Raw genomic sequence first — 72089 nt, forward strand, 5'->3', positions numbered from 1 at the left:
ACAGAACAGGCTACCTTGGGCAAAGGTCCTCCTCTCCCCACTCACAGCAACTGCTCAGCATCCTCGAAGTGTGCTCCCAGCAGATCTGGCCCCCTGCAATTCCCATCCCTGGCAATCCTCAGCAGGAGTCCTTAGAAGAAATTCTGCCTGGCTCAAAAGGCCAGTTCTCTTGGCCACCACACTTCCAGTTGCCTCATGAGCTCTAGCTTGGCTTCCGCTTCCTCTTGCCCCACCCCATCCTGCTATGTCAGCAAGTCCAACAGGGCATGGAAGATCTTTAAATCCCATAACCCCTATACAGCCTCACCAATAATAATAATAATAATAATAACAAAGTGAAGAAATCTACCTAATTAATTTAGAGATAGAAAAAAAATGGAATAAGATTAAGGAATTAAGATGAAGTGGAATCCTCCTAATTGACATTTTTTCAAGTGAAAGCTGGCTGACTAGCTGACAGGTATTTTGTACCTTCTCACTTGGAAACAGGTTGGAATAGATAGCCTCCAAGAGCAGGGGGATTCTGAGATAATGTTATTCTATTGACAATAGCAATAATAGTTTAAGCTAACTGGTGGTATTCATAGTTGGGATGATAGTTCATTTTAATACTGCTTCCCACGGATTTAAATCTTACAAATATTTTGTGTTGAGGGACTGGCCAATGAGAGACCAGTGCATGCAAGCATGTACACTCTGCTAGATCAGATGAAATCCCCATTACAGATTTTGGAGCATGACAGGTATTCTAGGACTATTTCTAATCTTTATATCACTTTATATATGACTTTAGGCTGTCTGCTAAACCAGAACTGAGAATACATGCAAAGGATTGCCAAAGAGGTAATTTGGTCTTTTCCTTCACTGATTGTGTTTGAGTGAAGAGGCAATAACTGCTAAGGGTCTTTAGGTGGGAACAGTGCCCATAGACAGAGTGACATAATGCCATGAGTACATGGCCCTGCTGTTATTTGTCCCTCTTGTGTCTAATTTTTCTTGCCCTCTGCCTAGGAATATTGGAGATAGAAAAGCTGTGCTGTGACCTTGTGAGTTTTAAAAAGTTATGAGATCTAGGTCCAGAAACTACAGTCCATACCAGAGTTTTTGGACAGTTGATACAGGTGAAGTGTTATCTGTTTGTTCCAGTTTGTTCTAGTGGATTGAGGGCGATTATGAACCAACAGCTAATCCATCAGAAATGCTACATTCAGAAGTAAATTTAGTGGAATATATGCTTTTTCAGCCACTATGTTAAATTTGAGCTCATGTTTCTCAGAGACTAACCATGAGGGGAGGGTTTATACCTAAGTATTAGAGAAATACTTTTGTACTTCCCATTATGTCTTTCAAATAAACATTCCTTTATTAAAAAAAAAAGCTGATGCTAACTGGTTAAATGTTGTCGGGGTACTAATCACTAGGTCAATCAATAATATAAGATTATATCTGATTGTTAATATTGAGAAGATTACAACAGAATGGAAGCTGGAGCTAATAGCACTTGAAAGACATCCCAAGTAAAAGACTTGGGCCTAAAGGATAATATCATAAACAAATTAGAGGGTCAAGAAATAAATTACCTTTCAGATCTGTGTATAGAGAAATAGTTCATGACCAAGCATGGAGGGGGTAGATAGGATTATAGAAAATAAGATGGGCAATCTTGATTACGTAAAATTTTAAAGGTTTTGTACACACACAAAAAGGACAACACTAATAAAATTAAAAGAAGGCAACTAGAGGAAAAAACATCTTTGTACGAAGATTCTTTGATATGCGTCCATTTCAAAGATATGTAAAATTTTTATTCAAATTTATAATAAACCCATTCTGCAATTAATAAATGGTCAAAAGATATCAATAAGCACTTTTCATAAGAAGAAATCCAAGCTATCAAGTAATATGAAAAAATTCTCCAAAACAATAATAATTTAAAAAATGCAAATAAAAACAATTCTCAGTTACCACTTAACATTCATGAGTGGCTAAAAAGTCTGAGAAGCAAAATGAAAAATGCTGTCTGGGATGTGGGAAAATAGATACACTAATGCAGTGTTGGTGGAGCTGTAAACTAGTCTGAAGATTATGGAGAACAGAGTCCCTTATTAAAAGGTACTCAGTATACAAAGTGGAACAGATTTAGGATAGCTATTTTCTGAAACCATGAAAGAAATACGTAAAACACAAAAGACCTATAAGCAATCTGGTAAATACTTAAAACTATACAGGAACCTAAGTCCTATTGTACTCTCTTAGGTTTTTACTTAAAATATGAAAAACTGTGGGATGGTTGAATAGGTATTTTACCTTTACCTCAGTTCTATATTTCACCCCAAAACACTCACTTAAGCTGAGCTTCTGGCAAGCAAGAGTATGACTTGAATTCAACTCCTAGTGGTGGTCAATTTCTACTCCAGAAAGCAACCTAGTAACTTTAGGCAATACTTCTGGCCAGAAGGCCAGTACCAACTAGGGAATTTAGGAACTCCTGAACTCCAAAGGTAACCACCAGTCTCAAAAAAAAAGGCATCTATCAGGACTACTATTATGTTCCAGTCGGAGTAGTTTTAAATACTCAGCTTATTCTTGCTAAGCAAACTATCAAAGGAGGATCCTTCAAATCATGTGGCAGAAAAATGCAGGATGAAGGATGTTGGAAGATCTGGGCACTCTCAGGGTAAGCCCCTTATAAAACTAACTGAAAAATTTACTCAACTACACAGATTACCATGGAGATCAAATTAATCAAGATTAAAAGATATGTTGTAAAATGACAATTAAATTAAAAACATACCATTAATCTTTTGCCATTGTAATTCTTGATTTTACCTTATCAAGATATTAATAATTACTATTAACAATTTGATAGTCAAAATTTTACCCCTACCATGGTCTAATGAAAAGAGCACTTTATTTAAAGAGTATCTAGGTTCAAATCATGCCTCTGTTGATTAGTACATTTGTGACTTTGGGCAAACAAGGGAGTTGAGTCTCTCAGTTTGTTTCATCTCTAAAATAAAGTTAGATAGCCTCTACAATCCTTTCCAGAATTCTAGACGGTTAATTCAAAAGCAGTTATTAGGTGCCTGGTATATAGATGACATTACTCTAGGTATTTGTCATTGAAAGACAAAAAATGAAAGTCTGTACTTCCCCCCCCCCAACTCCCCACATGCTTAACAGTATTTTATTTTTTTAATTACATGTAAATAAAGCTTTCAACATTCACTTTTATAAGATTTTGAGTTCCAAATTTTTTCTCCTTTCTTCCCCTTCCCCCTTCACTGTTCCCTCCCCATGACAGCAAGTAATATGATATAGGTTATACATATATAATCATGTCAAACATATTTGCTGTAAAAGAAGTATCAGAACAAAAGAGAAAAATACACTAGAAAGAAAAAATAAACCAAAAAAGTGAAAATAGTATACTTCAATCTGCATTCAGACTCCATAATTCTTTGTATGTATACAGCATTGTCCATCATGAGTCTCCTTTTCTTCAGGTTTATCAATGTTTATTTTATTTTTACTTAATTAATATTTAGTTTTCAGCATTCACTTTTATAAGATTTTGAGTTCAAAATTTTTTCCTGTTTCTTCTGTTCCCCTCTCAAGATGACATATAATCTGATATCGGCCATACAAGTACAATCATATTAAACACATTTCCATATTAGTCATCTTGTTAAAGAAGAATCAGAACAAAAGGGGAAAACCAGGAAAAAGAAAAACAAAAAAAAATGAAAGGAAACAAAAAAAATGAAAATAGTATGCTTTGATCTGCATTCAGATTCCATAGTTCTTTCTCTGGATGCGGATAGCATTTTCCATCATGAGTACCTTGGAATTAATTGTCTTAGATCACTGAACTGCCAAGTCTGTCAAAGTTGGTTATTTTACAATGTTGCTGTTCCTGTGTACAATGTTCTCATGGTTTTGTTTATTTCACTCAGCATCAGTTCATGTAAGTCTTTCCAGGTGTTTTTGGAAATCTGCCTATTTATCATTTCTTATAGAATAATATTCTATTGCATTTATATTCCATTACATTCATCTTGTTCAGACATTCCCCAATTGATGGACATTCCCTCAGTTTCCAATTCTTTGCCACCATAAAAAGAGTTGCCATAAATATTTTTGTAATGTCTTTTCCCCTTTTTAATAATCTTGTAGTTGCATTGCTGGATCAAATGGTATACAGTTTTATAGCCCTTTGGGTATAGCTCCAAACTGCTCTACAGAATAGTTGAATCAGTTCACAGTTCCACCAACAATGCATTAATTTCCCCCATCTTTTCCAACATTTATCATTTTCCTTTTCCGTCATATTAGCCAATCTGATAGGTGTGAGGTAGTACTTCAAAGTTGTTTTAATTTGCATTTCTCTAATCAATAGTAATTTAGAACATTTTTTGAGACAGCTATAGATATCTTTAATTTCTTCATCTGAAAACAACCTGTTCATAGCCTTCTATCGATTGGAAAATGAGATATAAATTTGATGTAATTCTCTATACATTTGAGAAATAAGGCACTTATCAGAAACAATGGCTGTAAAAAAAATTGCTTCCCAGCTTTATACTTTCCTTCTAATTTTGGTTGCATTTATTTTATTTGTGGAAAGGCTTTTTAATTTAATGTAATCAAAATTGCCCATTTTGTATTTCATAATGTTCTCTATTGTTTGGTCATAAATTCTCCACTTCTCCATAGATCTGACAGGTAAATTATTCTTTGCTCTCCTAATTTGTTTATGGTATTACCCTTTATGTCTAAATCATATACCCATTTTGACCTTATCTTGGTATGTAGAGTGAGTTTTGATGTATACCTAGTTTCTGCCATACTATTTTCTAGTTTTCCTAGCAGTTTTTGTCAAATAGTGATTTCTTATCCAAGAAGCTGGAGTCTTTGGGTTTATCAAACAGTAGATTACTAGTCATTTACTACTATGTCTTGTGTACCTAACCTATTTCACCAATCCATTCTATTTCTTAGCCAGTACAAAATAGTTTTGATGATGGCCACTTTGAAAGTCTGTACTCTCAATTATATTTTATTCTACTACAGGGAAAAGGTATATACTAAGAGAGTTGAATATAAAATATATGCCAAGTAAATACAAAATAAATTTGTGGGGTGAGATTGTGTTAGGGCCTAATATAAGAGATAGCACTTAAACTGGTCACTAAAGTAAGTAAACTAGGGAAGCTGCTACGAGTGAAAGCGGAGGAGGGTGACAATTCCAGGAACGAAAAAAGGAAGGAAGATCTCTGTAACGGTAAGGGAATTTGAAGATCTTCCCTGTCTCTTAATAGGCCTCACTTGGAGCTTGCTTAGGGGAGGCTTATTTTTCAGGAAGGCCCACTTTTTGTTACTTTGTTAGGCAGTCAGGCATCACGAAGGTTGTGATATTCTCTGACCCTGGAGAAAGTTATATATGCCTTTGAGGTGAGGTTTTACTTTGGGGCTCACTTATGAGTTGTGTGATTTGACCAGATGAGACTCTGGGTAGCTGTTGAGCCCCATGGCTTTGAAAACCCAGATGTTTGTGTTTCTTTCTCTGGTAACTAACCCTGTATAGATATAATGGTCAGACAGATAGAAGCCCTGTCTGTTGGTCTGTTGAATTGTGTTATTTTCTGTCTGTATTTTTTTGTCTGCTTATCATTTCTGTTTGTATTTTGTTTGTATTGTGCTTTTTCCCCTGAACTAAGTGAAATATATATGTATAAATGTAATGTATGTATATATGTATATATATATATATGTTTGATTAAAGTCAGATCATTAACCCCTTTTGAATTGCTTTCCTTTAGAAAGAGAGATCAAAGAACCTATGCTAGCAGCTATCCTGGGTATGCTAGGGTGTTTGTTGATACAGTCACTTACAAGGAACAGCATGTGGACCATTTTGTCTGAAAAGTAGAATGAGTGAAGCAGAATAATGTGGGGGAAAAAACCTGGAAAGATGAGTTGAAGCCAAATTATGGAAGGATTGAAATGATATATTGAGGAGTCTCTATTTTATCTTAGAAGCAAAGAAGAAATCAATGAAGCTTTTTGAACAGAGGAGTGACATGGGTGTGTGCTTTAAGAATAACAATTTGGTAACTACATAGAGGATGGACTGCAAACAGTAGACTTTTGAAGGTAGCAATACCAATTCGCTATTTCAAATAGTTTAGGTATGTGGTATAAGGGAGAACAAGAGTAGTGACTGTTAGGAGTGAAGAGAAGGGAATGAATACAAGACATAGTGATGAGAAATGATAAAATTTGGCAAGTGAGGATTTATGGCTAGTGTGTAATTATGATTTTCATATTAATCTACATGATATGTGTAACAAATACACTAATAATTCGGAATTCTCAAGAATTGCCTTTTCAGATTTCCAGCTTGCGAGTCAGAACTCACAGTGCAGCTAAAAATGATCAATCAAATTTCCACATGGCTCACAATCACTGGAATCCTTGTTCTTGTGTATCTGAAGTGAATCAAAGATTGTAGAACCTGTTCCTGTCACAGAACTCTTGTCTTGTGATCCACCAAGTCAAGACTCCCAAAGAATGGACTCCAGAAATGTTGTGTATCTTTCATTTGTGGGAAACTGGGAAACACTCTGTCACTGGAAACTACTGTTTACAATCAACCTTCCCCCCTTCCTATTGTGATTTATCTATACAATCTCTGTCTTTACTTCAAGGTGGAATTCCGATCAGGAGAATTCTCGATTTGCAAATCTGTTCTTCATAATTAGACTAATTAATTAAATGGCTACCTGATAACAGGCACTTTGTCTCCCCCCTGCTATTTCATCCTTCTCAGGTTAAAGACTGGCTCAGTAAAATCCTGTTTACAAGAGTGAAGAATCCATGATGAAATAGGGTAACTAGAATAGAAGTACAATTAGCAATGTTCAGCTGCAGTTTGGAGGCACAAATCTTCAGTTTAAGAAAGAAAGGAGAGGATACGTAAATGTGGAGTCATCTGTATAGAGTTGACAACTGATTCCGTGAGGTCATCAAGAGAGGGTATAAAAAAGAAAAGAGAACCCAAGACATAATTTACACTGAAGCAGATGAAACAAGAAACAGATTTTAATCTAATGAAGGAGATTGAGCATAATGAGGGAAGGAGAGAGAAAAGAGAAGAACCAGGAAAGAGAAATGCATGAAGATAATACAAAGGAGGGGCGTGGTGGTGATGGTGAACAGGATCAAGGGAGGTCAAAGAAGGATGAGGATTAAGAAAAGATGGGTTTATTTAATAGTTCAGATTGCTGAATGGAGCATTTTTATCTGAGAGCAGGAGTTGGGTGTCAGCATCAAGGATAAGAGAGTAAACAATTAAAGAGTTCATTCATTCGCCTAACATTTATTAAGCATTTATACTATGTGTCAGCACTGGTTTTGATGTCTTTTTCCCCCTTACGCCTTTGGTTGTGACTGGAAAGGCAGATATAGAAATACAACTTGCTAGTGACAGGGTCAGGATAACAAGGTATTTGTAGATTGTGGTCATCATAACCCCACAAACGCAACACTAAGGGGACACTGAGAGGTTGTGACTTGTCTGGGGTCACTCACCTTGTAGGTGTCAATCTAACCCAATTTTTCCATCCTCGATACCACGTGGCCTCCTGACATCCACTGAGACAATGCTTAATATAGGCTTTCTGAATTAGAGAGATGTTAGTGCACTGCTGATAGCGAGTTTAATATAAGTCTCTTGGAAGAAAGAATGAGTCCCCATTTTCTAAATGATGGGAAAATGACTTTATATACCCGTTGCTCAAGAGACTTCGAAAAATATGTCGTTCCCCAGCAGCCAAAGACACAAGCAAGCCACTACTCAGCTCTACTCAGGGACCCGGCAAGATCAGCTCAGCCCTTCCCCGGGATCACCACGTGGCCGCCTCCTGCGCATGACGTCACTGGACGCGTCCTTCTCCGCCCTTCCTGCCGTTTTATAGCAACAAGAAGCGTCCCTAGTACCCGGGGCGTCTCTGGAGATGTGCAAACTTCCGGTTCCCCCCTTGGCCCGGGCCCGGCCTCCACCGTCGGTTCCTCCTCCTGGGCGTCCGCCTCCTCCTCGGGTGCGCCCATGGTTCCTCCCGGAGCCCGGGCCTGGGCCGGGGCCGGCGTGGTGTGGCCGGCCAGTGCGGTGTGGTGAGCGGGCGGCGCGGGGATGATGCGGGCCTCGCCTTGCCGCTGCTGCTGCTGCCGCGTCCGCCGCTTGCTGTCGGCCGCGCTGCTGCTGGCGCTGAGCGGGCAACTGTCTTCACTGCTGCTGCTTTTACTGCTGCTGGAAGGAGCGGCCGCCCACGCCCCCCGACCGTCCTCGCCGGGGGCCCCGCTCACGCCTTCCCAGCCCCCGCCGCTGCCCCGGGCCTCAGGCACTGCCCTCCCTGCGGGCCCCGGCCTCCAGAGGCTCCCGGGCGGTGGCAGGACCGTGTCCCCTTCCGGGCAGGCCGGGCTCAGCGGCAATGGCAGCGGCCCGGGAGCTGGGCCTGCCGGACTCGGAGGGGGAGGGCTGGCCGTGTCCCCGAATTCCGGCGACAAGCCTATGACCCAGAGGGCCCTGTTGGTGCTAATGGTGGTGAGCGCCGCGGTCCTTGTGTACTTCGTTATCAGAACCATCAGGTGAGGCCGGCCAGCCTGGGAAGCATGGCTCCTGGGGAGGGGGTGGGGGGGATCCTGCGTGCGACCCCGGGGACTGCCGGTAGGGGCTGAGCCTTGGAGTCCTTGGAAGCCGTGAACAGTGTCCAGCTTCATTGTGGGAGGGCTTAAATACCTGGCACTTCTGATTTCTAATTACTCTCGTTATATTCCTAGTGTCAGAGCTGTCAAATAGGAGTCATTTCCAGGTTGTAATAGTGATAGAGTTCTGTTATGATGAAATTTCGTCTGAATTCTTTAGATAGATCGTGTCTGTTGCCTGGGGCATCACCTCCCCAGGTGAATTTTTCACCTACAGCATCTCCTGAAACTTAATGAAAGCAATGACCACATCAGCAGAATCCTGAATCTTTTGATTCTTAAAATATATATTTCATTTATAATGTCAAAAAAACTATCTGCAACACTTTGGTCAAAATTTTTATAATTTTACCGAATTTATGTGTAATTAAGTTTTCATGCTTTTGACAGCATTAATTTTAGCATAGGGCTAAGATGATGGAGATGAGGCAGCACTCACTGACTTTGAAGTCACAGAGATCTTGGATAAGTCACTTAACTTCCCTGAGGAGTTTCCACATTTCTAAAGTGAGGAGCTTAGATTAGGTAGCCTCAGGAGACTCTTCCAGCTATAGGTCTATGATTCTATAAGAATACTGATGTAGTTTTGCTTAGACTATTAGATTATACATAGACAATATATTTATATTAGATTATGCATAGACATATACACAGACAATACATTACTATTGAGTTTATTTTATTAACTGCATTGACCAACTCAAGTTGGTGCAGGAGATGGTCATCACTGAGATAGTTGTCACCAAAATGATGAAGGTACTTAAAACCAGCTCCTCTGGAAATTCCATTGAGGTTACCATGAATACTTAGCCTAGAGAAGAAAATGATTATTTAGGGTATGATGACAGTTCTTAAAATATTTCAAGAGAACTATGTGTAAGTTGAATTAGACTTTTTTTTTTACTTTTACTCAACAGAACTGTTACAGAGAGGCAGCTTTAGTTAACGAAAAACTTACCAAAAATTATAGTTGTTATATTAGAGGTCTTCAAACTTAAGAGCTTCCTGTCTAGGATATTTTATGGTTATACTATAATCTCTTAGGTCTCTTCTAAGCCTGCCATCTGAGATTAATAAGAAAATTATTTTTACTCTCAAAGGGTTTACATTGTAATGCTGGAATGATACTTTTGTTATCCAACATATGGGATGTTAACTATTTGTCAAATTAAGTCAGCATTTATGCTGTGAGACACTATCTTGATTAATTCTATGTATGACACTATCTATGAACCTCTGAAATAAATACGGATTTTTTTTAAGAGAATTTTTTTTTTCCATGAACAGAATTCTATTTCCCTCTCCCTGCAACTTCCTTTGAGGAAAATGGAAAAAGAAAAGGAAAAACAAAACCCTTGTAACAGATCCATATAGTCCATCAATACATATTTCTTATACTGCAAGTAGATAATGAACTGGGCACAGAATTGAATAGGAGGAAAAAAGCAAGTTGGATCACTTTTGCTCCCTTATGTTGCATATTTTTGGTTTTTGTTTGTTTGTTTGTTTCTTTTGTGGATGTATTTACACACATTCCAAGATTATCCCTTCTCTGTGAGAGCTCTCTTGCACAGATTAAAGAATTAAGCAAAAGTAATCACTATAAAAAATTCTTCCATTTGGATTCTGGTCAAGATCTACTTTATGAAAGTAATGAAACCTTCTTCCAGCATGTATCTTTATGTTTCATTAGATATTAACATAATAAAGGGATTAATAAACAAAACCCAAATTCATATACATAGTACATAAGAAAGCAAAATAAGTTCTACCATCAGCCATATTCCAAAATATATCACTCATTCCAAATCCTAAATCCCTCGTGAGAACTACATGCTTCTTCACTGGCCCTATGTAATTTTGATCGGTCATTGGCTTGATAAGAATTCTTAAGTCTCTCAAAGTTGTTTGTCTTTACAATATTTGTTAGTGTGTGTGTGTGTGTGTGTGTGTGTTTCCCTTCTGGTTCTACTCGATTTATTTTGCATTAATTCAAGTATTTTTAGGTTTTACTGAAACCATTCCTTTTTTCATTACAGCATGGTACTGTTCCATTATATTAATATCATTATAATTTGTTTAACCATTTGGTAATTTATAGATTCCTACTTAGTTTCCAGTTTTATATCACTACAAAAGGTGTTACTATAGGTATTTTTTTTTTTTACAAATTGGTCCTTTTCTCCCCCCTTGATCTACTTGGGGTATAAGCCCAGGAAGATTATCCATGGCTCAAAAAGGATGAACAGTTCAATAACTTTGGGAGCATAGTTGTAAATTACTTTGAAGACCAGTTCATTGGTGTCCCATCATTGCAATAATATGCTTATTTTCCCATAATTCTTCCCAACATTTATTTTTCTTTTTTTAAAATCAACTTTGTTAATCTTATGGGTGTGAGATGGATCCCCAAAATTTATTTAATTTTTCTTTTGATCAATTTTTAGTAATTTGGAGCCTTCTTTTCATACAGCTTTAGATAGTTTTATTTATTTATTTATTTTTTTCTTTAAAAAACTGCCTGGGGGCAGCGAGGTGGTACAGTGAGTAAGAGCTCCAGCTCAGAGTCTGAGCACTGGATTGGTTCTGACCTCAGATACTTAACACCCACCCAAAAAAAATTGGCCATGTAACCTTGGGCCAGTTACTTAACCCCAATTGCTTAAAAAAAAAAAAATTGCATGGTCATTTTATTGGTACACTTGTCACTGGGGGGAATGGCTCTTATTCTTATATTCTTGAATCTGTTCCAATGTATTTTGGAAATGAGACCTTTGTCAGAGATTGCTGTGAAGATTTTTTCCCCGCGGTTGCCTTTTTTTCTCTTCTAATTTTAACTGTTAACTTTTATGCAAAAGCTTTTTAAATTTTACATAATCATAATTATCTATTTACCAAGAGCCTTTCTGTTCCTTGTTTAGTTAATGAACTATTTCTCTATCCATGGATCTGGAAGATAGTTTCTTCCATTTTTCTCTATTTTTTAAATTATGTTACTCTAAAATTTATGTATCTTATGGCCATTTGGATTTGTTTTGGTATACCCTTCATATGGTTGTCTATATTTCTACTAGACTGCTTGCCAATTTTCTCAGCAGTTTTCTGTTTTGTTTTTTTTTTGCAATGTTGAATTCTTGTCATGTTAGTTTGGGCCTTTATCAAACACCAGGCTACTATGTTTATTTATTTCTCCATCCTGTGTACCTAACCTCTTCTACTTATTGACCTTTCTATTAACCAAATAATTTTGATTATTATTACTTTGTAGTATAGTTTGAGATATGGTATTACTTGACCTTCTTCCTTTTCACTTTTTAAATTTCCCTTGAGATTTTAGGCCTTTTGTTTATCACAATAAAGTTTCGTATTTTTTTTTCTAGCTCTACACAGTAATCTTTTGGTGATTTGATTGATATGACACTGAAATTATAAATTAATTTATTAGTGTTGTTATTTTTATTATATTAGCTCTTCCTAACAATGAAGAATGAGTATTTCTATGAATATTTGTGCAAATAGTGTTTTTAGTTTTATGCATTTAGTACCTATGATATCGTCACAGGTAGACTACTAATCAGGTAGACCTTTGAGTGTAGAGAATAACAACATTCTCTAGTTATTTTATGGAATTTCTCTATCTCTCCCTGCTGGGTTTTGATGGTAATATATAGAAATACTGATGATTTAAATAGATTTATTTCCCATACTACAACCTTACTGAAATTATTTCAGTTAATTTTTAGTTAAAGTTCCAGGGTTCATTCATATTTTCATTTACAAAAATTAACACCTTCATTTGCTTCAATTTCTTTTTCTTTTTGCTGTAGGTAGCATTTCTAGCACTATATTAGATGGTCATGGTGAAAGTGATGACAGTGACCACATCCTAGCTTTTATCCCTGATCTTGTTAGAAAGGACTCTAGTTTGTTACCCTTCCATGTGATGCTGGTTCTTTATTCTAGATAGATACTATTCATATTAAGGTATCTGTATATTATGTTTTCTAGTGTTTCTTGCAAGAATGGGGATTACATCTTGACAAAAACTCAGTGGTGCAGTGAATAGAGAGCCAGATTTGGAGTCAGGAAGACTCATTTCCTGAGTTCAAATGTGACTTCAGATACTTACTAGCTGTGTGACCCTGCACAAGTTACTTAACCCTGTTTGATTCAGTTTCCTCGTCTGTAAAATAAGCTGGAGAAGGAAATGACAAACCATTCCAGTATTTTTGCCAAGAAAATCCCAAATGGGATCATGAAGATCAGACATGACTGAAATGACTGAACAGCAACAACAAAAGCCAAATTTGGAATTTTTGGAGGATAACATTTATTTAAAAGGGTTCTGATTTTTTAAATGAATTTTATTACAAAAATTTATTTGACTTTAAGATTATTGTTTTCATTCTAACAATATTTTATTCATCACCCACTGTTGTTAATACTGTCTACTGAGAAGAAATATAAAAACAAATCCGTTGAATGTTGTAATGAACACTGCCTGTTAAGTCAGAAGATTGTTTTAAATTTGACTTCATCACTCACTGTCTCTGTGACCTTTGACAGTTTCACCTCTTTGAGCCACAGTTTCATCAAATATAAAAGTATGAGACAAGATGATATATAAGATTCCTAGCATCTGTGAATTATATGGTCCTAAATAAGACGTGTTCCCAGCCCTTAAGGAGCTTCCAATTTTGTGCTTATTTCAGTCATCGTTCAGTTTATTGATTTAGAACTTTCCCAAGGGAAAGCTTCATTCTTCCTACTGCCCTCTCAAAGTTCAGGAAAAGAGGGCAACAAAGATTTCTGGGTTCAATCCTGAGAGTAGACATCTGACCCCAAAGAGCAGTCAGTTTTATGAGTCAGCCAAGAAGCATTTATTAATGCACCAGAGAAAGGCAAAAATATGGTCCCTGCTCTCAAGGAGTTAAAATGTTAATGATTCTTCCTCCCACTAGCCATAATAACTTAAGGGAAATCTCTGAAACAAAGCTAGGTATGGCCCATGTGTGGGATCTCCACCAAATGAGGATAATATGGTAACTCTTTAAAAAAATATATTCCACATACAATGTGGATGTCAGGCATTAAGCAGCTGTTTATTTCCTTTGACAAAAATCATACAAGAAACATAAAAACACATTTGCATACATATACATAAAACATCTCATTTGACCTATTGCACTCCTTCAGGAAAATCCTGACAAGTAGTATAAATGTTAAATATATATTTAACATTTCCCTTAGACCTGTACTATTTAAGCAATTTTAAGTTCCAGTTCTTCTCTCCAGCCAAAGTATGTCTTTTTAGTATTTCAGCTCCAGAATGATACTGCTCTTGGTCATCTTCCCTGACAAGCATGCTGTTAACAGTATCTTCCCTCTAGTTCCTTCTAGGCCAATCTCAGTCTCAAGAACTATCATTTTATGAGTTAAATAACAAGGCTGAAAATATCCAGTTCTCAGAATCACCAAACAGAAATCCAGAAGGCAGCCAAGGGGCTAAGGTACATTTGGGTAAATACATGTCTCCCATGGCCTTGTGCTTATGCTACAAACTACTGTTTAAACTGGGGAGAAGAAAAGAGAAGAGAAAAATCTCCTTCTCCCTTCCTTCACAATTGCTAGAAATCCAAGAGATAAAAAAAAAATAAAAAGGGTTAGAAGTCCAAAAAGTTTGGAGCCAATATATAGATCTGAAACTTGATTCCACTGTTTACTATATGACCTTGCCAAGGAAATTTATCTCTTTGGGTCTCTGTTTCTGCATATGAGAGACAGGACTATCACACAATTACAGAAATTGAGAGTTGAAATAGTCCTTAGCGGTCATGTAATCTAGCTTTTGCCTAAAGATTTCCAAGAAGCAAAATCTACCAACTCTTAAGGCAATCCATTCTCCTATTGGACAGCTCCAATCTTAGGAAGTTTTCCCTGTTATGAAGACTTAAATTTTCCTCTTTGCAATTTGTTTTGTTTCTGGTCCTAATCTCTGGACCAAATAAGTCAAGTCTGATCTCTACCTCACATGACAGCCCTCCAGATACTCTAAGAAAGCTCTTATGTCTTCCTCAAGTATTCTTTTCTTCAAGCTAAAATACCCCTCAGATCCTTCAACTGATCTTCTAATGTCATTCTCTTCCATGTCTTTCACCATGCTGGTTACCCTCATCTGTACATTAACTACTGTTTGATATCCTTTTATGTTTCATTTAAAAAGTTATTTTACTTTTAATTTATGGAATAAAACAAGCATTTCCATAACAGTATAATAAAAAGATGATTGCATATAAAACTGCAGATCTATTATGTACAGCTTGCTATGCCTTTTAAATATATAATAGCATATTTCTTAGCATAGTTTTCTTTTTTTTTCCTTCTCTCCCTCTCCCCCAGAGATGGCTACCATTAGATACAAATAGATATATGTATGTGTATGTATGTGTCTGTGTCTATTTGTATCTATGTGTGTACATGTGCCTATGTGTGCATGCATATGTTTATGCATGTATATATGTAAAATTATTCTGTACATCCACTTATTAGTTCTTTCTCTGGATGCAGATAATATCTTTCTTCATAGCTCCTTTATAGTTAATTTGGGTATTTATAATTATCAAAATGACATTCTCCCAGAGTCATTCTTAAAAACAATATTGCTGTTACTGTATACTGTATACAGTGTTCTGTTGGTTCTGCTCATTTCACTTTTTAATAATTTTGCGCAGATCTATGCATGTTTTTCTAAGATCATTGAGATGAATGATCAATGTCTGAATTAATGACTGAACAAGTTGTGGTATATCATTGTGATGAAATACTACCATGCTATAAGAAATGTTCAACATCCTTCTAAAACTGTCGAGTATTTAAATGAGCACAGTCCTCCGGGTCTGACTAGGTGGAGGGCTGGTCTGTTCATTCTTTATTGTTCCACTGGTGCTTCTCTTGCTTCAGTTCAAGCTCACATAGGCTTGCTTAGCTCCATGTCACTCCTGACTCAGATAAAAAATCAGAACATTTTGCCCTTTTTGCATTTTGTGGTTTTATACAATGAGCCAATACTGTGAATGATGCCTATCATCTTCTCTTGGAGCCTGGCATAAAATGGCAACTAGGTGGCGCAGTGAAGTCAGCCCTGGAGTCAGGAGGACCTGAGTTCAAACTCAACTTCAGACACTTAGCACTTACTAGCCATGTGACTTTGGGGAAGTCACTTAACCCCAATTTTCCTGCCTTGCTCCCCCCAAAAAAAGAAGAAAGAAAAGAGAATGGCAACTGGGTGATTTAAAAATATACACACTTACAATTAAGTATTTGTGTAAAACTGTTCCATTATTCATTTCATAACCAAAAAGTGGTCACTGGTTGACATAGCCTCTCCTAATAGAATGGGAAGAGAAGAAAAGTTTGTTTAGTTGCTTCTAGGTAAATTAGAATTTCTCTGGATATAGATTGCCATGGAAATGGAAATAGAGTTTCTCCTACTCCCATAACATGCTAGGGAAGTTAGAATGTTAAGGTGCTATTCAGTGCCATCCATAGAGCTTCCTTAGCAACTTCAGAAGATGCATGTGGCTCATTGCTGAAGATGACAAAGCAAAATCCCTTATTAACCACTGAGTGGGAAGGGCTGCTGACTCAATGGCTGTTAAAAGCCAAGTGAATCCTCCCCCTGTCTCTGGACTTCCTACAAGAACTAGTAGACCATGAGCACATGTTAGTTTAGGCAAGCCTGAGCCTAGACTCTGGCTGCCTCTCCTTTTTTGTGTTTCTCCCCTAAGCCTAGGTAATTAAATTTGGAGTGGAAGGTTCAAGCCTTAGAGGCAAGCTTTTATATTCAAGATACCTTGAAACTTTGGTTCCCTCAGAGCTGACTGGTAGCAGGAGTCTCTGCATGGGAGAAGTGGATCACTAATGGGAAGAAGAGTGCTACCTATGACTGACTTTGGACCTTGTTGTAGGGTCAGGTACAATGTTGGGATGAAATGAGGGACTCACAAGTCACTGAACTTTAATAAAAGATCTTTACTTTGCCCAAACAGAGTAAGAATGTGCAACAAGGATACAATGGCTGGCTTGTAGATGAAGGAGATGGGAAAAAGAATTTATATATTTATATAGTGCCTAGTATGTGTCAGACACTGTGCTAAGTGCTTTATAAATATTATCTCGTTTGATCCTAACAACAGTCCTGTGAAGTAAGTGTGATTATTATCCCAGATTTACAGATGAGGAAACGAAGGCAGATGAGAGGTTAAGTGAGGTCAGATAGCCAGTCTGGGATTTGAAATTGGGTTTTCCTGACTCCAGGCCTGATGCCTTATTCAGCAAGTGAGCCTACTAACCATCCACTTTGGGGGACTAGACACTTCAAAGCCTGATCATTATGTCATCAGGGTTTGGTGACCTATATGGTTTTAGGTGCCAGGAAGGCAGGCACAATCAAATCCGAGGGCATCTTTGTCCAGAACCTACCCCATATTTACTGAGAGGGTGAGAAAAGAAACTATGTTCGGGAACCTGAGGCCTCTCAGGTCCTAGCTTCCATCCTATCACAGACCTGGATGAAGTTGTTCAAATAATCAGCCTGTAGATAAAGGAACAGGTGAAATGCCAATTTAGAAGTCTCACTTCATGGTATGTTTTTAGTATCAACCTCCTGGTGGAATGGCAATAATTATATGTTCCTGTTTCCTTTCTAACTCATGATCTATATTGAATATTTCTCTGTTCTCAGCCTTTTGGAGATACCCTGGAAGTGAATCAAACCTAAGCTTCTGGCGTTTTCTTTTGGCTTCTGGGGTTAGATCCTAATGAGTCAGAGCTGGAGAAAAGGTGTGTCTCCTGCAGGCTTTAACATAGTTTGCACGCAGGTACTTTACTGATCATGTTATCCTACTACTGGATTTTATAAAGAAAAAAATCTGAGGCCTAGGGAGCTGAAATAACTTATCTGAGATTCTGCAGGAGTAAGTGGCAAAGTAAGAAATAAAGGGAATGCAGGTCTCTTGACTCTTAGCTCTAGGTTCTTATTTACTGCACTGTCCATATTAGTTCCCCTCTCTTGCCCACTGTGATTTTTACTATTTCCTTTCGTAAAGCCACTTAACTCATTATACTGTTCTGGTCTCTGAAAGTACAACTGATGCTGGAAAGTATCAAACTTTACATTGATCTAAAATTTTGAATGATCAAAAAGTAAAATATAACCTTATGCAATACAACGTAACAGAATACAACTTAATGTAATCTGGAAAAGCTAGTTGGATGTTTATTATGCTCAGAACCCAGTGGAACCCCACTAGTGTGTCAAGACAAATGACAATTAGTTTCAACCAGAAGCCAAAGGAGTGCAGACCTGGTCAAAACAGGAAAAAGACCCGATCATAAGTACATGTGACTATGTACTTATGATTTACCTCTACTGTATATCCTTTGTACCTCAGAAGTGTCCTCCATTGTAAACTTGAATTTTGTTCTTTTAAGAGTGAAGAGAAAGATAGTACTGTTGGAAAAGAAGAGACTATAGAGCTAGAGATGATGGATTTTTTTTTTAAGGCTTTTTTTTTTTTAATTTAACCTTTTGGGCAACTAGGTGGCGCAGTGAATAGAGCACCAGCCCTGGAGTCAGGAGGACCTGAGTTCAAATGCAGCCTCAGACACTTGACACTCTTACTAGCTGGGCAAGTTACTTAACCTCAATTACCTTGCCTTTACCCCTCCAAAAAAAAAATTAATCTTAAAATCAGTACAAAAATCTATGTTATATTCAAATTATTTAACTTCAATTCATTTTGTGACACTTTGTCAGCTTCTCATAAGTTTTCATCAGGATTCTCTGTCCATTCTCATTAGACTTTCCTGATATAATTTTAATTAATATACCTTATTTGTTATAATGAAAATTTTGCTTTGCATTATTCCATAATGTACTTTTTAGGTTTCTTTATAATCCTTATATTTGTCCATTTAAATTGTTTTCTAGTATTCTGTTACTTTAATATATCATTAGTTACATTATATACCATTCTCTGATTATTGCGCATTTAATATGCTTCCAACTTTTTTGATGGTTGTGTTTTTACAATTAAATAAAATATTATGAAATGAATAGGCAACCCTTTTCGCTGTTTTTTATAACATTTTCAGGGGGTATGTTCATAAAGGAATCATTGAATCAAGCAATAGGATTTTTTCCTTCAGGATCTTTACTGTTAGTTGTTGTTGTTTTTTTTTTTTTTTAATTTTCCTCCAGAGGATCCTTTATTGACCAGATAAATATGTAATTTATATTTGTAATATTAATGTGAATTTATGTTATCTTTGTTCTTTACCAAGAATAATGGAAGAGATAGTGGGAATGATAAGGGGAGAAACAGGAGATTACTATGAATGGTCAAGTTAAAAAATAAACCAAACACTGGCACAAAAACAATCAAAGTGAGGTGCCCCCATTTTCTTTGAAAAAATGCTGGCAAAGCTGGCATTACCTGGTTGGTAATTCCATTTTTTTTTTTTGCATTTCGAGTGTTCAGTGTATCAATCATGAATGACTGATAAATCATAAAGAAGTACAAAGTGGTCCCGTGAATGGAGTGCTAGGCCTGGTGTGAAGACCTCAGTTCAAATCTAACTTCAGATATTTACTAACTGTTTGATTCTGGGAAAGTCATTTTGCCTCTGCCTGCCTCAGTTTCCTCAGCTGTAAAATGAAGATGATAATAGCACTCACCTCCCAGGTTTGTTGTAAATATCAAATGAGATGATATTTGTGAAGCTCTTAGCACAAAGTAGGAACTTAAATGCCTCTTTCCTTTTTTTATAGAATTATATATATTAAAACTAAGGTATTGCTAAAGACATGTTTGGAATAGAACAGACACTATGCCTCTCTTCTTAAAGACAGAAGATTATTGTTGACTTTTAGATACAGAAACACATATTTTGATTGTTTATATAGCTTACTATATAGAGATTTGCTTTATATAGAGGCTTTGCCCTAGGAATTTCTGTGAGATAATTCCCAGAGGTTTCTTTTATCCCAGGATGAAAATGCTCTCCACGTGAAACCAGTTAGCCATCGTGTGTGTGTGTGTGTGTGTGTGTGTGAAGAACTTTATTTAGAAATTTTAATCTTTTATATTCAGATATCTATACTTCATACTTTAGGGGAAAAAAACAGTACTACAGAAGATTATTGTGTTCCTAATAGGGGTGGAATTCCTACTGAAAATGGTTGGTAAGTGTCAAAAATTTGTGAGCTAATAATTTTTGTTTGTTTTTGTTTCTTACTGTAGAGTAATGAAATCAGTTTGCTTTTTTTGGACATTTAACTAAAAACAGAGAGAAAAAATTTTCCAGAATACATTTTGAACAAAAAAGGGCCAAAAATCAATTTGATGCCCAGTGTGAAAAATGAATATTTCTTAAGTTTAATAATTAATTATTGTATTAGGACCAAAGGTGTTTTTGTTTGTTTGTTTGTTTGTTTTTACCTTTTCTACTTCTTTGTCCAGAAATCAGACAGGGTGGGTAATCTCAAAAAATCAGGCCAAGATCTAATTAAAAAAAGTAAAAGAAATTCTAAGTTTAGGCTAATGGGCATATTCTCGCTCTTTGTGTTTATTTAGATTGGTTCTGGGAAAATATTGATTCTCCCTATTATCAAGACAGGTGATATGGAAATTGATGTCTCTTCGACCAAGATTTGAGTGACCTAAGTTACAGTACCTCAAAATTAGTCTGATATTTCCATTTGATTAACCAATCAAAGGTGATTGGGTTCTCTCAGGAACAGCTCTTCTTCAAAGGGCATATAAACTATGACCCCTCTGCCAATAGGGGTCTTTGGTCTAAAAGAGGTGGCCAAATAACCATCCTTTTGTTAATAACCTACTGACCTTATTAATAAAATTATTTAATTACCCAGAAATTATCTCTTAAACCTTTTTAGACATCATGCCGGGGTAATAAAACATCCAAACTAACCATTTTTCCTGTGCTTTATCAATAGCATAGGTTTTTTGTTCTATAAAATACATGCATAATACATATATACTTTCCTCTAACTTGGCATTTTTTTTTTAATTTTTTCCTAAATCTATTTATTTATTTTAACATTGTGCCAACTTGATTTTTAATTTTTTTTTATTCTTAGTTTTTAACATTCTCTCTTTCCCCATCTTTCCCCTACCCCCACCCCAAAATAGCAAGCCTACTGAATACCCCTTCTCCCAATCTGTTCTCTCTTATATCCTCCCCTTTTTTCCCCCTAATTTTCTAGTAGGGCAAGATGGGTTTCTATACCCCAGTACCTATATATCTTATTTCCCAGTTGCATGTAAAAAAACAATTTTTAAACATGTTTTTGAAACTTTAAGTTCCAGATTCTAACTCAGCATTTAACTGTGCTGAGTGTTACTTTAACTTTTTATTTATACATATTTAGTGCTTGTCACATTCAAAAAAAAGGTTCACATCTAATAAATAAAAAACCACAGGTAGGCTCAGTGAATTACATTGATGTGCTCTCTTTCACTGTCAGAGTAGTAAAACGAAATAGACTTTTATTCTGTTATGTTTAGTTTATCTGCAGCATATACTTTTGCATAAAATTTTATCATCCTTGTTTTAGTAGTTTAGTTTTATTTTTATACTATAGCTTATGAGAGACATTGTGGGCTTAGTGGATAGATAGCAGGATCTGGCATGAGAAGGCTGTGCAGCAGGTTCTCTTGTTACTTTTTAACTGTGTTAACATCGGGCAAGTCACTTCATCCCCCAGTGAGACAACTCTTCAAAACTGTGGTTCTTAACCTGAAGTACATGAACTTATTGTGCTACATATTTTCGTAAATAAATTTCAGTAATTTGTAATCCTATATTTTTTATTTTATGCACTTAAAAATATTTAGGGAAGAAACCCATAGATTTCATTACATTGTAAAAGGGCCCAGTGTCACAAAGGTTATGGAGTGGGGAACCTGTGACCACAAGCCACACATGGCCTTCTAAGTCCTTGGGTGCAGTTTGACTGAGTCCAAAATTTACAGAACAAATCCTTTTATTAAGAGGATTTGTTCATCAAAGTTTGGATTTAGTCAAAGGGCTGCACTTGAGGACCTAGAAGGCCACATATGGTCTCCAGGATGAAGGTTCTCCACCCCTGGTTAAGAATCTCTTCTCTGAAATGATAAGTTTTAGTGTGAGGTGTTGATCTGCATTGGTAGAAAGATTTTCCTTACTTGAGGTTCCCTAAATCAATAAAAGCACAAGTGTGGTACAAAAAAAAATCCTCACTTGTTTATCATATTTCATCATGTAGGAAACTCTTTGTGTTGAAACTGCCCCCTACCAAGGCAGACCATATTAGCCTAAGCTATATAGCTTAACTTCGAAGAACTCCACATAAATGCTCAATGACTTGACTAGGGTCATTTAGCTTGTAAGTGACAGAGATAGAATTTAAATTTTACCTCATATGATAAAAAAAAAAAATTGTTCTTAACAGAATTTGACATTGGAACATGCAAGCCACAAATTACACAACAGTGCCAAACAGTAGAGAACATGAATGCTTGCTTAGGGAATACTGATCATAAGTCATTATGGACCCAGTCACATCCCTGCTGTGTTGTAGAGGTCTTTCCTTTGATTCTAGTAGTTGTAGGTAGTGATTCCTGTATTCATTGAACAATTTTTTTTTTCGTTTTCATGAATAATGTCTCATCCACAACAGTGAAAAATTTTTACTCAAAATGTGTGCTGAATAAAAATGCTTTTTTTTTTAAATATAAATACTTGTTAAAATCTGGTAATTTTTAGCAATCTTTTTTTCCCTTTCATGTTTTAAGCACAACAGTTGCAATAATAATAATACTAAAATAATGCACAACCAGTAGTCTAAACCCTTTTGACTTTCAATATTGTCCATGGTTTTCTGTATGTAATATCTGTTGGTCATTTTAAATATAAAAAATTCATGGAATGACATAATTTTAGGTTTATAAAATTATATATTGTTAATCTTTCTAGTAAGATCTCTTATTTTTACTATATTTAGGCACTGCATTTTAAAATATGTTACTGGAACTTTATTATTTAACTTATTTAATAATAGCAATACTTCTTCTGTCCCCTCAAAAAGATATTTCCTGGAAGAAAAGTTACCAATATTGCTATAATATATGTATAAATGTGTATTTAATTATACTGATTTATATTAGCTATATATGTACTATACTCTGTGCTAGACACTGGTGAAAAAAAAAAACAAAAGTCTTTGTCCGGAAAGACCTTTTTTTCTACAGGAGGAATACATCATATACACAGAGATAAATAAATAAAAATTAATTCAACAAGGGTTTCCAGGAATGGCCTCACAGAAGAAGTGACCTGAGCTGAGACTTGGGAGGAGGATAAGGTTTTGTGTAGGCAGAGTTGGAGTACATAGGAGCCATTCTTTAAAAGGTACTTTGATCAATGATGTCATTGATGTACATCACAAATTAGCCACATCCTCTCATCCTTTGTAAACTCTTGCCCTTAAATCTTATGTAGGCAGCCCACCTTGTGCACCAGAAGCAAAGCTTCTTCCTCTCTATGACTTCTTGATTTTGCTTGGATATTGGTAGAGTAAATGGGTAGTCATCTATTATTCATTCTCATTACATGATAAGCTTAGATTCTTTTCTAATCAAATAGCTTCCCGACATCCATGTTTCTTCTTCTTAATTGTCAGTTCAATGAATCCTAGGTATGCCCAGCAAATGCTTATCTTTTGCCCTTTGGGTGACTTATATCCTTAATCTTTGGAAACTATGGTATTCCACCACTCAGCCATAAATAACATTTCTACCTAAATGACTTATAGAAATTTCATATTCAGGATGTCTGACACAGAACTCACAATTTTATTAAACTCGTCTCTTTAGATGTTCTTCTTTTGGCTGACACTGTTAACTATGCTTCTTTCTAGTTCACAGCCTGGATGGTATCCCTGACTTATCTCTCTTCAGTCAGATGCCAAGTTTAAAAAAAATTCATAATTGTATAACATCTTTCATTAACTTCTCTCTAATCATATAACCTCTACTCTTAGGTCAGATTTGGTTTTGTTTTTTTGGTTGATTTTTTTTTTAACCTCAAATCTACATTATTATCATAGTCCCCTAATTGGCCTCTCTGCCTCCAGTGTCTCCCAGACTCTCATATATGGGTCCAAATAGTCTTCCTGAGGTAGAGACCTGTCTATGTCACTCTCCTGTGTGACATAGACCTTGAAATTTTTCAATGATTCTTTTTTACCTGCAGAATAAAATAACAATTCCTCATCCTGGCATTTAAAATTCTTCACCTACCTTTCCAAACTTATTTCTTATTGCTCTTGTAACAGACTTTATTCCATTCTGACTGGTCTGTTGGTTTGGTTGTTGTCTAGTATTTCATGACATTTCATCTTCTGCCTCCTTGCCTTTGCACAAATGATCCCTTACATCTAGAATGCTTTCTCACTTCAGCTGTGTCATAGAATCTCTAGTTTCTAAATATAGCTCAGATGCTACTTCCTCTATAAAGGCTTTCCTGTCCCACCCTACCTCTAACTGCTAATGTTGCCTCTCCCCAAATTGCCTTGTAATTGTATTCTGTATATATTTACATTGGAGGCACTTAATACTTGCATGTTTCCTTCCTTCCACCTTTTGTAGGAGACCTTTCCTGATCTCTTTACCTACTCCCCACGCCTAGTGCTTTTACCACAAAATTACCTTACATCTGCTATGTTTATAATTTTTATTTATGTAGTTATTTACATGCTGTATCTCTCATTAGAATATATGCTCTTTGAATTCTGGGACTTTTTTCCCATTGTATCACTGACCCTTAGCACACTGCTTAGTACCATAGTAATAGCTTTAAAAAATGCTGGGTGATTGATTCAGGCTTTTCCTACACTACTGTTTTCCAGAATGGATATACCAGTTTTGTTCCACCAATAGTATACTAATGTACTTGCTTGTCTTTCTACACCCCTTTGACTTTAATTTTTTACATTTTTGATTCATCTTAAACAGTTTTCAGGGTATGAAGTACAACCCCAAAATTTAAATTTGAATTTTTGTTATTAGTGATTTGGATTGTATCTTCATATTGTCGTGTATTTTTTCTCCTTTCACTCTCTTAACCTCTTACAATCTGGTTTCCAACCTTATCATTTCAGTGAAACTGCTTTCTCCATTGCTAATGATCTCTTACTTGCCAAATCAAATGACCTTTTCTCAATCCTCATTCTCCTTGATCTCTGTAGCTTTTGACACTGTTGATCACCCCTTGATAATCTCATCTCAGAATTTTAGGCACACCAATCTTTCCTATCTTTCTTAGCTCCTTCTCTGTCTCCTTTGTCATCTTCCAGATCGTGCCCTCTCACCCAAAGTGTACGTGAGAGTTCTGTCCTGGGTTCTCTTCTCCCTCTATAATACTCCACTTGGTGATCTCATCAGCTTCTATGGATTTATTACTAATTACTCTCTCTACACTGACAGTTCTCAAATCTACCTATCCTGCCCCAAACTCTCTACTGACCTCCAGGCTCATCTACGACTGCCTTTCTGACATCTCAAACCGGATGTTCAGTAGAAAGCATAAACTTAATATGTCCTTACAGAAGTTGATTTCACCTTTACAAAGTTTCTTAGATTCCCCCCTCCTCTTTCCTCTGATACTATCACTATTCTAGTGCCCCCCCCTCCTATCTCACACTTGGATTGTTGCAGGATTGTTGCAGTAGTCTGTCTCTTGTTTCTCCCCACTCCACCCCATCCTCCATTCAGCCACTAAAGTGATTTTCCTAAAGCCTAGGTCTGATTGTGTCACCACCTAATTCAATAAACTCCTATGGTCTTCCTATTGCCTCCAGGCACAAATATAAAATGATCTGTTGGGCATTCAAAGTCCTTCATAACCTAGCCTCTTCTTACCTTTCCAGTCTTCTTACACTTTGCTCTCCTTCTGCTTGTACCCTTCAGTACATTGGCCACCTGGCTGTCCCAGGAAGAAGACACTCCATCTCTTTTCTTTGAGAATTTTGTCTTAGCTCTTTCCCCATACCTGGACTGCCCTCTCCACACTCTTGACTACTGACAACGCTGGTTTCCATTAAGTTCCAACTAAAGTCCACCCTTCTACATGAAGCCTTCATCAACCCCTCTTAATTCCAGTGCCTTCCCTCTGTTAATTATTTCTTATTTATCCTGTATATAGTTTTTTTTAATATAATATTTGTTCACATTTGTTCCTCATTAGATTGTGAGCTCCTTGAGGGCAGGAACTCTCTTTTGCCTCCTTTTGCACCTTTTCTTAACACAGTGCTTAGCACTTTGTAGGTGTTTAATAAATGTTGATTTGATTGATATATAGGTTAAAGTTTTTCTTTTGAAAACTCTTTATAACCTTTCTTCACTTTTCATACATTTGTGGTTAGTTTCTTATGTAGCTTGGAAAATTTAAATCAATCCATGACATTTTGATGTAAAGATTTTTCTCCATTCAGGTTTCTCCCTGTGGAGCTTGTGGTATAAATACTGGTATAAATAAACCTAATTTCTGACAAAATGCTTTCCTATTCTTCCCACCCCATTTCTTACCAGATTAGGATCTCTCATTCTCCCAGGGCTTAACTCATTTTTTGTTATTGTTCAATCAATTCAGAGGTGACTACTCTTTCTGACCCTGTTTCTGCTTTTCTTTGCAAAGATACTGGAGTACTTTATCATTTCCTTCTCCAGTTCATTTTACAGATGAGGAAACTGAGGCAAATTGGATTAAGCGACTTACCCAGGGTTACACAGCTATTAAGTGTCTTAGGCCAGGTTTGAATTTAGGTCTTCCTGACCAGGCCTAGCACTCTATCCACTTTGCCTCCTACCTGTCTCACTTAACTCCTTACCTTTCATTGCTGAGTGGAATACCATTAGAAGTGGGAAAGTCTTTGATTTTTCTATTCGACCTGCAGTATCTTTCAAACTTTCTTTGACTTAGACCATGAGAGCTGCTTCCCTGGGTGAAAAACCCAGACCTTAGGACCCTTAGGTGGGAGGATTTAAACCCTTCTTCCATCACTACCACTCAACTGAAGTTCAGAGGTTCCCAGTGACTTTCTAATTACCAAGCCCATTGTCCTTTTGCTCTAGGCTGAATTGTCTTTGACCTCTAAGTAGTATTTGGAACTGAATATTCCCTTTTATACTCTTTCCCTTCTTGGTTTCCATGACATTATAATCCCATATCTGGTTATCCTATCTCTATTTTTGCTTTCTTCTGCCTCTTAAAGGTGAGAATGATGCCAGACTCTGTCATCTCTTACTCCCTACTACATTTTGCCTAAGGGAAAGAACTTTGGAAAGAGAATGAAAAAAAAAAGTAATTTTTTAAATTATATTTTTATTGCTTTGAAATGATGCAAATTTCAAAAAAAAAATTAAAAGGGTAGAAGGAAGTAGATTTCCAGTGGTGCTCTGAGTATTTTTTTTTAAGGAGGTAGTAGACCAAATACATTTAGGAATCTCTCCCCATTGTTGAGGGGAATTAGTAAGGCAAATGGTGGTTTGTCTCAGAATTCCATATGATTTCACTTCCATAGCATAAAAATCATTATCTTAAAACTTACAAATTAGCTAATGAATGAGAAGTTGGGGTTTCTGTTTTTCAGAAACTGAGAACTCCTAATATTTCCCAAACAGTAGGGACTTTGAATCAAGAACCAGTTACCCAATAGGACATGAAGCAAAGTATCCGTCCCCCCCACCAATAGCAATCCAGTCAGAACCTATATAATTTTGACAAATCGTTGTAGATCCTTGACTTCTTGGCCTGTTAATTGAAGCTGACATTTTGAAAGCTAATGAAATGTTTACAGAGCATTTTTCAGATGATAACTGCTTTATAAATACAAGATATTTAATAATTATGATTATAATTGCAAATAGCAATGGCATTCATTGTGCAGTACAAAGGATCACCTTTCTCTTAATAGCTTGGATATATCTGTTGACTTTTGTACTTAATCAGTATGCAGTGCTTTGGAACATTTTGAAAATAAATACGCGTATATTAATAAAGGTCTAATTCATTTGATATTGTTTTTTCTATTGACTCAGATTTTCTTGTATATTGTTTATATATGTGTGTATATATTTATGGGTATATATGCATATATACATTGTAAATTATTTTTATACAAACAAAAAATATATAGATATATAGGGGAGGGATTGTGTGTGTATAGATATAATATATAATAAATTGGGAGTAGTCTTAAAAGGAAGGAGCTAAGATTAAGGAACCGTGAAGGAGGCTTTTTTTTTTTTTTTAAGCAGAACTTAGGGCTTTAGATTAGACTTAAAGGAAATCAGAAAAGCCAAAAGGCAGAGGGGAAGAAGGAAAGTGTTCCCCCTCTCTCCCTAAAGGCAGGGGGGACAGTCAGTGAAAATGCCTAGAGGTGGTGTGTCCTTATCAAGGAGCAGCAAGAAGGCCAGTGTCTCTAGATCACAAAATATGTGGAAAGGTGTAAAGGGTAAGAAAATTGGAAAAGTAGGAAGGAGGCAGGTTATCTATGAAGGGCTTTAAAAGCCAGATAGTGTTTTATATTTGATCCTGGAGGTCATAGGAAGCCACTGCATCTTTTTGAACTGGAAAACAAAAGCTCCATTTATTCCTGTTTTCCATTGTTTTTTAATAGGACTTGAGTGTTGTATTTTGTCTAAAGCTTTTTCTGCTTCTATTGAGATAATCATATGATTTTTGTGTTTTGTTATTGATATAGTCAGTTATGCTAATAGTTTTCCCAATATTGGACACACAAAGATACTCACATACTAACCTATGAGATTTTAAAAGTCCAATAATAAAATAAAGAGGTAAGGAGAATTTAAAGAAATAAGAGGAACAATGGAGAGTTGTCCAGAGTACTGAAGGTTACCTAGGGTGAGAGAGTCAATATGTGCCAGAGGCTGGCCTTGAACAAAGGTCTTCCTGGCTGTAAGGGCAAATCTCTAAATGATATGCCAATGCTGCCTCTTTAATCAATAGAGATAAACAGGGGAATTGTATTATGCTCAAGAGAACCATAAACAATAAAACTATCATTATTAAACATGTACCAAATTGAATATGTAAATCTATTAAAAAAATCAAATAACAAAAAAATGCACAACGGGTAAAACAATAATGGTAAGAGACATTAATATTCCTTTCTCAGAGCTGGAGACATCTAATAGAAAATTAGACAATATGCAAACAACCACATAAAAAGAAGATATGTGTATGTGTGTGTATAGAAAAATAATAAAGGAAAGGGCACTCAAATTAAAGAGGATTGTGAAAGAAATCTTCTAAAAGGTAGGATTTAATAAAACTGAGAATTAAAGGAAACTAGCAGGCAGAGATGAGGAAGGAGTAAATTCCAGGTGTGGGTGACAGTCAATTGAAATATAGTCTGGAGGGGGGGTATCTTGTGTGAGGATGTAATGGTAATTGGAATTTGAAGATCTTCCCTGCCCCTTAATAAACCTAAGGAAATTTGAAGATCTTCCCTGATTTGAAGTTTTCCCTGCCCCCTAACAGGTTGAAAATAATCACATGGAGCCTGTAGTAGGAAGAGTTTGCTGAAAACTGGAGCAGAGCCCACGGGAAGCTGGGAGTCAGACCAGCTAGATGGTGGGAGAGAGAGGATACACCTAGGGAGGTAGTTAGGCTTGTGAGTTTTGGTTTGTGGGAAGGCTAAAGGATAGTGTGGCTCTCTGTAGTATTATGGTGTATTAACTTCTGTGTTGCTATGATGGATTTGGTTTTCTGATGTCTGAATGGATGTTTTACTTCTGTCTAATATATGAAAAGTCTGTTATATTTTGAGATTGAGAACTATGCCAGCATATTTACAGGCCTCATTGGCATTGCGAATATTGAGTTGGTACTACAGAGGACTAGCAAGGAGGTCAGTGTCAGTGAATTGCAACATATATATAGGTGAATAAGTTATAAGAATACTGGATGGATAGGAAGGGTCCAGGTTATAAAGGGCTTTAAACATTTTTTTTTTTATGACGGCTAGAAAATTGAGGTTAAGTGACTTGCTCATAGTCACACTGCTAGTAATTGTCAAAGGCTGGATTTGAATTCTGGTCTCCCTGAGTTCAGAACCAGTGCTCTATCTACTGTGCCACCTAGCTGCCTCTCATAAGGGCTTTAAAAACAAAACAGGATTTGGATTTGATCTTGGATGTGATAACTCTAGAGTGTCTTGAATATGAGACTTGACATAGTCAAATTTGTGCATTAGGAAAATCATTTAGACAGTTGAGTGAATGCACACTGTAGTCAGGAAACTTGAGGGAGACCAACTAGCAGTCCAGGCATGAGGTAATGGTTTGCAGTAGGGTGATGGCAGTGTTGGGCAGCTAGGTGGTGCAGTGGATCGAGTGTTAACCCTCAATTCAGGAAGACCCGAGTTCATATTTAGTCATAGACACTAGCTGTGTGACCCTGGGCAAGTCACTTAACTCTGCCTCAGTTCCTCATCTGTAAGATGAGCTGGAGAAGGAAATGACAAGCCACTCCAGTATCTTTGCCGAGAAAACCCAAATTGGGGTCACAAAGAATTAGACATAACTGAACAATAGCAACAATGGCAGCATTAGAGGAGAAAGGAAGGGTATATGTCAGAGATGCATGATGTTAAAAAAACAGGATTTGTCATCTGATTGATTTTGGGCTTGAAAGAGAGTGAGAAGTCTTATGTTATTTCATTAGATCCTCACAACAACCATATGAGAGGTAAGTGCTATTATTAGGACAGTTTTACAGCTGAGGTAACTGAAGCAGAGAGAGGTTAAGTGATATGCCCAGTACCACGCAGTAAGTACAAGTCCTATAAGGATATTCAGCAAGGATACAGCATTGATTCTCTTGGGCATAGGCTCCCTCCCTCTTTGTTATCCTCACTGACCATCAGTCAGGATCCTGTGGGAGGAACAGTTGGAACTTTTCAACCTGGACTGGCCAGATAAACCTGCAGATATCAATAGCCTAAGCTTTAAATCCTTGAACCAGTGAAGTACTGAGGTTAGTTTCTATACCTTCAGAAAAAAAACTAGACTAGCCTACATGTAGTAGGGTCTTTGTCTACTACCCCTATCACACTTTGTAACAGAGGAGGAAAAGTTAAGCAAGACCAAGGGACAGATTGGCTATGACAATGTAGGAAACATTTTTACTCTTCAAGAAGAGAAGTGATTTCCTCATGTCTAAGTGGCAAAGATTCGTCATTGTAATTACTCAGCGTACTGCACCATTATGGTAGTCATTGTGTACAATGATTTCCTACTTCTGTTCACATTCTGTATGTTTATAAAAGCCTACTTATATTTCTTTGAATTCTTCACATTCAGCATTTCTTCTTGTGCAATAATATTCCATTGCATTCTTTGGCCCCAGTTTGTTTATCCATTTCCCTGTTGATGGGCACCAGCTGTTTTTAGTTATCTATTGCCACAAAATGTACTCCACAAATATTTCGGTACCTGTGATTTCTTTCTTTGTCTTTGACCAGCTTTAACCGTTAAATAACAGAATCTCTTGGTCAAAAAGGTATTTTGGTCACTTTTTTTCATATTCAAAATAATTTTGTAGAACAATTGAACCAGTTCCCAGTTCCTCCAATAATGTATTCATGTGCTTGTTTTCCCATATTTCCTCCACCATTACCTTTTTCCATCTCATGTTATCGATGCCAGTTTGCTTCATATGATGGTAAACCTCAGACTGGTTTCAATTTGCATTGTTTTAGATTTTTAGCAGCCTCTTTTCATTTGACTGTAAATAGTTTGTAGTTCATTTTATGAAAAATGTTCACATCATTGGACCACGTATTCATTGAGGAAAATGACTCCTGGCTGCGCACATTTGTGCTAATTTTCTATATATCTGGTATTTCTGACCTTTATTGGAGAGATGTAACACAAGTACCTCCTCACCCCCACCATGAGTTTCTCTTTATGTTGTCTGAATTTTCACGTGATTGAAATTGCCTGTTTTTTTTCTTTCTTTCTTTTTTCTTCCTGAGTACCTTTATCCTTTATTTTGTTAAGAGTTTGCCCTCTAAAGATAATTGTGAAAGATTATCTCCCTCTTAAATTTCCTCTTATTTTTTTTTTTAAGAAGTGGAGAGATAAATGGTAGTTGTGAGCAAGCTATGCAACTGACAAGGAATTCAAAAGAACAAGAGTAAAGGACATTACAAAAGCACCATGAGGAGAAGAGAATATAGACTGGTCACCTGGCTGTTGTTGTTCTTTGTTCTCAAAGAATACCATGACATCAGGAAAGTCATGCTATGACTTGCAAGGGATGGATTTAAGTGAGGGAGGGCAGTGCAGTCACCAGCTTCAATTTCTTCTCCAGAGGGTACAGTGGCAAAATATAGATCAGGACAAAAGGAGATGACCCCAGTCACCTGGCAAGAGCAAAAGAAAAGAAGTACATAGTGATAGAATCATGGTACCCATGAAATGTAGGGAAGAAGTGAGGAAGGGAAATTCACATCAGATGGACTCTATGTTATTGAACTTTTGGGAGGACGTAAGACAAGAGCCACACAGAGTGGGCAGACAAGGATAGGTTGTGATCTTCATCATTGCAACACTTGAATTGATGAGGTCACAGGTCTTTTTTTTTTTCCATGTAGGTAAACCAGATCAGTGTTTCTCATGTCTCATGACTGTGCATGACCTTGTGTCATGTATCCTGTATTCATTTGCACTTATAGTCTAAACTGCCTTTTTTTTTTCCACAAACCAAACTACTCTCCAATTTTCCCAGTAGTTTTTGTTGAATAGAGAGTCTCCAAGTTTCTGTTCTTGGGTTTATCAGATACTAGACTACTGAGTGTAATTGCTTCTGATTCTACTTCCTCCCACCCATTATTAATTTAGGGTCTCTTATTTCTTAAACTTGTCTGCCCCCCCATTCCAAACTCTACAAGTGTAAAGTAGTGGAATAGTGGATAATGACCTGGTCTTGAAGTCAGGAAGATCTTGGCTTAAGTCCCTCTTCTAACACCTAGGGCTTTGTGACCCTGGAAAAGTCATGTATCTTCTTGGTGTAAATTAAGTTTCCTCACCAGGTAGTTCCATATGCCAGTGAAATCACAGGTACCATTTTTATACCTGTCTTCTCTGCATTATGGTAAGCCCTTGGTAATTTGGTATAGAATTAAATATGTAAACTTAAGTATTATCATCATTTTGTCATATTTGAGTAGGTGTCTCCATTTACCACCAATTGCTCTGTTTGGTTTTGACTCCACCATCATCAGCATCATGCTCTTCAGAGCAAGCTCATCACTAGGCAGCTTATCATCATGGAAACCTCTTTGTCTTTGGTATTCACACTTCATCAGGACCCTTCGAGGCTTCTGGCTTTCTGATTGGAGGGCTGGAGGGTACAGCAAGAAACTCTTCCCACAGTCTCCCTTTAGAGGGCTAAAATTCCTGGCCATCTTTTCATTTGACACTAACTTCTCTGCTTGGTTCTAACTGTAGTTTATGTAACTCTTGAATGTGTATTTGTTAGAGTGACTTGACTTTCATATATTTTATGCATTTCTGTAGTTATTTTAAATGGAATTTTTCTTTTTTACTGCCCTGTCTTACTAATTTCTACTCTTACTATTGAGAAATGCTATTATTTCATAAATTTACTTTGAATCCTGGTGCTTAAACTATTTTCTCAAATATTTTCTAATTATCCAGGGTTTTCTAAGTAAGTACTATAATTTTAAATAAGGATAATTTTGTTTTCTCTTTGCCAGTGCTTATTCCTTTAATTTATTTCTCTTGTCTTAATTGCTAAAGATAGCATAACCGGAACTTATATGCCAAGTAATAATGGAAAAAGGAGACAAATGTGTTTTACCCCTATTTATCAGGAAAGTTTATTCATTGCATATGCTTTTGGTTTTATATATACACTTTTAAATCTTTTTTATGACCCTTTATATTTTATTCTTTATCCTTTTTATATGACCCCTTTGTACTTACTCTCTTTACATATTTAACATTAATTATTGCTACATTTTCTCAGAGATTTTATTATCACTCTACTTTATATTTGATTATGTTAATTTCTTTCCTAAATTGGACCCTTTTCTTGTACCTTCTATACATCCAATTTGGTCGAGGAGAGAGAGAGAGAGAGAGAGAGAGTGTGTGCATGCGTGCATGTATATTTTAAAGATATATTGCTATAGTATTTTTCACTAAGACTTTTATATAATAATTTATTAATAATATTGGTCCATGATTCCCTTTCTACACTATCTTTCCCTTGTTTAGGACCATGTTCTCTCAGAAGACCAAGTTGGTGGAGTGTTTCCACTTCTTAAGAAGTAGCATAAGTATTAATCGATCCTTCTGGATCAGAGGTCCTCCATTCTCTACCCCTGGGGATTTCCTTATATATCTCTTACTTTAATTTTTTAAGTTGTATTAAACTCTGTTTTGTTTATTTGAACATTTTTGATTTTTGTAGATTACCATTCATTCCTTTATCTTTTCATTTTTGCTAGCATATAGTTGTGTAGAGTAAGACCTAGTAATTCTTTGTATTTCTCCTCTGAGTATACTTTATTAATTTTTAAAATATTTTTAAGTTATGCTATTTAAAGGATTATTGACATTTTAATCTCAAAGAGGCAACTTTTTATTTTGTCATCTCTGTTATCTTTTAATTTTCTATTTAATCAATTTTTTTCTGATTTCTATTACAGATTCTTCTGGGCTTCTTTGGGGTTATTAACTTTATTTTCTAGGTTTAAAAAAATAACAGTTAGCTTATTAATCATCTTTTTTCTATTTAATATAAGTTATTAATGAGAAAGAGAGCAATTGTCCTTTAAGGACTCCTTTAGCTATGTCCTTAACATTTTTGCATATGATCTCATTATTTTCTTTTGCATAATTGTTTTTTGCTTTTATGATTTGCTTTTTTTTTGTTAACCTGCTCTTTACTCAGAATGCCAAGTTGCCATCTAGTTTTGTATATTTTCCTTTTGTTTCTTACATTTCTTACTAGCCAGGTCCTGATTAGTGTTAATAATGAATCCCCTGAAGTGTTTTCATTATTCAGATTTGAATGACTTATTTCCATTGGGTTGGAAGCAGTTACCATTGTAATTTGCATAATTATAATTTTGAATAGTGAAAATTCAGTTATCTGTTACTTCTAGGGATTTATTATTCATTCTAATCTGGACCTTGCTATAGTATATTATGTTCTATAATGACTGCATTGCTTATTTCTACCATTAATATTTATTATTTCTAAGTGTTCCAACAAATTGTGTATTTTTACAAAGGTACCATGTGATAGTGGAAAGTGTGTGTGTGTGTGTATGTGTGTGTGTGTGTATTTAAGTTCCCACCATTCAGAAGACCATCTTGTATGTTTCAACTCTTACCTCTTCCATGATTTGTTGTTACAATTTTTTGACAATTTTTAAAAATTTCTTTTTCTGTTATATTAAGCCACCAAGAGAGGACTTTTTAGAACTTCTAGAACTATTTGATTCGCTATGTAATAGTACAGCATTACAATTCAGCTTAATTATGAATTTTAAGTTCTATGCCATTTGATGTATGTGGATAGATGTATATACATATTAAATAGTAATAGTGTTTCATTGTATGTGATACCTTTAAGAGGCAGCATGGCATAGTGGATAGAAATGTGATCTCGAAATCGAGAAGGTGTGAGTCTGATTACTGCTAGTCATTATACTGGCCTTGTTGATCCTTGACCATTTACTCAGCTTCTTAGTATCCTAGGCCATTAACTCAAAGATGATTAAGCTTCAAAGCGAATGTTGATTTGCTTTGGTAGAGTGAATTTCCTTGTCTGGACTACTCCTTAATAGTGAAATCAGTGGGTTTGTTGTTGTTTTTAAGCTTTGCATGTAATATAGTTTCTCTTTTACCTCTTGTGAATTTTTTTTTGTTTTTTCTTTGTTTGATAGCAATATTGCAACTCTTTGAAGTTTTTTTCATTTTCCTTCTGTCTTTGTACACCATAAGTTAATCAGCAAATTTATTAAGCATCTATTATGTGTCAAGCATTTGAGGATACACAAGCAAAACTGCTGGGTGAGCTTATCAGAGGAAGCATCTTATAGACATAAGGAATGTGTACATAATAGAAATGCAAATTATCTAGGAGAGGAAGATAGTAGTACCTATGATGTGGGGGAGAGGGGTTAGGAAAGACCCAGTGAAAAAGATGGTCCTTGAGGTTAGATTTGAAAGAAACTCAGGATTATAAAAGGCAGAGGTGAAGAGAATTCATTCTTCATTCCAGGCATGGATAACAGTCTGAGGCAGAATATAGTGTGTGAGGAAAGCCAGAAGGTCAGTTTGACTGGATTCTAACATGAAGGAGAATTATGTATCTTAAGGCTAGAAAAGTGGTGTGTGGATGTGAAGGATATTCTCAGCTTCCTTTGCGGGGAAGAAGGTTGAAAGGAAAGACTGGGTTCCTGCCCAGAGTAAATTCACTAGTGGGGGTACTCTCTGCAGCTTGGTTTCCTCTCTCCTTGTACATGAAAATCTCTTCCCAAACATCCTCAACATTTGCATCTTTTTTTTTTTTTCATGTAGGTGAACCAGATCAGTGTTTCTCATGTCTCATGACTGTGTAGGGGTTGATTCATAAGTATGAAAGAACCCCAATAAATATCTGTACTCTCAAACAAAAATCTATGAGGTTACTTGTGCTGGATGTGTGGATTTAGTATTGAAAGACTGAATAGCATCTTTCTACTTAAGCAAATCAGCTTTCTGATGTTATTCATAAGCTGTTTATCTTATGTAGTATTGATTTCTTATTGATTCAGTTTTTATTACTATAGTTTTCTTTCTTTCTTTCTATCTTTCCTTCCTTCCCTCTTCCTTCCTTCCTTCCTTTCTGCCTTCCTTCCTTCTTTCCTTCCTTCCTTCCTTCCTTTTTTCTTCCTTCCTTCCTTCCTTCCTTCCTTCCTTCCTTCCTTTCTTCTTTCCTTCCTTCCTTCCTTCTTTCCTTCCTTCCTTCCTTCCTTTTTTCTTCCTTCCTTCCTTCCTTCCTTCCTTCCTCCCTTCCTTCACTTCAGAACAGTTTCCTCCTTTAAAAGCTAAAGAAACCAACAAAGGGAAATTATTCTTCCTAACAAGGAAAAAAATGGTTGCTGGGGTATAAATAAGAACCTTGCAAGAAAAGTGTCCACTCCCTCCTAGAATCTGTTATAGAACACAGAAAAGCTGAGCGTAGTTCTGATGTGTCCATAGTCTAGCCTTTGGGAGATTAGGTTCAGAAGATGAATACGTAGGATCCTATAGATTAAAATCTTAAAAAGAAAGCCATCTGAGTGGAAGAAGTAACAAAATATGAAATTTTGAGGACCTAAAGAAAAGATTTCAGGGAAAGGGAGAAAGGAGAAATTCCATGTTGGTACAAAGAACTCACCAACTGACAAAGGAAGATTAGATAACAAAGTATGATCCCAGGTTTGTATCTCAAGATTGTATGTCTTGTCTGACATTTAAATGGTGTCAGGAGTACTTAAATTGAGAATGCATTAAGGCTAACAGAGAATCCTCTCATGGTGAATTCTCCATTTTGTCAGAGTAGTAACTATCCTGTGTCAGTTGGGATTTTATGAAGCCTCACTGGCATTTATGCTTTATTCCCTACAATGATATTCGTTGCAATTTTCTGCTAATCTAGTTTGGGTATCTTCTTATGGCAACATCTCTCAAGCAGCCTTTTTTTGAGGCACTAGCCAGGATAAGCCTAATTGTTTACGTGATTAGTATTATACTTCTCCCTGACAGAAGTTATAACTTTTTTTTTTTAAGCAATCGGGGTTAAGTAACTTGCTCAAGGTTATTTCTGGGTGTGGTGCTAAGTGTCAGAGCCCGGATTCGATCCCCAGGTCATCCTGACACTCGAGCCAGTGCTCTTACTCGCTGAGCCACCTGGCTGCCCCAAAAGTTATAACTTTTTTAATTGGTAACTAGGCCTAGGCTTCTAAAAAAAAATTAAAAGCTAAGAAGTGGGGGTCTGTGCCACCTTGGAGAATTGATAATGTCTTTAACCTCTAATCACAGAACTCTTCAGCTCTTGACTTCTCCCCCTTTTTACCCTACACCAGTCTACGTAAATGAAGATTTTGACTTGTTCATGTTAGGTGAGGAAAAATCTCTTTTGATCATAATTGTTTTATTTCTTTTTTTCTTCCCGTTGTTCCAGGACTGAATACTCCAATTTTTCCTCAGTTTATTCCCCTTAGTTGGAAATATTCAAATCACCCCAATCTTCAATTAATGACCACTTAAAGGTCCTCATGAATGGACTGTATGTATCTTCAACAGTTCTTAAGGCATATATTCATTCCCTTCGGTTGCTGTTATTTTCGGAAGTCAGTATTACTAAGAAAATCCTAGCACAGAATATACCATTTCCATTGTACTGAATATACCATTTCAAGGTTAAAAAAAAAAAAAAACCATAGCATTTGTAGGGTATTGTTAGATGTGTGTATGGTGCAGGTAAGTGTGAATTTAAGCAGTTATTTTAAATTACTATCAAATGAGTACCTTCCATACATTTTTACTGCTCCCTATTAATTTTTTACATGTATATTTTGTAGAATGAGAAGAAGAAATAGAAAGACAAGAAGATATGGAGTTTTGGACACAAATCTAGAAAATATGGAATTAACACCTTTAGAACAAGATGATGATGATGACGATACAACTTTGTTTGATGCCAATCATCCCCGAAGGTAAATAAAATTTCAGGCGACAGTGTACTAGATTAAAAAAAAAAATACTAGGATAATCATGTTTTATTGTATTATCTTCTGTCTTCCCAATAGCCAGCTTTCTCTGCTTTGTCCATTTTGGCTGCCTTACCATCAGTCTTTATAGACTACAATTGCTTTGTTATATATATTCCAAGTGCATGTGTGCTCATGTGCACACACAAACAAATATTGAGTTGTAATAGGAAGAGTCCTCTAGAACAAAAATATTTATAAATATTTGTTGTGCTTTGCTTACCTGGCAAGGCTATTGTGAAGATAACTGAGATAACACCAGAAAGTTCATTCAGAAAAGCAAATATTTCACACCTACTAGTATACCTTGTGTATATTTGAGCATTAAAGTTGTGTTTTTAAGAAATTTTAATGCAATGGACCCATTATAATATTCCCACAAACCTATAAAAAATGGAATTCTATCTGTAATCCGTTTACTCCTATAAAACTTACTTGTAAAAAAATTAGATGATTTGTCTTCATGCTTAAAAATATGTTATAATATGAGTTTTTTTACTTGAATATAATCTGAAAGGAATGTTAGGTTAAATGAAAGGTTTAATTATATAACTAAAGAAAAGCATCATTTATTTAGCAAGATATATAGAGTAATAAGAGTATTACCAAATTATAAGTTTCCATATATCTGCTTTCAGTCAAAACAAAGAATAATATATAATCAGTCAACCAGTCTCATATACATACACACATGCATACATAATGTATGTATTGCTTAAAATCCTATTGTGTGCTTAAGTAGATTAAATAAGACCTTTTCAGTCCCATGCAAACCTTTGTTTCACAGAATAAAAAACTTTATGACAAAAAATGCCTAAATGACAATCCCAGTGACAATTGAAAAATTGATTGGAAAGGCCTTCCAATTATTGTCTGTAAATAAGAACACTCAAGTTAATGAGTTAGTTAATGGCTTATTTGATGGATTTATATTGTCAGAATAAGTAGTTTTTAGCTATACTTATTATCTTTTAAATTAAATTATTTTATATCAGTCCTGAATGGGTTGTAATAGCATACCAAATTGAAATATAGAATTTGAAATGGTGTTGTTTTAGGCATTTTGTAAAAGGCATCCTTACCTTCATTATATAACTAATAATATGGAAAGCTATTAAGAACATTTCATTGAAAATATACTTAATACTTTAACAAGACTTCTTAACATGAATAATCATTTGAAAGGATGACTTATAAGAATAATATATTGGATGTTCATCCCTGCTTACACATATATTTTCTTGAACCTTGGAAGGATATTGTTTCAGTTCTTATTGTTGTTGCTGTTATTATTGTTGTTATCGCAGCAAGATACCTTATTTTCACAGAAATTCTTTGAATAGGGACAGAGATACAGTGAAGTATGACAGAACTAAACACACAAAAAGCATTATATGGCCACTTCTCTCCTCTCCCTGAGATAGGCAAATCTCCACTCAGGAATTCTCTTTTCCTGTGCTTACTGATGCCTGGTTTGCAATTTCTAACCTTAAATAGTTTCAGGGCAGGGGTAGGGGGTGGGAGGAGAGTGAGAATTAAGTGCCTTGCCCAGGGTCACAGCCAAGGTATGTCAGAGGTGAGATTTTGACTCATAGGCTCTCTCTAACATGCTGTGATCCCTATCTATGACATGAAAGGCCATTAGGAGGTTCACTAGTGGCTCACCTTGATATACCTCTTCAAATATTTGTTTCATTTCAAAAACCCTTTAAAATGCATTTTTATTATCCCCATTTGCAGATAAGGAAAGCAGTGCTCTTCCAGGTTCTCCTACCTGATTCAGTAACCTCCTCTCCTTTGAGGTTCATTCAGTTCATATCTACCATCAAATCAAAATTCTAACTGTTGCCCACACATCTCCAGGACATTCCCCTTCCTTTCCCTAGTGAGTTTAGTGCTAGACTCACAGTATTTCCTTCTTAACTCCTGCCCTCATACAGTTCTTTAACCTGATAGTACTTTAACTTAATCATTTCACATGACCTACTTCTCCACCCCATTTCAGCTCACACACAAAATGGTTCTCCCCACCATCTTACCTTCACTTATAAATGCACCATTTTCACATTCATGAACACTGAAATACGTTATCTGACCACAGCCCATTGTCATTTCATCCCTCCCTCTACTTTAAAGCCACAAATCACCTTCTTCTTCTTCATCATGACCTCTTATCCTACCCCTCAGTTCTTTCCCAGGCCATCACCCCTGTAGTAAGTATGCGTTCCTTCTTTTGCCTTATTGATTTTTTGATAAATCAGCTCGTCTCTACACCATCCCATTGTCTATCTGTATCTGCCAAGACTCAGCCTTGCATCACTACCATCATTTGCCACCTTTGTTTCTACACATGTGCTGTGTAACAGAACTGGAGAAAATCTACTGCAAATTTATGTTAGATAACCTCAATTGGTCCCTTACTATGGTACAACCATGCTTTTATACTTCCTTTATTAACTCACTACACAGCTCACCACAGCAGCTCATCCAAACGTTTTCATCCTTCCTCAAACCTCCCATGTCTCCTCCTTCTATCATTTGAGAACCAAGTCTTATATTTCACAGAAAAAGTTAAAGACCATTCTCCCAGGCTCCCTCTTCTTTCTTGCTTCTCGTTTCTCATTATTAGATGACTTTTTCTACTATATCTGCCCTCAGTCATCTCACCTGAAGAGGTTAGGTTGCCCCCACTTATAAAGGCAAATACCTCTACATGTACAAAGTGATCTCATTCCATTCCATCTTCTCCAGAAAATTGTTTTCTCTGTCTTCTTATACTTTCACCTATCTCACTCCCTCCTCCACCAGCTGTTTACAAACATGACTGTGTTTTCCCCCATCCTCAGAAAACCCTCACGTGATACAAGTCCATTTTCACTAGCTAACATCCCATATCTCTTCTCTTTTTTTGGCTATACTCTTTGAGAAGGCTTTCTATAGTGCCTGCCTCTGCTTCCTTTTTTCTCTCATTCATAATTCTTTATAGTCTGTCTTGCAACCCCATCATTCTTCTAAAACTATTCTCTTCAAGGTTATCAATAATCTCTCAATTACCAAATCTAAAGACCTTTTTATTTTCTGTCCTTATCCTTCTCCACTTCTTTGCAGGCTTTCAAATTTCGATCACTTTCTCCTTAATACCCCTGTCTCTCTAGGTTTTCGTGATAGTACTGTATCCTGGTTTTCCTCCTGTCTGACTGATTCTTCTCAGTGTCCTTTGCTGAATCTTCTTCCAGCCCACTAAAGGTAGGTATCTGTCCTGGACCCTTTTTTCTTCTCCCTCCATACCATTTCACTTGGTGATTTCAGCAGCTTCTGTGGTTTCAGTTATCATCCTTATTCTGGTAAATCTGGGATCTACTTATCTAGTCCAAACTTTTCTTCTTTTATAATTTTCAGATTCACACCTGCAATTGCCTGTTAGACATTTCAAACTGAATGTTGTATAGATATCTTAAATACAACATGTCCAGAACTGAACTCATTATCTTGTTCCCTGAATCCTCACATCTTCCCAACTTTCTTATGATTGTTAGGGGCACCACCATACTCCTATTTACCCAGGATTACAATTTAGTTTCTCATCTTTGAACCTTCACTTTCACCTCCCTTCTCTAATCTGGCAACAAGTTCTGCTGATTTTATCTTTTTAACAACTCTCATATATGCCCATTTTTTTCTCCTTTAATGTTGCTATCATTTCCTTCAGGACCTTGTGCCTGGTCTGTTACAGTAACCTGCTGGTTGGCCTCCTGCTTCAAATCTCCTCATTCTAATCCATCTTTCACTCAAATGCCTAGTTGATGTTCCTGAAGCAAAGATCGTGCCATCCAAACCAATAATCCAATAAACATTTATTAAGTGCTCGTGATGTACCTGGCACTGGAGATACAGTTAAGAAAAACATAGTTCCTGCCCTCAGGTAGCTTACAATCTAAAGGGAGTGGGGGGGGGGGACTTGCAAAAGGAAGCAATAAAGCAGGGGCACAGGGTCATCTTGTTTCATGCAGTTGAAACCAGGCAGAGGAGCAGATACAAAGGGGACTGAATTTGAGAGTCCAGTTTCTACCCTCTATACGGGAAGGCATTGGGAGGATTTGGGTACCCTACCCTCTAGCCCTCCAGTGGAAGGGAAGAGGAATCTAAGGGAGTTCATTTCACTCTGGGGCTTGAATTAGTAACATGGTGATGAGATTAGAAGTGATGAGCCCATGGGAGGGGCATCATGTTCCTAAAGTTGAAAGGAGATAAGTCGGGGGTAGAATCAAGATGGCAGAGTAGAAGCAGGACCTCCCCTCTACTCCAACTTCCACCTTCCCCAATCCATGTAAAAAGGGAACTCTAAATAAACTTTGGAGCTGCAGAACCCACAAAATGACACAGAGAAGCTAACCTCCCGCTTGAGGACATCCCAGCAGGCCTGCAGGAATCGGCCAGCGCAGTGCACTGGGAGCCAAGCCCAGCTCCATGCCAAGGCTTGGAGCCAGGGTGAGCCTGACCAGCCACCTACTGGAGGAACTCCAGATCAGCAGCAGCTTGTGGCCATTTCCAGATTTATCAACACATAGATGCGAAGGACAAAGTGAGAGATCACTGCAGTCTGCACTTTGGGACCCAGTAAGTGGGAGTGCGTGGCTTTTGCTCCTGGGGCGAGAAGCCACTGAGACACCAGCACAGCCAGCCAGCTCTGAGTGGCAGCTTCAGCTCCTGGCCTGCAGAGTGTAGGGGGACCAAGCACCAGTCTGAGGGGTAATCGCTCTTGCTTTAACCTGCTTGGATCTGGATTGCAGTCTAGGGTGGAGGTCCTGGGGTCTGTGTCCAGCTTGCCAGAGCATGTGGAGACCTCAGAGAGGGCACCCATCTAATACTTCCGGCAGCTGAGAAAACCCCAGCGTTTGGGACGAAAACTCCCCTATCTGGTGGCAGAGTCTGTGGCAAAAAGCCCAGGGGTCAAGTGACAGAGGGGCGACATGAGCAGGCATAGGAAACAAAGCAGACAGAAGATTCCAACATTAGACTCCTATTTTGGGGACAAAAAGGAGCAAACCATGAAACAGGAGGAAGACAATGAAGTTAGAACTCCTGCATCAAAAGCTTCAACGGAAAATACGAGCTGGTTACAGGCCATAGAGGACCTTAAGAAGCAGATAAGAGAAGTGGAGGAAAAATTGGGAAGAGAAATAAGAAAGATCCAAGAAAATTATGAAATGAGAGTCAACGGCCTGACTGAGGAAAATACTACCTAAAAAAATAGACTAACTCAAATGACAAAAGAGGCTCAAAAAGGCAATGAGGAGAAGAATGCCTTAAAAAGCCAAATTTGCCAGATGGAAAAAGAATCTCAATAGCTCAATGAGGAGAATCATTGCTTCAGAATTAGATTGGAGCAAATGGAAGCTAATGACTTTATGAGAAATCAAGATGCTGTTAAACAGATCCAAACAAATGAAAGAATAGAAGGCAATGTGAAATATCTCATGGGAAAAACAAGTGACCTGGAAAATAGATCCAGGAGACATAATTTAAAAATTATTGGACTACTTGAAAGCCATGATCAAAGTAAGAACCTAGAAATCATCCTCCAGGAAGTTCTCAAAGAAAACTGCGCTGATGTTTTAGAATCAGAGGGCAAAATAGATGTTAAAAGAATCCACCGATCACCTCCTGAAAAAGATCCCCAAAAGAAAACTCCTAGGAATATTATAGCTAGGTTCCAGAATTCCGAGATTAAGGAGAGAATATTATAAGCAGCCAGAATAAAACAATTTGAATATTGTGGAAACACAATCAGGATAACCCAGGATCTGGCAGTTTCTACACTGAGGGATCGAGGGGCTTGGAATATGATATTCCGGAGTTCAAAGGAGCTGGGATTAAAACCAAGAGTCACCTACCCAGCAAAACTGAGTGTCATGTTTCAGGGGAAAATATGGTAATTCAGGGGAATAGAGGACTTTCAAGCATTCTTGCTGAAAAAACCAGAGTTGACTAGAAAATTTGACATTCAGATAAAAGAAGCAAGAGAAGCATGAGAAAGTAAACAGGGAAGAGAAACCATAAGGAACTTATCAAAATTGAACTATTAACATTCCTACATGGAAAAATAAAAATTGTAACTTATGAAAGTTTTCTCAGTAGTTAAAGGGAATAGAAATATGTGTGGGTGTGGGTGTGTATGAGGGTATATGGGCATATGAATACATATGTGGATGTGTGTATATATCTTTACAGGTATACATAGATAGAGGGCACAGTACCAATTTAACATGAGGGGATAATACTTAAAAGGTGAAATTAAGAGGTGAGAGACGAATATAATGAGAGGAGATGGGGAGTGACAGAATGGGGTAAGCTATCTCATATAGAAGAGGCAAGGGAAAATGGTTACAATGGAGGGGAAGAATAGGAAGGCAAAAGGGAATGGGTCAACCTTATTCCCACTGAATTTGGCTTGAGTAGGGAATGAAGTAAACGCTAAATAGGCAATCTCACCCTCCTGGAGAGTAGGGTGGGGGAAGGGGATGAGAGGGGGTGTGATGGGAGGGAGGGCAGACTGGGGGGGAGGGAAGTTGGAAGCAGCCACTTTTGAAAAGGTACCGGATCAAAGTAGAGAATAGAACAAGTGGGAGGTGGGATAGGAGGGAGTGAAATATAGTCAGTCTTTTACAATATATCTACTATGTTATTGTTTTACATTAGCCATACGTGTACAACCTATACTGAACTGCTTATCTTCCCAGTAAGGGTGGGTGACAAGGGAGGAAGGGAATGAATCTGGAATTCAAAGTTTTAAAATCAAATATTCAAATATGTATATACTATTATTAATACTATTTTACCTGTAATTGGGAAATAAGATATACAGGCACTGGGGCATAGAGATCCACTGGAAAAGTCAAAAGGGGTATGGGAGAAAATATGGGAGACAGCAGATTAGAGGAGGGGATATCCTCTGGGACTGCTATTTTGGGGCGGTGGGTAGGGGAAAAACGGGGAGAAAATTTGTAACTCAAAATCTGGCGGAAATGAATGATGTAAATCAGAAGTTAATAAATCATTTGGAAAAACAAAAAGAAAGGAGACAAGACTACAGATGCAAAGTGGAATGTCTGTCTCAGCTTCCATTCAGTAAACTTCGACTCCCTGTTACCTCCAGTATCAACTATAAAATCCTCTGTTTAGTCCTTCACAATCTTCAAAGCCTTTCACAATCCAGCCTCTTCTGCCTTTCTAGTCATCCTATACCTTACTCACTCTCAGGTACTATGTGGTCCTGTGTCTGGTCTCCTTGCTTTTCCTCATACAAGACTCCCTCTCCAGATTCCTCTGTTCCCCAGGCCTGAAATACTCTTCCTCCCAATTCCCAATTCCTGACTTCTCTGTCTTGAATGAAGTCCCAGCTAAAATCCCATCTGTTTTGCAAAAAGCCTACCTTAATACCCCCTTAATGCTAGTTCCTTCCTTCATTTGATTATCTCCAACTTGTCCTATATATAGCTTTTTTGTACACAGTTATTTTCATGTCGTTTCCCCTGTTGGGTGTGGGCTACTTGAGAGCAGCGACTATCTTTTGCAACTTTGTTTTCCCAGTGCTTGACTGTTTATTGACTGATTTCTTTTTAACACTTAAACATTTCAGGATGCAAACACAGTTCTAATTTCAAGTCTATTGCTAGGATATATTGCTTCTCTGACAATGGTTGAAATTATGAAGACATAAGATCCTAGAAATTTATCAGTATAGGCAGACTCAATTCCAGGAATATTATTTGTCCAATACCAAACAGGTGGGAAGAAGGTATTTAAGCATTGTTAAGCCCATGAAACAATCCTATAGGAATATTGAAAGTCATTGCAACAAAACAGTAATTATCTAGAAGCTACCTTTCAACATAATTATCATTTTTTTTTTTGCCTTTTACCTTTTGCCTTTTGGAGGGCAATTGGGGTTAAGTAACTTGCCCACAGTTACAGGGCTAGTTTTTTTGTGTGGGTATTAAGTGTCTGAGGCCGGAACTGAACAGTCCTCCTGACTCCGGGCCAGCGCTTTACTCACTGCACCACCTAGTCGCCCCTCAACATAATTCTTGAAAGTCCAAAAAATTAGGTAAAAATTATAAGGTGCAATTATCATTATTGTTATTACTTATTCCTGTAAACCTTATTGGTTCACATTTAAAGCAACAAAAATCTGCTTTTTAATGTAATTGGTTATGTTGCTAAAATTTACTAAATAGTATTTTCTTATTTAGGCTAATATAACAATATATGTTTGGAAAAAATAAAATGAATAGAAGTGAAAAGTTTTAAAAATCTGTAGGTAAATTTTCATTTGCCTATAGTAATATAGTTAAGATTTATATCAAAATGATTGCATTTAATAAAATTGATAAAAATAATATTAGTACATATAAATATTTAAATTTTCAAAATTGATAACTGATTACTTCATTTAATTGTTCTCTTCCCTCCTCCACTAAAACTTTGTGAAGTAATAGAACTCTACTTAAGGTATTTAAATATTATTATTTACTTTTTTTATTGCAGATAAGAATGTGCCTTTTAATGAGAAAACTTCATTGGTGAACATCAAGGGAAGAAGCTTATGATTAAGGAATAAGAAGCCAATATCAGTCACAGCATGGGGGGTATTTAAGTTATGTATATTATGACCTTTAATTTGTTGTTGAAATTAATACTGTATCAGTTTGTTGCATCTTTGTATATATAGGAATGTTCTATTAATGAGCTCAAATCTGAAGAAAAAGAAATGCCATATGATAGAAATCTACTTGAAAATTACCATTAAAATAGGGTGTTTTCAGCTTTGTTTTCTTTACTGCTTACCATGGTGTGGTGAACAGTTTCTGTTTATATGCTAATCAGCTAATATTAATTGTTTTGCTGGTGTAATGATTTAAGTAATTATCAATTGTAACTACCCACTGAAGTACAAATTCTCTAATATAACTAGATTTTTTTCTCCAAACAAAATGTATTTCCCATTTTTGGGGGGAAATGCCTGATGTATTGCTTTGTTTTTGAGTATTTTTTAACTATATGAGTTATTGTATGCAAAGCAATAAATGTGATTTTAAATTATTTTAAGTGTTCTAAAAATATGAAAGGCAGTGTCATTTGAAGATAAAAGCTTATTTCCAAAATAACAAAAAGTTTTATGGTATTATTTCTCTAATGTGTTTCTTCTCTTTTCTAGAAAAGTTTTGTGACAGTGTTATTATATATTACTAACATTGCCATCGCATATAATTCTATAATTTCATAAACTTGAATATATGTAAGATATATACTTCAAAGACTTAAAAAAATATTTTTAGACTTAAGATATTTTCAGAAATCATTAAATTTCAAAGATTTTCCACCATGTGTTCTTTTTACATGTGCAGTCAAATGCAGTTCCATATACTACAATGAAAAACTGAAATAATTGCAAAAATGATAAGAGTAGTGGCTGTAGTGATCGTTGACATTTATATATTACTTTAAAATTTGTGAAATATTTTGCATAGATTATCTCATTGAAGTCTCACAAACAACACTGTGAATTATCCATTATGTTATGATTTTTTTCATATATGGTCACATCTATGTTCTATAGTGGCTATCATTTATAGTAGTTATCATCCCCATTTTGCAGTCTTTATTCTACCTTTTAGGTGCTGCCTTTAGTAGCAAGCACCCTAGCATACCCAGGATGGCTGCTAGCACAAGTTCTTTGACATGCTTTTGTAAAGGAAAGCAACTCAAAAAGGGTTAACAATCTTACTTTTATCAAACATATTGCTTTCCTAGTTCCAGGGGAAAAGTCATCACCTTGAACTTCAGAGAATGCAAACAGAAGTTACAAGGAGACAAAATATAGACAGATAAAATAGCACAATTCAGGTCAAGATGGCGGAGTAGAAGCAGGACCTCCTCGCTGCTCCAGCTTCCACCTTCCCCAATCCATGTGAAAAGTTGACTCTAAACAAACTTTGGAGCTGCAGAACCCACAAAATGACACAGAGAAGCTAACCTCCCAGTAAGAGTGGGTGACAAGGGAGGAAGGTAATGAATCTGGAATTCAAAGTTTTAAAATCAAATATTCAAATATACATACTATTAATACTATTTTACATGTAATTGGGAAATAAGATATACAGGCACTGGGGCCTAGAGATCCACTGGAAAAGTCGAAAGGGGTATGGGAGAAGACATGGGGGAGAGCAAATTGGAGGAGGGGATTTCCTGTGGGACTGCTATTTTAGGGCAGTGGGTAGGGGAAAAACGGGGAGAAAATTTGTAACTCAAAATCTGGTGGAAATGAATGATGTAAATCAGAAGTTAATAAAGCATTTGAAAAAAAACCAAAAAAATAAAATAAAATTTTAAGAGATTAAAAAAAATAAAATAGAACAATTCAGCAGACCAACAGACAGGGCTTCCAGCTGTCTGACTTTAACATACATAGTTAGTCACCAGAGAGAGAAGCACCAATATCTGGGTTTTCAAAGCGAGGGCTCAACAGCTGCCCAGGGTCTCATCTGGCCAAATTACAAAACTCTTCCCAAAGTGAGCCCCAAAGCAAAACTTCATCTCAGAGGTATATATAGCCTTCTCCAGGGTCAGAGAACATCACAACCTTCATGATCCACTTGACTACAAAGTAACAAAAGTTGTGTGTTCTGAAAAACAAGCCTCCCCCTATAGGTTCCATGTGACCATTCAGCCTATTAGGGGGCAGAGTTTATTTTCAAATCAGGAAATGTCCTCAAATTCACCCAAGCCTATTAAGGGGCAGGGAAGATCTTCAAATTCCTATTTCCATTACAATGCCTTAGTTTCCTTCAAAATTTAGCTCAGGCATGAACTATTGAGGCTTTTCCTGTTCCTAGCTGCTAGTGCATTCCCTAGCCAAAAATATATCTTATGTATACATATGTCCTCATATGTGTATACTTATATAGACATGTATGTATATATGTATATATACATATAATTTAGTGTTTATATTTATGCATATGCACATGTGTGTGTGCATATGTACTCACCTATATGTGTGTGTGTGCATATCTCCCCTGATGAATGTAAGCTTCTCAAGCCCAGAGACTTTTTTTTTCTTTGTATCTCTGATAGCTAGCACTGTACCTAGCACATGGTAGCCCCTTAATACTTAATGAATTAATTGAACTAAGCTTTAAAGACAGACTGAAATAGAATCTTTGGCCATGTAGGTAAGTACCATTCTCCTACAGGGAGCCAAATCAGAGGTAGAGCTTCAGAAGGGGCCAGAATCATTAAGGCCTTCATCATGAGGAAGAAGCTTTCTGTTACATGAATGCTCTAAGGCAGAACAACTGCATATTCTCCAAGAAATTAACATGTGGAGCCACAGGTGTCAATGACAGGTAATCCAAGCGGATCATAGAAAGAAAAGCTGGTATTTGGTATTCCTTACTGAGGGATACTTAGGTGGCTATTTATTTATAACAGCAACAGAAAGTTCTTAACTTCTGATTGAAAACAAAATAGGAAATCTGCTGGTTGCAAGAAGTCAGGTGAGTATAATCCTTAGGGACCCTAGATATGAAATCCTAACTGGGCAGGCAGGGTTTGGAGTAGTCACCTGAACCACTGTTTGGATAAAGCTAGGAGGATCAGAAGTATATGTCCCAATTACAGGTACAAATCAGCTTGAATTTATAATAGGAACGTAATTGCTAGGTTTTTGGAGGCTAGTCCTAATTAAAACTGTTGTTTCATCAACCAAGTCCATTATAGTGAGAAAACTTCATTAGAAGTCCTTTAATTTTCCTAAACTACTCTTATCACTAACATCCAACAGTATTGTATCTTCAGGTCTGTTGCTTATGTTTATCTTCTTAGACCACATTTGAACCTTAATAGGATAGTCAGGGCCCAGCAGTCATAGACCAGATGGCATTAGCATCTTAGGAGGGTGATATTCCCAGTGAGCTCCTTGCTAGGGTCAGATGAATTACCTAGAGTCCTCCTTGTGCGGACTTGGACACTCAACATTTCTGTTGCTAGGTTTGCAGAATTCTGTCATTTGTGAATTTATTGTCCCTTGCTAGTCCTTTGATGAACTCAATCCCAACTTCTGTGAGCTCACAAAAGATGAACAGTCTGGATAGTACTCTCTATGGGCAGCTGTTAAGAGTCTCTCTTTGTGACCAAGAATTCTAAAGCCTTAACATCTAGACCAGTGCTTCTTAAATCCCAAAGTGGGTTGCAACCCAAAGTTTAAGAAGTGCTGAAGGGGGTCATGAGTGGAAAAAAGTTTAAGAAGCCCTGATCTAGACAATCAGAGGAACCCAATTATGGAGACAGGGTCGGGGAAAGAACTTTGTTGGTGTATATTTGAGTGGGCTATGTTAACTTTAATCAATAACTTAATACTCCCTCAGCTGAATGAAATAATACTGAGGACAGACTTTTTCTTATAGACATCCCTTTATGTTTTGGTTTGAAACCCACTTTGTCTCTAGCACCCTGTAAGATATTCCCTTGTCTCTGAAAGTCAAGAAGAGCTTAGCAGTGGATGGAAGGATAGTGGAACCGAACTATGTGGAAGAGATTAGGAGAGATAAATTGCCAATTAATTCTGCCTGCCCCATGATTAAAGGGAGATTGTGGGGGAAGGGATCAATGTATCCATGAGGTAACCAGAGAACTTTGGGGATCATTATACTCTGAGCCTTCTTACCCTAGAATCTCCCTCTCACCATCCCTGGGGCCTTCCCACCCTGAAAGATCATTATGCTTCTTCATCACTTTCATCTGATTTGTCAGTTTTTCATGAACCTCCACTTGAAGGAAAGTGCACAGACCCTCTGTATTCTTGGTTGTTATGTGGACTCCATTCTTGACTCTCCAATTTCTTTCTCTACCATGCTTCCTGAGGGTAATTTCTCCCCACCTCCCTGTTTTCCAGCTTCCTTTTATCTTCTCCCATTGGAATGTAAGCTACTTGAGGGTCATGATTGTCTTTCTTTTTGTTTTTTTTTCATATTGTTCTAAGTGCCTAACTATACTAAGTGCTTAATTAATGGCTTATTGACATGTAGAGAGAGTGGTTTCTTTGACCTGTGAGTAGATGTCAACTGTGATGTGGTAGGTAAGTGGAGAATATAGAATAATTATCAGAATAAGAGGAAGAAAGATGTGATCTCAGTCTAATGGGCAAGTTATAAGCAAAAGGACTTTATACTTTTCTCTTTTTAGATTGTTTTAAATGTATTTTGGGACAGACAAGCCTTTTGATTTCTGGTCCTGGTGGCTGATTTTCTGTTTCTGGTTGAAGTTTTGTTGCTATCTATCATTAGCCTCCAGTTCTCTTGTGACTTTCTGACTAGTATGTGATTTGGCAATACTATAATTGTTCTGGCTTTTGGGAGGGTACTTGTGGTTTTGACCTGTAAGTTTCTCTTTGTTTGGAAACATGACTTATAAATCTTAGATATTTTCATTGTTAGTACTTAGAACCAAGATTTGATGCATTTGCTCACAGACACAAAATATAGTCACCATTCTGCTTCGGTCACAGTAGGACAGAGATCAAGGGATAGAATACTTTAGGATTGGGTATGATATGTGATTTTTGTCATTGAAAATGCATGCATAGCCTTTAGCCATGAAGAATTTTAAAAAGCTAGACTAACTAAAGACTTTGGCCATTTTTGAGGGAATCTTATATTAATGTAATTAATTATATACAGATATTTATATCTGTATATAATTAATATAATACTTAAGTGTTATCAAGATGAAGGATAGAGAACCAAGATGGTGAAGTGAGGCAGGAACTTACCTGAGCTCTCGCAAATTCCTCTCCAAGGAACCTTAAAATAATGCCTCTGAACCAGTTTTAGAGCACTAAAGCAGTTTTCAAGCCTAGGATATGTTGGAGGGTTATTAGCAGGAATGGTCTGTCTCACTGAGGTTGGAGGAGAGTGTGGTTTGGCAAGCAAGGAAAGCCAGTGAGAGGCTGTACCTGAGGGGGTTGCAGCAAGGCCCTGGGGCAAAGCATCATTGAGGCTCCAACCCTTATGCAAGCCAGCAGAAAGGTTCCAAGACCTGTGAAGCTCAGGATAGTACACTGTTTACCACAGGAGTGGAGCCCAACTTTTACATAAAGTAATAAAAGAAAAAATGGACAGAAAAATGAGCAAAAAGAAAAAAAAAAAAGAACTTTACCATAGAACTTTACTATGGTGACAGAGAACACCAAGGCACAAACTTAGAATAGGACAATAGTGTCAAAATGGCTACATGTCAAGACTTAAAAGTATGAATTGGTCCCAGGCCTAAAAAAGAAAATTGAAAAGCTTAAAAAGGATTTTAAAAATCCTATAAGTGAGTTAGAAGTTAAATTGTTAAAAGAATTGAGAGCAGTACAAGAGAATTATGAAAAAAAGGCAACAGCTTGGTAAAGGAAGCTTAAAAATCAGAAGAAAAGATATGCAAAAATTTATTGAGGAGAATAACTCCTTAAAAAATAGAATTGGCTGGGACATCTAGGTGGCACAGTGAATAGAGCACCGGCCTTGGAGTCAGGAGGACTTGAGTTCAAATTCAACCTCAGGCACTTAACACAGAAACTAGCCATGTGACCTTGGGCAAGTCACTTAACTCCAGTAGCTTTACCTTCCCCCCTCCAAAAAGCAAAAAAAAAAAAACAAAAAAAAACCCGAGGACATAAAATTCTTAAATTGAACAAGTTATCAGTGAATTCCCTAAGAAAAAATTCCAAGGGCCATAGGCATTCACTAGTGAATTCTACCAAACATGTAAAGAAAATTAATCCTAATAATATGCAAACTCTTTGGGGCGAGGGGAAAGGTTGAATGAGTCCTTTCAAATGCTTTTTTGGACCCAAATATTGTGCTGATACCTAAACCAGGAAGGAACTAAAACAGAAAGAAAACTACAGACCAATTTCTCTAATGAATGTTGATGCAAAATTTTTAAATAAAATACAAGCAAGGAGATTATAGCAATATATCTTAAGGATCATACACTATGACCAAGTGAGATTTATAATGGGAATGTAGGGCTAGTTCAATATTAAGAAAACCATCAGCATAATCCATTCTAATGAAGTGCCCACCAGAAATTATACACTAGAGGCTCCTTAAATCTGCTAGAGGGGACCCCTACTGTGTTCCTTGGAAACCACCTAATATGCTCCAATAGTAAAGAAATGTTTCACCTGTGTTGCTAAAACATGCCACAGATTCCCACGGATTCGGGTCTGTTTATGTTTGTATCCAAGGCTTTGCTAAGGAACTATGGCTTCGCTTCGCTTCAGTAGAAATAATGCTAACCCCTTAGAAACATATCCTGTTGCTAGTAATCACATTGTCTATAAAATTATGTCTAACAGAAAGCTCGAGGCTGTCTTTCGGTCTAAGAGGCGGTCCCGGCCGGTTAATAAGCACTCCTATCAAATTATAATTGGCCTAGCTGTCCTGTTATATCTCGGTGTCCATTACGTTATCAGTAAGAAAACCAACAGAAATCATATGATTGTCTCAATAGATGCAGAAAAAAGTCTTTCACAAAACACAGCACCCATTCTATTAAAAACATTAGAGAGCATAGAAATAAATTGAACTTCCCTTAAAATAGTGTTTATCTTAAATCATCATTAAGAATGATTTGTAATGGAGATGAGCTAGAAATCTTTCCAGCAAGATTAGATGTGCATTATTACCATGATTATGCAATATTGTACTAGAAATGCTAATAATAGGGGCAGAACCAAGATGGCAGAGTAAAAACCTGAACTTGCTTCAGCTCATGCCCCAACTGCCTCAAATGAAAAATTACTCTAAACAAATTTTAATGCTACAGAATCCATAATGTGACAGAGTGAAACAAATCTGCTCAAGGCAACCTGGCAGGCCAACCAGAAGAGTCTATTATACCAGACTGGGAGCAGAGTGCAGTCCCACATGGACTGCACCAGCTCAGACTTGTGACACAGACTGGCCAGAGAAGAGTTCAGGAGACTGAATTACTGGCAACTGTGGCAGTTTCCAGACTTTTCCACCCACAATCATCAAAAAAAAAGTAAAATGTCAGTGGGGAAACTCTGTTGAATAGGGATGAGAGAAGATTGCTATCTGGCCCCTACCCCCAGAATGTCAGAGGCAGCAGTGTCTACAACAGCAGCTGTGACTGCATCCAGGGCTCCAGACCCACAGATAATGGGAGGACCAAGTGGCCAACCAAAGGGCAATTGCAAAAATCTCTTTGTGAGCACAAAGGCAGGATTCTTTTGCTTTGCCCTGCATGGATCTGGTCACAGACTTGGGAGGCTGGCCTAGGGTGAGGAATGCTGGTGTGGCAAAGCTTGTTGAGGCTATGGAGAAGCAGTCTTCCTTATGGTTCTGAGGCAGATACCTAGAAGAAGCTCTGACAACAGCTGCAAAATACCCAAGAAATTGGGGACATAGCACTCTCCACTCTGAAAGCAGAGCTCTACAGTAGCAAAGAGCTCAAAAGTGAAGTAATTGGCTGATAAGATGAGCAAACACAGGAAGAGAAATCAGACTATAGTATCGTTTTTTGGTGACAAAGACAATAAAAACATGGAACCAGAAGAAGACAACAAAATCAAAACTCCTGCTTCAAAAGCCTCCAAGAAAAATATGAACTGCTCACAGGCCAACACAATCAGGATAACAGAAGATCTAGCAGCTTCTACACTAAGGGATTGAAGTGCTTGGAATATGATATTCTGGAGGTCAAAGGAGCTAGGATTAAAACCAAGAATCACCTACCCAGAAAAACTGAGTAGATTTCAGGGGAAAATATGGACAGTAAATGAAATAGAGGACTTTCAAGCATTCTTGATGAAAAGACCAGAGTTGAATAGAAAATTTGACTTTCAAATGCAAGAACCAAGAGAAGAATGAAAAGGTAAACAGGAAAGAGAAATAATAAGGACTTATTAAAGTTGAACTGTTTACATTCCTACATGGAAAGGCAATATTTGTAATTCATGAGACTTTTCTCAGTATTAGGATAGTGGAAGTGAATATATGTATGTGTGTGTGTATATATACATATATATATGCATGGATATGTGTGTGTATATATACATGTATATACATATAGGTGTGTGTATATGTGTGTATGTGTGTTTATGTAGATATACATATGTGTATGTATAGGTGGATGTATGTGTGTGTATATATGTGCATGTTTGTGTGTGTATGCATACATAGAGAGCACAGGGTGAGTTGAATATGAAGGAATCATGTCTAAAAAAATTAAGAGGTGAGAGAGAAATATATCGGGAGACGGAGAAAGGGAAAGATTATTTCTCACATTATTATATCTCACAATTATCTCACATAAAAGAGGCAAGAGAAAGCTGTTACAATAGAGGGGGAGAGCAGGGAGGTAAAAGGAAATGAGTCAACCATAATCTCATTGGACTTGACTTAAGGAGGGAATAATATTCACATTCAATCTTTCCCTATAGCACAGTGGGGGGGTAGGGGATAAGAGGGGGGCAGATTGGGGGAGAGGGTAGTCAGAATCAAACACTATTTTTTTTTCAAATGCTTTATTAAATTCTGATTTACATCATTCATTTCCGTCAGATTTTGAGTTTCAAATTTTCTCCCCATTTTTCCCCTACCCACTGCCCCAAAATAGCAGTCCCACAGGATATCCCCTCTTCCAATCTGCTCTCTCCCATATATTCTCCCATACCCCTTTTGACTTTTCCAGTGGATCTCTATGCCCCAGTGCTTGTAAATCTTATTTCTCAATTACATGTAAATAATATTAATTATATATATATATGAATATTTGATTTTAAAATTTTGAATTCCAGATTCATTCCCTTCCTCCCTTGTCACACACCCTTACTGGGAAGAAAAGCAGTTCAGTATAGGTTGTACATATGTGGCTAATGCAAAACAATAACATAGTAGATATATTGTTAAAGACTGACTATATTTTGCTCCTTCCTATCCCACCTCCCACTTGTTCTATTCTCTACTTTGATCCCGTCCCTTTTCAAAAGTGTGTGCTTCCAACTTCCCTCCCTCCCAACCTGCTTTCCATTCCATCACCCCGCCTCTCATCCCCTCCCCGCCCCCTACTCTCCTGGAGGGTGAGATACCCTATTTAGTGTGTATTTCATTCCCTCCTCAAGCCAAATTCAATGGGAATAAGGTTGACCCATTCCCTTTTGCCTTCATATACTTCCCCTCCATTGTTACCATTTTACCTTGCCTCTTCTATATGAGATAGTTTACCCTATTCTGTCTCTCCCCATCTCCTCTCATTATATTCCTCTCTCACCTCTTAATTTCACCTCTTAAGTATCATCCCTTCCTATTAAATTGGTCCTGTGCCCTCTATCTGTGTATACCTTTAAATATATATATACATACATTAACGTATATATTCATATGCCCATAAACCCTCATATATAGACACACACACACACATATATATATTTATATTCCCTTTGACTACTGAGAAAATTTTCATCAGTTACAATTATTATTTTTCCATGTAGGAATGTTAATAGTTCAATTTTGATAAGTTCCTTATAATTTCTTTTCCCTGTTTCCCTTCTCATGCTTCTCTTGCTTCTTGTGTCTGAATGTCAAATTTTCTAGTCAACTCCATTTTTTTCATCAAGAATGATTGAAAGCGGGGGGCTCACTTTGCGAAGTGTTCTGTGATTTGATCTGTATTCTGGGAAGCCGTTGTCCAGGGCCCCCCCGGCTTTGAAAAACCCAGATGCTGATTTGGTATGGATGTAATGGTTGGACAATTTGGAAATCTGTCTACTTGATCTGTTAATGTCTTGATAATTCTGCCTGTATACTTTGAAGTTCAGGGTGCCGACTTTTCCCCTGAACAAGGTAAATAATATATGTCTGACTGATTAAAGTAAGCTTGTTAACCCCCCCCCAAAAAAAAAAATAACAAAGAATGATTGAAAGCCCTCCATTCCACTGAATGATCATATTTTCCCCTGAAACGTGATACTCAGTTTTGCTGGGTAGGTGACTCTTGGTTTTAATCCCAGCTCCTTTGACCTCTGAAATAGCATATTCCAAGCCTTTCGATCCCTCAGTGTAGAAGCTGCAAGATCCTGGGTTATCCTGATTGTGTTTCCACAGTATTCAAATTGTTTCTCCCTGGCTGCTTGTAATATTCTCTCCTTAATCTGGGAATTCCAGAACTTGTCTATAATATTCCTAGGAGTTTTCTTTTTGGGATCTTTTTCAGGAGGTGATCAGTGGATTCTTTTAACCTCTATTTTGCCCTCTGGTTCTAAAACATCAGGAAAGTTTTCTGTGAGAACTTCCTGGAGCATGATTTCTAGGTTCTTACTTTGATCATGGCTTTCAGGTAGTCCAATCATTTTTAAATTCTCTCTCCTGGATCTATTTTCCAGGTCAGTGGTTTTTCCCATGAGATATTTCACATTGCCTTCTATTCTTTCATTTATTTGGATCTGTTTAACAGCATCTTGATTTCTCATAAAGTCATTAGCTTCCATTTGCTCCAATCTAATTCTGAAGCGATGATTCTCCTCATTGAACTTTTGAGATTCTTTTTCCATTGGGCAAATTCAGTGTTTTAAGGTATTCTTCTCCTCATTGGCTTTTTGAGCCTCTTTTGCCATTTGAGTCGGTCTGTTTTTTAAGGTATGATTTTCCTCAGTCAGGCTGTTGACTCTCATTTCATAAGTTTCTTGCATCATTCTCATTTCTGTTCCCAATTTTTCCTCCACTTCTCTTATCTGCTTCTTAAGGACCTCTATGGCCTGTAACTAGCTTGTATTTTCCTTAGAAGCTTTTGATGCAGGAGTTCTGACTTCACTGTCTTCCTCCTGTTCCATGCTTTGCTCTTTTTTGTCCCCAAAATAGGAATGTAATGTTGGAATCTTCTGTCTGCTTTGTTTCCTTTGCCTGGTCATGTCACCCCTCAGTCACTTGACCCCTGGGCTTTTTGCCGCAGTAGGACTCTGCCACCAGATAGGGGAGCTTTTGTCCCAAACACTGGGATTTTCCCAGCTGCCGGTCTCCACATGCTCAGAAAAGCTGGACACACACCCCAGGACATCCACCTTAGACTGCAATCCAGATCCAAGAAGGTTAAAGCAAGAGCGATTACCCCTCAGACTGGTGCTTGGTCCCCCTACTCTCTGCAGGCAAGAAGCTGAAGCTATCATGCAGTGCTGGCTGGCTGGCTGTGCTGGAGTCTCAGTGGCTTCTCACCCCAGGGGCAAAAGCCACGCACTCCCACTTACTTGGTCCCAAAGTCCAGACTGCACTGACCTCTTCATTTGTTCTTTGCATCTATGTGTTGACAAATTTGGAAATGGCCACAGCTGCTGGTGATCTTGAGTCCCTCAGGCTGGCAGCTAGTCAGGCCCACCCTGGGGCTAAAGCCTCAGCTTGGGGCTGGGCTCAGCTCCCAGAGCACTGGGCTGGCCGATTCCTGCCAGCCTGCCGGGCTGTTCTCAGCGGGAGATTAGCTTCTCTGTGTCATTTTGTGGGTTCTGCAGCTCCAAAGTTTCTTTAGTTTCCCCTTTCTACATGGATTGGGGAAGGTGGAAGCCAGGGCAATGGGGAGGTCCTGCTTCTACTTGGCCATCTTGACTCTGGCCCAGAAGCAAACACTATTGAAAAGGGAGAGCGCCAAAGGAGAAAATAGAATGAATGGGGACCAGGATAGGATGGAGGGAAATATAGTTAGTCTCATACTTAGTCTTTCACAATATTACTACTATGGAAATGTTTTGCATAACTACACATGTATAACCTATATTGAATTGCTTGACTTCCCAGTGGGAGTGGGTGAGGAGAGAAGAAGGGAGAGAATCTGGAACTCAAAAGTTTTAAAAACAAATGTTAAAAAAATTGTTTTTACATGCAATTGGGAAATAAGATATACAACAAATGGGATATAGAAATCCATCTCGCCCTACAAGAAAGTAAGGGGGAAGGAATAGAGGGGGAATATAAAAGAGGGCAAATTGGCAGAAAGGGTATTCAGTATTCTTGCTATCTCTGGGTGGGGGGTAGGGGAGAGATAAGGAGAAAATTTATAACTCAAAATCTTGTGGAAATGAATGTTGAAACAAAAAATAAATAAATTCTGGAGAAAAAACGAAATGCTAAGGATATCAATAAGACAAAAAAAAGAAATATAAGCAATGAGAAAAGAAAAGTATCGCTCTTTGCAGGTGTTATGAAATTATACTTCAAGTATCCCCTGAAAAGCTAGTTGAAATCATTAAAAACTTTAACAGAGATTCAGAATGCAAAATAAAACCCACATAAATCATCAACATTTCTATTTATTACCAGAAAAGTCCAGCAACAAGAGATAGAGATAATCCATTTAAAATAATTGTAGACAATATGAAATACTTGAGAGTGTGCCTGCTTAGACAAATCCAAGAACTATATGAACACAATCACAAAACACTTTTTACACAAATAAAGTTAGATCTAAATAATTGGTAAAATAATTGCTCATTGGTAGGCTAATACAATAAAATAAAATGACAGTTCTACCTAAATTAATCTACTTTGTTCAGTGGTACACCAATCCAACCACCAAAACAATTATTTATAGAGCTAGAAATCATGACAAAATTTATCTGTAAAAGTAAAAGGTTAAGAATATCAAGAGAATCAGGAAAAAAAGTGTGAAGGAAGGTGACCTCACCATACCAGATCTTAAACTATATTATAAAGTGGTAATTATCAAAACAATCCGGTACTAAGCAATACCGTGGTGGATCAGTGAAATAGATTAGGTATATAAGACATTGTGTAAATGACCACAGTAATCTAGTATTTGATAAACACAAAGATCCAAGATTTAGGAACAGGAAGTCACTATTTGGCAAAAACTTCCAGAGAAACTGGAAAACTATGACAGTGTGGTATACACCAACTTCTTACATCTTTTACCAAGATAAGGTCAAAATGGGTACCTGATTTTGACATAGAGAGTGATATTATAAGCAATTAGGAAAGCATGGAATAATGTCCCTGTCAGATCTGTGGATGTTTTGTTTTGTTTTTTTTTTTTTATCAAATAAGATATAGAGAGCATTATAAAATGGGAAATGGACAGTTTTTATTATACAAAATTAGAAAGTTTTGCACAAACAAAACCAATGTAGCCAAAATTAGAAAGAAACCAGAAAATGGGTAGGGAGGGATTTATAGCAAATATTTCTGATAAAGGCCGCATTTCTCAAATTTGTGATAAATTGAGTCAAATTTAGAAGAATACAAAACATCCTCCAGTTGATAAATAGCCAAAGGGTAGAACAGTCAATTTTCAGACAAAGAAATCAAGGCTATCTATTGTCATAATGGGGAAAATGCTGTAAGTCATTATTGATTAGAGAACTGCAAGTTAAAACAACTCTGAGGTACCACCTCTCACCAATCATGTGACAGAAAAGGAAAATGATAAATGCTGGAGGGGATGTGGGAAACCTGGGACACTAATGCACTATTTAGTGGAAGTATGAACTGCTCCAACCATTCTGAAGAGGAATTTGGAACTATGTCCATAGGGCTATAAAACAGTGCATATCCTTTGGTCCAGCAATGTCACTACTAATTCTATATCCCAAAGAGATTTAAGAAGGGGGAGGGGGGAGGAGAAGGACCTATTTGTACAAAAATATTTATAGCAGATCTTTTTGTGATGGCTAAGAATTTAAAAATAAGGGGATGCCTATCAGAGAATGACTGAAAAAGTTGTGGTATATGATTGTAATGTAATACTATTGTGCTATATTTAAGAAATGATAAACAGGATCATTTCAGAAAAACCTTGAAAGATTTACATGAACTGATGTGGAGTGAAGTAAGCAGAACCAGGAGAATATTGTACACAATAACACCAATACCATATGATGAAGAACTATGAATGCCTTAACTATTCTCAGCAACACAATAATCCAAGATAATCCCAAAGGACTTACGAAGAAAAATGCTCTCCCCCTCCAGAGAAGGAACTGATGATATTTAAATACAGACCAAAGTGTACTATTTTTCACTTTTTTGTTTATATTTTCTTCCATAAAATTATTAATATGGAAATATTTTATATAATTGTACATGTATAATCTATATCACAGAGGGAATAAGGGAGGGAGCAATAAAGTTTGCTACTCAATTTTTTAAAAAGCTACAAAACTTTACTTATAATTGGGGAAAATATTCTTTAATGGAAAATACCTCTTTATATTTTACAAACTTTCCCTATATGACTTATATGTCTTATTATTTATTTATATTAAGCAGAAAGAATTTATTAATATATTTGCTTCATTGGTTTATTTTTTCCAGCTCATGAACTTGTATTTGGGGCCAATGTGCACCTGGCCTGAGACAATTTATGTAGATGAAAGTATACTGGTAAGTGCTTAGTTGGGGGAGAAAGGGAATGAGTATGACATACTTTTATTTTTACTCTGCGTTATTAACAATTTCTCCATCACTTTGTTAAGTCTATAAAATCAAGAAATGATATATCAAGCTTTTGTTATCATTCAGTGATTTCCAAGTGATTTCATTACTCACAATGAAAAATTTAACAATTGTTTCTGAGCCATTTTTGAGCTGGCTCCAGCATATGCCTGAATGTAAATCATTTACACGGTTAAGAGAAGGAGTATATAGAATTCCATGAGAATCAGCCTAGGAGAGGTTAAAAGTTCTCCAAAAAAATAAAAGAAATTCTAAAAACATGAGAAACCATTCTAATGATTACAGAAAGGTGGTATTTCTAAAGAGTTGTATAGAAATGTACAGGGAACTCGTTGACAAACTTAGATTTTTAAAAGATACTTTCAAAAAATAGAAGCACTGAAAGATAGTGATCATAGAATCTTACATCTAGAATTGGAGGTCAAGTAGTTCAACTACCTATCTGTATTTTACAGATAGGAAAACTAAGGATCAATCAAATTAAGTGGTTTGCTCAGGATCACATAGGTAGAAAATTACAGACTTGGGATTTGAACTGAACTCACAGCCTATGGCCCAGGTTCAGTGATCTCTTCACTGCACCCTACTGATGAATAAAAAAATCTGACACCATACTATAAAATAGTGTCAGCAATACTCGACTCAAGAAAAACTAAGGACAAGAAAAGGATGCTTATTTTTCCCTTGTATTGGAGAAAGGAAGAAAGTTGATAAAGGCAAAGAGATGCTCTTTAAGATAAAGACAGAAATCTTTTCAACTAAGCTTTGCATCTATTTGCTAAAGATAATCAGTTAATAGGGACAAACAGAGCAAAAATGACTAATAGAAAAATAGAAATCCAAAATTAAGAAGATTTTAAGAGAACACCTAATTGTTCTTCATAAGTACAAGTCACCACAAGCACCCAAATTCTTCCAGGAAGCTGCAAGAATTGACAGATGTGGTAGTTGAGCCAATTCAATGTTTGTAATGTCATGGAGAATGGAAGACGTGGCAATGGAATGGAAAAGGGCAAATGTCCTTATTTTAAAAAAATACTACAGTAGATTCTGTTGTAGAGGTCAGTTAACTTGACTATTGGACCTGCTGAAATTCTAGAATGTATATAGTAGAGCATTTGGGAAAGGAAATAGAGATCATAAAGAGCAGTCTGACATTACTGAGAATGGGTTTGTCACATTTCTTTTTATGACAGGCAGTTAAGATTTTTGTTTTTTTAGCAAACCAAGTATTGTGGCAGAGTTGGAGAAATGTGGGCTATACAATAATATAGTTAGAATGTGCTGAATGGTTGGACCCAGAGAACAGCCATTAAGAATGCATTGTCAAGTTGGAATGAAAGATTCAAAACAATATTATAGGTAGGATCTCCTGATCCTTGCGCGATTTAAAATTTTTGTCAATGACTTCAATAAAGGAAGGCGTAGATTACACACATATATCCAATCGATGTTCAGTTCTTATCTTTTCTTTATCCACATCTCTTGGATACATACCTTTCTCTTCCCTTGCAAAGCCTCCACCCTAATGCAGGTCCTTGTTTCCTCTCCTCTGAACTTTTGAAATAAATAAGTGGTCAGCCTGCCGCTAGCCTTTTTTTTTTCCTTTCATCCACTCTCTGCATAGCCTATACCCTATATATCTGATCACGTCACTTCCCAGTTTAAAAAAACTTATCTCTATGATAAATTGTAGACTCCCTTAGTCATTTAAAGCTCTTTTCAATCTGGGTCTAGCTGACCTTTCCAGACTTGTTACACGTTACTTACCTGCACATACTATGTCCTAGCCAAACTGACTTACTTAGCATTCTTCATAGATAGTATCCCTGCTTTTGTACTTTTTAAAAGTTTTCCTCCACACCCAGAATACAGTCCTTCTTTACCTCTGCCTCAGATTGCCTAGTTTCCATCAAAGTATTATTGTTCAGTTATTCAATTATGTCTTGGCTTTTTGTGATCCCATGGACTGTCCATGAGGTTTTCATGGCAAAGATATTGCCATTTTCTTCTCCAGTGAATTAAGGCAAACAGGTTAAGTGACTTGCCCAATGTCACACAGCTAGTGTCTGAGACCAGATTTAAACTCATGTCTTCCTGACTCCAAGCCTAGTGTTCTGTCCACTCAACCACCTATCTGCCCTGGCTTCTGTCAAAATTAAACTGAAATGTAACCTTTTATACTAGTCCTTTCCTTATTACCCAAATTGTTAGTGCCTCCCAATTGCTTTATTTCTGTTTTACATGTAATTCGCATATGTGTTTGTTGCTCATATACCCACCTAGTAGACTATAAACTATTTACCTGAAGAAAATAAATTTTATGTGAATTCTGTGTTACCTATATAAAATATATATGTTCATATGTTTATGTTGTCTAAATGAAGGTCATGAGAAACATTGATAAATATCTGTGGAATCTTGTTCATTCTTCTCAAAGGGCTACTGCAGTTTCTGCCTTGAGATGAGAAGAAGGGGCCACAAGGCTGGGCACTATTCTCCAGTCTCTAGTCTGGGGCACCAGAGTAGGGTTATACCTAACCTTTCCTGCTTCTAGGAGAATGTAGGTTGAGAATAAGGCTACTTTCCTGGCCCTTATGGGGAAAGGGAAACACTGGTTACACATAAAACCATGACTTGTAGTAAATGCAGGCCTGGAGTTTTGAAGACTCATCTTTGTAAATTCAAATCTGGCCTCAGACACTTACCTGCGTTACAATGGGCAAGTCAATTTAACCCTGTTTGCCTCAGTTTCTCATAAGTAAATCCTCATAAGTAAAATGAGCTCAAGAAGGAAATGGCAAAGCACCCCAGTGTCTTTGCCAAGAAAACCCCAAACAGGGTCGTAAAGAGTCAGATATGACTGAAGTAACTCAATGGCACAAGATAGTGAGTAAAAATAAGCAGCTTTATCCAATCAAATACTGAAGAGAATCAGGAACGTTCTCTTCAGATCAAAGTAAAATAAATCTTAGTTTGACTGAGAGAGATCTAATCTCACCCAAGAAGAGTTAGCTTCCCCAAAGTGTCTAGCGAGGAAAGTTGGAAAACAAGGATATATTGAGGAGTCACCTTCCTTTACATATCAACAGATTCAAAAGTCTGTCTGCACATGTCTGGAGACTACACATGTAATCTCTCAAATAAAGAATGGCTTTCCTCTCCAAACTTTTTGCACCAACTGTCCCTTATTCTTTAATACATTAAACACACAAACCTTGAATCATCACTATTTCTACCAGTTAGGAAAGTCTCACACAAAATGTCTCAGATTTGTATAGAAGCCTAGGTTTCATTTGTGTTTTTGTTCTTGTTTGCTTTTTTATTTCTATTTCCCATGCCTAGCACAGTATCTAGGTATGTTCTAGGTACAGCTCTAATGCTATCACACTCTTATGTTGGGGTTTGATGTTTGAGATGTTTAATTTTTTTTTTGCCTTCTATTCTTTTTTTAAAAAAATATTTCAAACTTAAATACTAAAAGTTAAATATACAATAAGAAAAAGAAACATTATACATTTAAATATTAAAACTTAAAATGTTTGTGATGTTTGCTGTCAGGATGAAATGATACACTGTCAAGTCTCTGAGTATTTTGATGAAAGAGATTTACTTTGCCCTAAAATAGCAAGAGTATGCAACAAAGGTATAGCAGTGCTTGACTTCTCTAGCTGGGAGAAGCCAAGCATTACCATAGTGGTTATACATCCCTCATATCTATCTGGAAAAGCATCTGGGCAATAAATCTTCAGACTATGGCAACCTATGTAATCTCAGGCTCTCATCAAGTCAGAGAGATACAGTTTCTGCATGATTATGATTTTTTATTTATCTTTCTAGACCAAAAAATTGTGTCAGGGAAGCTGGGGCCAGTCATTTTATATGGAGGAGAGAAGGCTATGTCAGGAAAGCTGGGGTTAAAAGAAGTTGTGTCAGGAAAATGTTGGTCTCATCACAAGGTAATTAATAAATGTTTACAGAATAAATGAACAGAACTAATCTAGCCTTTTTATTTTTAATGGATGAGGACAAGTGAATCTCAACAGGGTCCATAATTCAAACCCAGGTCCTTTGACTCCTCTGACTATATTAAGTGTTGTTTGACTGTCTAGGATTATGAAATATTGATGAGCTTCTTCTTTAGGTAGAAGGACCCAAAAAGTATACATAGCCTGTTGCTCGGATTAAAAAAAAAAAGCTTTTGCAGCTTGACAGAATGTTCCACATTTGCACACTATTGTCATAGTCTTTAAGAATCTGGAGTCACCACCATGACATGGTGTAAAGTATTGGTGCTATACTGTTTCCCAGTTTTCTCAGCAGTTTTTGTCAAATACTGAGTTCTTATCCCAAAAGCTGGGGTCTTTGGAACGTAGATTACTATAGTCATTGACTGCCGTGTTTTGTGTACCTAATCTATTCCACTGAGCCACTACTCTATTATTCCTTAGCCAGTACCAAGTAGTTTTGATGACTGCTGCTTTATAATACAGATTAAAATCTGGTACGACTAGGTCACCTTCCCTACTATTTCTTTTCATTAATTCCCTTGATATTCTGGACATTTTGTTCTTCCAAATGAATAGTATTATTTTTTTTTCTAGCTTCATAAAATAAATTTTTGGCAAATTGATTGGTATGGCACTAAATATATAAATTAATTTAGGTAAAATTTTAATTTTTATTATATTAGCTCGACCTAACCACAAGCAACTGATGTTTTTCAGTTATTTAGATATGACTTTATTTGTGTGAAAAGTGTTTTATAATTGTATTCTTATAGGTCCTGAGTTTGTTTTGGCAGGTAGATTCCCGAATATTTTCTATTATCTACAGTAAATTTAAATGGAATTTTTCTTTCTATCTCTTGCTGCTGAATTTCATTAGAAATATATAGGAATAATAGTCATAGACTTCCTGAGTCAGGAGGACCTGAGTTCAAATCCAGCCTCAGACATTTGACACACTAGCTGTATGACGTTGGGGAAGTCATTTAACCCCAATTGCCCTCCAAAAAGGAAAAAAAAAGAAATGCCAAAGATTTATGTGGGTTCATTTTATATCCTGCAACTTTGCCAAATTTATTTATTATCTCAAGTAGTTTTTTACTTGATTCTCTAGGATTCTCTAAGTATATCAACATATCATCTGCAAAGACTGATAGCTTAGTCTCTTTTCCTAATTTAATTCCTTCAATTTATTTTTCTTCTCTTATTGATACTGCTAACATTTCTAGTACCAGACTGAATAAGAGCAGTGATAGGGGACATCCTTGTTTCCCCCCCTTTCTTATCGGAAATGATTCTAGCTTATCCCCATTATGTATAATACTTGCTGATGCTTTTAGATAGAGGCAACTTATTATTTTGAGGAAGCCTCCATTTATTTCTATTCTTTCTAGTGTTTGTAATAGGAAAAGGTGTTTTATTTTGTCAAAAGCCTTTTCTTCATCTGTTGAGATAATCATATGGTTTCTACTAGTTTTGTTGTTGATATGATCAATTATACTGATAGTTTTCCTAATATTGGACCATCCTTGCATTCCTGGAAGAAATCCTACCTGATCAAAGTGTATTGCTCTCACAATAAGTTACTGTAGTCTTTTTGCTAATATTTTATTTAAAATTTTTGAATCTATATTCGTGAGGGAAATTGGTCTATAATTTTCTTTCTCTGATTTGTCTCTTCCTGATTTAGTATCAACATTATATTTGTGACATAAATAGGATATAGTAGGACTCCTCCAATTTTCCCAAATAGCTTGTAAAGTATTAGAATCTATTCTTCGTTAAATGTTTGATAGAATTTGCTAGTAAATCCATCTGGCTCTGGAGATTTTTTTTTCCCCTAGGGAATTCATTGATGGCTTTTTCATTTTTTTTTTTCTGAGATGGGGTTATTTACGTGATTTACATTCTCTTCAGTTAATCTGGGCATCTTATATTTTTGTAAATATTCATCCATTTCACTAAGGTTATCAAATTTGTGGGCATACAATTGTACAATATAATTCCTAATTGTTGTTTTAATTTCCTTTTCATTGGAGGCAGATTAACCCTGTTCATTTTTGATACTGGTAATTTGGTTTTCTTATTTCTCTTTTTTTATCATATTGAATAATGGTCTATCATTTTTTTTTTTGCTTTCTCATAAAACCAGCTCTTAGGGGTTTTTTAAAATTAATTCAATAGTTTTCTTAATTTCAATTTTATTAGTCTCTACTATGATTTTCAATATTTCTAATTTAGTATTTAATTGGGAATTTTCAATATGTTCTTTTTCTAGCTTTTTCAGTTGCATGCCCAATTTATTGACCTCACTTTTTTCTATTTTATTCATATATCCATTTAGAAATATAAAACTTCCCCTAAAAACAGCTTTTCCTACATCTCACAAGTTTTGGTGTGTTGTCTCATTATTGTCATTCTCTTGAATGACGTTACGGATTGTTTCTATAATTTCTTGTTTGACCCACTCATTTTTTAGAATTAAATTGTTTAGTTTCCAAATACTTTTTAGTTGATTTTTCCATGGCCCTTTATTGCATATAATTTTTATTCCATCATGATCTGAGAAGGATGCATTTAATCTTTCTGCACTGAATTGTGAGGTTTTTATGTCCCCTAGTACATAGTCAGTTTTTGTGTATGTGCTATGTACTTCTGAGAAGAAGGTATATTCCTTTTTATCCTCATTCAGTTTTCTCCAGAGATCTATCATATCTACCTCCTCTAAAATTCTATTCAACTCCTTATCTTCTTTCTTGTTTATTTTAAGGTTAGATTTATCAAGTTCAGAGAGGGAGACAGTGAGGTCCCCCACTAGTATAGTTTTGCTATCTATTTCTTTCTCTACCTCCCTTAACTTCTCCTTTAGGAATCTGAATACTATACTGCTTGGTGCATATGTGCTTAATAATGATATTGCTTCATTTTCGATGGTGCCTTTTATCAAGATGTAGTTTCCTTCCATTTCTCTTTTAATTAACTCTATTTTTGCTTTTGCTTTATCTGAGATAAGGATTGATACCCCTGATTTTTTTTTTACTTTAACTGAAGCATAATTTATACTACTCCAGCTTTTTACCTTTATCCTGTGTGTGTCCCCCTGTTTCAAATGTGTTTCTTGTAGACAGCATATTGTAGGGTTTTTAATCCATTCTGCTATTTACCTCTGTTTTATGGCAGAGTTAATCTCATTTACATTCACAGTTATGATTACTATCTGTGTCTTTCCCTCCATCCTATTCCCTCCACTGTTTATGCTTTTATTTCTCCCTTCTCCCTTCCCCTCCTTTAGGGTTTTCCTTTTGGCCACCACCTCCCTCAGTATTTCCTCCTTATGCACCCCCCTCACTTTATCTTCCCTTCCCCCTTACTGCTTCTTCCCTCCCTTCTAATCATCCCAGCCCTTTTCCCCTTTTCCCCTCATAATCTCTGTAGGGCACTATAGATTTTTATACTTAACAAAGTATGTTATTCCCTCCTTGTACCAAAACCAATGAGAGTAAAGTTCATATAATGTTCATCTCCCTCACTTATTTCTCTTTACTATAGTGTGTTTTTATGCCTCTCTGCGTGGCATAATTTTCCCTTTTCTGTTTCCTCCTTTCATTTTCTCCCATTACAATCCCTTTGAACCCTTCATAAGGTTTTTTATCATCAGATTAGTTCATTTATACCCACATCCTCTATCTATGTATATCCCTTTTAAATGTTTCAATAATGATACAATTCTCAATATTGACAGGTATCAGCTTCCCATATAGGTATGTAAACAGTTTGCTCTTTTTGAATCACAAGTTATTTGAGTATGTGTGTGTGTGTGTGTGTGTGTGTGTGTGTGTATGTTTTCCTTGTTTACCTTTGTATATCTCAGAGTTTTGTATTTGGAGATAAAATTTTCCATTGACCTCTGGCTTTTTCATCAGGAAGATCTGGAAGTCCCTTATTTCATTGAATGACCATCACCTTGCCTGAAAGAATATTCTCAGTTTTGCTGGATAGTTGATCCTTGGTTGCAGTTCCAACTCTTTTGCCTTACAAGTGTAGAAGCAAGTACCCCAGCATCCCCAGGGTGTCTGCCAACACAGGTTCTTAGATCTGCTTTGTTAAAGGAAAGCAACTCAAAATGGGTTAACAAGCTTACTTTAATCAGTCAAATATGTATCCTTACCTAATTTGGGGGAGAAAGGTCAGCACCCTGAACTTCCAAGTATACAGACAGAATTATCAAGACAAAAACAGATCAAGTAGACAGATTTCCAAACTGTCCAACCATTACATCCATACCAAACAACATCTGGGTTTGAAAGCCGGGGGGCTCTGGACAATGGCTTTCCAGAGTTTCATCTGATCAAATCACAGAACACTTCTCAAAGTGAGCCCCCAAAACAAAGCTACACATCAGAGCTTATATAGCCTTCTCCTGGCTTAGAGAATGTAACGACCTCATTGACTCACTGGCCAATCAAGAAGTATCTACTGAAAAACAAGCCTCCCACTCCAGGCTCCAGGTGCACTTTAGCCTAGGGGCAGGGAAGATATTTAAAATTTACATTCCCATTACAACACGATATCATATTCCAATCCCTCTGATCTTTAAATGTAGAAGCTGCTAGGTCTTGTTTGATCCTGATTGTAGTTTCATGATATTTGAATTATTTCTTTCTGTCTGCTTGCTGTATTTTCTCCTTGACCTCATAATTCCAGATTTTGGCTACAATATTTCTTGGAGTTTTCAATTTGGGATCTCTTTCAGGAGGTTTCCGGTGAATTCTTTCGATAACTATCTTACTCTCTGGTTCTAGGACCTCAGGGCATTTTTCTTTGATAATTTCTTGGAGGATGTTGTCCAGGCTTTTTTTTCCCCATGATGGCTTTCTGGTAGACCAATAATTCTTAGATTATCTCTCCTAGATCTGTTCTCCAGATCAGTTGTTTTTCCAATAAGATATTTTACTTTTTCTTCTAATTTTTCAATATTCAGGTTTTGTTTGACTGTTTCTTGATGCCTCATAGAGTCATTAGCTTTGATTTGACTGATTCAAATTTTCAGCGAATTATTTTCCTCATTTAGTTTTTGAAGCTCCTTTTACATAAGTTCAGATTTCATTTTTAGGGAGGTATTTTCTCCACTTAGATTTTCAACCTCCCTTCCCAGTTCACAAATTTTACCTTTTAAGGATTTGTTTTCTTCAGTGAGATTTTTTTCCACTTTGTCAATTATAATTTTAAAAGAATAGGTGGATTTATCTTCTATGTTTCTAATTTGGCTTTTAAAATCCTTCTTGAGCTCTTCCCAGAACTCTTTCTGGGCTTGAGACCAGTTCATATTTCCTTCTGTGGTCTCAGGAGTGGATGTAGAGTCAATGGTGACCCCTTCTGAAATTGATTCTTCTCCCTCACAATAATAGGATTCAATCGTCTTTTTTTTTTTTTTTACCACTTACTTCTGGCCCATTGTGATTGCCCATCTCCTGGCTTTTAAAGTGTATTTTTGCTTCTCCAGTACAGAGGGCTCTGATGTACACCTCCAAAGCTGTGAGCTAGGGGCCTAGTTGTTGATTTTGTGTGCCGTAGCCTCTGGGTGTCTAGACTGAGGCCAAGACCAGGACTTTCAGTGTTTCCTCTGGGTTACCCTGAGGCTCAAGAGTAAGATGTGAGGGAGGGGTGGTCTGGCCACTTCAGGTTTCCTCCTCTGTGCCCCTGGGCTAGAGCTCAGGCAGGCTCAGCAGCTGGTGGCCAACCTTGCTGGTATCTACATATTTCACTGATTGTGCTAAGGTATTCCTGGGCTTCTGGTATTAGTGCTTGCTGGCTCCACCCCCTGAGGTTTAGGATCTCCCAATGATCAACTGAGATGGGACT

The 72089-nt window shown here is 36.8% G+C and overlaps 1 protein-coding gene across 2 annotated transcripts; it reads left to right on the forward strand.

Annotated features, from left to right (window-relative positions):
* The first annotated feature begins 8081 nt into the window (after positions 1–8081).
* Positions 8082–47865, forward strand: FAM174A (family with sequence similarity 174 member A). 2 transcript variants are annotated; one of them, XM_069085169.1, is made up of 3 exons: positions 8091–8649; positions 38504–38638; positions 47240–47865. In XM_069085169.1, exons 1-3 carry the CDS (start codon positions 8195–8197, stop codon positions 47241–47243), a joined length of 594 nt encoding a protein of 197 aa, XP_068941270.1. In that variant the 5' UTR covers positions 8091–8194; the 3' UTR covers positions 47244–47865. The 2 variants fall into 2 exon arrangements, with proteins under 2 accessions (XP_068941271.1, XP_068941270.1); XM_069085170.1 differs by lacking the exon at positions 47240–47865 and having other exon boundaries at positions 8082–8649; positions 38504–38642.
* The last annotated feature ends 24224 nt before the right edge of the window (positions 47866–72089 follow it).

This window comes from Petaurus breviceps, unplaced genomic scaffold, assembly GCF_028583685.1.
Source record: "Petaurus breviceps papuanus isolate PSGF00001 unplaced genomic scaffold, PetGlider_PUasm1.0 175, whole genome shotgun sequence".
NCBI lineage: Eukaryota > Metazoa > Chordata > Mammalia > Diprotodontia > Petauridae > Petaurus > Petaurus breviceps.

What these genes read in the sequence shown, in the direction of transcription:
- FAM174A (XM_069085170.1), top strand. Translation starts at nt 8,195, where the DNA reads ATGATGCGGGCCTCGCCTTGCCGCTGCTGCTGCTGCCGCGTCCGCCGC. An exon ending in TTCGTTATCAGAACCATCAG is followed by an intron (nt 8,650 to 38,503) that starts GTGAGGCCGGCC and finishes TATATTTTGTAG; the next exon opens with AATGAGAAGAAGAAATAGAA.